Raw genomic sequence first — 72,089 nt, 5'->3', positions numbered from 1 at the left:
TCCAGTCCTGTGGCCACTGCTGAGTTTTCCAAATTTGCTGGCATATTGAGTGCAGCACTTTCACAGCATCATCTTTCAGGATTTGAAATAGCTCAACTGGAATTCCATCACCTCCACTAGCTTTGTTCGTAGTGATGCTTTCTAAGGCCCACTTGACTTCACATTCCAGGATGTCTGGCTCTAGGTGAGTGATCACCCCATTGTGATTATCGTGGTCATGAAGATCTTTTTTGTACAGTTCTTCTGTGTATTCTTGCCACCTCTTCTTAATATCTTCTGCTTCTGTTAGGTCCATACCATTTCTGTCCTTTATCGAGCCCATCTTTGCATAAAATATCCCCTTGGTGTCTCTAATTTTCTTGAAGAGATCTCTAGTCTTTCCCATTCTGTTGTTTTCCTCTATTTTTTTGCACTGATCGCTGAAGAAGGCTTTCTTATCTCTTCTTGCTATTCTTTGGAACTCTGCATTCAGATGCTTATATCTTTCCTTTTCTCCTTTGCTTTTCGCTTCTCTTCTTTTCACAGCTATTTGTAAGGCCTCCCCAGACAGCCATTTTGCTTTTTTGCATTTCTTTTCCATGGGGATGGTCTTGATCCCTGTCTCCTGTACAATGTCACGAACCTCATTCCATAGTTCATCAGGCACTCTATCAGATCTAGGCCCTTAAATCTATTTCTCACTTCCATTGTATAATCATAAGGGATATGATTTAGGTCATACCTGAATGGTCTAGTAGTTTTCCCTACTTTCTTCAATTTAAGTCTGAATTTGGCAATAAGGAGTTCATGATCTGAGCCACAGTCAGCTCCTGGTCTTGTTTTTGCTGACTGTATAGAGCTTCTCCATCTTTGGCTGCAAAGAATAAAATCAATCTGATTTCGGTGTTGACCATCTGATGATGTCCATGTATAGAGTCTTCTCTTGTGTTGTTGGAAGAGGGTGTTTGTTATGACCAGTGCATTTTCTTGGCAAAACTCTATTAGTCTTTGCCCTGCCTCAGTCCATATTTCAAGGCCAAATTTGCCTGTTACTCCAGGTGTTTCTTGACTTCCTACTTTTGCATTCCAGTCCCCTATAATGAAAAGGACATCTTTTTTGGTGTTAGTTCTAAAAGGTCTTGTAGGTCTTCATAGAACTGTTCAACTTCAGCTTCTTCAGCATTACTGGTTGGGGCATAGACTTGGATTACTGTGATATTGAATGGTTTGCCTTGGAAATGCACAGAGATCATTCTGTGGTTTTTGAGATTGCATCCAAATACTGCATTTCGGACTCTTGTTGACCATGATGGCTACTCCATTTCTTCTGAGGGATTCCTGCCCGCAGTAGTAGATATAATGGTCATCTGAGTTAAATTCACCCATACCAGTCCATTTGAGTTCGCTGATTCCTAGAATGTCGACATTCCCTCTTGCCATTTCTTGTTTGACCACTTCCAATTTGCCTTGATTCATGGACCTGACATTCCAGGTTCCTATGCAATATTGCTCTTTGCAGCATCGGACCTTGCTTCTATCACCAGTCACATCCACAGCTGGGTATTGTTTTTGCTTTGGCTCCATCCCCTAGTTCTTTCTGGAGTTATTTCTCCACTGATCTCCAGTAGCATATTGGGCACATACTGACCTGGGGAGTTCCTCATTCGGTATCCTATTTTTTTGCCTCTTCATACTGTTCATGGAGTTCTCAAGGCAAGAATACTGAAGTGGTTTGCCATTCCCTTCTCCAGTGGACCACATTCTGTCAGATCTCTCCACCATGACCCGCCCATCTTGGGTTGCCCCACGGTCATGGCTTAGTTTCACTGAGTTAGACAATGCTGTGGTCCTAGTGTAATTAGATTGACTAGTTTTCTGTGAGTAAGGTGTGTCTGCCCTCTGACACCCTCTTGCAACACCTACCATCTTACTTGGGTTTCCCTTACCCTGGGTGTGGGGTATCTCTTCACGGCTGCTCCAGCAAAGCGCAGCCACTGCTCCTTACCTTGGACAAGGGGTATCTCCTCACCGCCACCCTTCCTGACCTTCAACATGGGATACTTCCTCTAGGCCCTCCTGCGCCTGCGCAGACACGGCTCCTTCCTTTTCCAAAGAGGTAATGCTGAGGTCAGTCAGAAAGGCTTTCTGAGAAGACTGGCTTGGATTTCTGCGTCTGTTCCAGTCGATTCAAGATGAATTGGCTTGTGTCATTGAAGCACTCAACGCAGTTCACAAAAGAGGCCTCAGCCTGACTGTCCAACTTTGGCCCAGGCTTGCCCATGCACTTTTCCTTCACGTGTCTCTGCGGCGGAACTGGAACCACAACCCGCTGCCTCTGGGACCACCCCTTTTCATTAGTTGTCACTATTTTTTTTTTAGCCTTGTTGATTTTTCTTTTTCATTTGTCAGTTATTTAAAAGTAGGTGTTCTCACAGGAGTACCTCTAGGCTTTCCAGAAGGACCTGTGTTCATTGGTCTGCACTATTCCAATTATCCATCTAGCAAGGTTCAATCTGCTTCTGCTTTCAATACAGGCAGCCCACTGCACAACCTCTTGCTACTGGAGTCCCCCTCAGTCTCTTGTTATCAGAGGAAGACAGGTAAGATAGCATGCCTCTACGGCCTTCTGTTTCTCTCACCTAACCCCTGGGACCTTTGTTTAGCTTTGCCACACAGAATGTTGACAATAAAGAGTAACTCCTAGCACACCCCCTCTCAGGTCCATCACTTCTTTTTGGACTTCTCCTGTAAGCTCTAGCAACATTAGACACTCTTCCAGAATAATGCTTTGTAAGCCTTAAGGCAAAAGATGACCATGAGTTCTCAATTTTTTGGAGGTAGAGGGAATGATTCAATAATCCCAGATGTGGTGGGAAAATGTTTGAGCACCTTGTTGAATGCCTTCCTTCCCCATTTTAAAGAACCTAGCTCTTCAAATCTCTAAGCTTCAAATCCTGGCTTTGTCATTCAATAGTTGTATGATCTTTCTACTTCATGGAAATCAGGATGCTAAGGGTATCTACTTCAAAGGGTTCCTGTGAGTATTAATTGGGTTAAATCACTCTGATATAGAATAAGTTCTCAGCAAATGTTAATAGTTATTAATATTGCTACATGCAAAGAGTTGACTCATTGGAAAAGACTCTGATGCTGGGAGGGATTGGAGGCAGGAGGAAAAGGGGACGACAGAGGATGAGATGGCTGGATGGCATCACCGACTCGATGGACGTGAGTTTGAGTGAACTCTGGGAGATGGTGATGGACAAGGAGGCCTGGCATGCTGCAATACATGGGGTCGCAAAGAGTTGTACACGACTGAGCGACTGAACTGAACTGAACTGAACATGTTTATTATTTTTATTGAAACACATTGTAATTTTTCCTTTTTTATTTCTGCCTGTGGAAATCAAGATTTTGACAAAGTCAAATGTGGTCATGTTACTGAACCCAGGTCTGGCTGCTTGCTGCTTGATAGACAGTTCTCGAGGGACAGGGGTTAGTAGGAAAGGAAAGGTAGCTTTATTTCAGATGCTGGCAACCGGGAGAGAAGGTGGACTCGTGTCTGAGGGTCAACTTCCAATTGCTGCTCAGGGGACAGAAGTTTTTAAAGGGGTGTTTCAGGGGTGTGTGGGAGGAGGGAGGGGGCAGGATGGCACAGTCAGTTCTGACAGTCATCTTGATATCAGTGATGTGGTAGTCTGGCCAGCATCCTCTTTAGTTGTTCTGAGTACCGTTAAACTCTAGTTTCAGCATTTGTTCCCACTTCTTGGGGACAGTTCTCAGAACTGTGTGAAGTGGAGTGGCTTATGTCACAGCTTTTGTCTGGTCATCATGTAGTCATCCTCTCATCATGCAGTCACCTTCTTCCACCTGGTGAGGGGCTTCGGTGTCTAAAAAGCAGCTCACAAGATACAGCTCAGAATATTATCTGTGACTCTTGAGGAGTAACTACAGGTCTTTGGCTCTGCTTGGTGACTAAACTATTGTTTTGTCTTGTGTAAAGGTTTAGAGTGTGTGGCATAACTGAGTTCTAGGGCGAAGGTTGTGCTTATAGTTAGAGGGACCTACATTTTTTGCATCTTTGATCCTGCACAGTATTCAGTAGATTGCTATACATGCAACAGCTGCTGAACAAGTCAAGAAATACAGTTTCTGTGATACAATAGATGTTTCTGAAATGCAAATATTCTACATACTCTTGGTAAACCAAGGGATAATGTCAGTATAATGTGGGAGTTAGTTTATACAAGATTTTTCTAAGCATGTTAATTTTTTATTATTATCAAGGAATAGTAGTTGAACATAGATCTTATTAGCACACTGAAACACAGAAGGAACAGAATACCCTACACAAAAGCCATTCACTTAAAGGTTTTCTTCTTGGCTTAGCTTTACCGCATGTCTGTCTTGAGACTGTTCTTACATAGTTTGCTCTAGCTTGCATGCACTTTCTCCCTGTGACATTCTTCCATCAACCTACCTTTATCTTTGAAGAAGATCAAACCCTATGTCTATTGTTGATTTTATTCATTATTTACAAATTTAACATATCCTTTTAACCATTTAATTTATTTAGTAGAAATGCTAATATTTTTGTTAGTGCTCTGGTTATAGGATTTGAATGATCTGCAACAATATTTTTCTCCCAAAAGACTTGTTATTTTTAGTGTGTGTTTTTGCAGAATGCAAGAACTTTTAAAAATAAATGCATATGACGTTATAGCAGAAACACCTGTGTTGTGTTCGAGACCTTTTAATTGAATTGAAAGAGTGACACCATTTCTCCCTTTTTGTCCATTCAAGGACTTAACTCTTTCTTCCCTCATTACCTGCCCTACTTCCTATCAGCTAACAAATATGATCTAGCCTCTCTTATAAAACCCAAAAAGCAAAGAAATCACTTTGCTAACAAAGGTCCATCTAGTCAAGGCTATGGTCTTTCCAGTAGTCATGTAGGGTTCTGGGAGCTGGACTACACAGAAGGCAGAGATCAAAGAGTTGATGCTTTTGAGCTGGAGAAGACTCTTGAAAGTCCCTTGGACAGCAAGGTGATCAAACCAGTCAATCTTAAAGAAATCAATGTTGAATACACATTGGAAGGACTGATGCTGAAACTGAAGCTCCAATACTTTGGCTGATTCATTGGAAAAGACCCTTCTGCTGGGAAAGATTGAAGGCAGGAGGAGAAGAGGGCAACGGAGGATGAGATGGTTGGATGGCATCACCAATTCAATGGACATGATGAACTTCAGCAAACTCTAGGAAATGGTGAGGGACAGGGAAGGCTGGCATGCTACAGTCCATGGGGTCGTGAAGAGTCAGACACGACTGAACAAAAACAACATAAAAACCAAACCCTCTCTTGACCCCACATCCTCCTACATCACCATTCCACAACAAAACACAGAAAGTGTTCTACACATGCTGTCTCTACATTCTCACTTATTCACTTTTCAACATCCTTCAACCTTGCTTCTGCACATACTAATCCACTGAAACTGCTGTTGTTAAGATCCCCAAATTTTCCATATTGCTAAATCCAAAGAATAATTTTATTCTCTTATTTTACCTCTCAACAAGATTCTATAATCAATAACTTCCACTAGAACTATATTCTTCAGTTCTAGTGACTGAGATTGAATTCCCTGAGATGTATCCCACTTTTCTGGCTGTTTCTTCTAGTCTCTTTTCTGGCTCTTCCCATTCTACCCCTCTTCTAAATATTGGAATTCTTTATGCTTTGTCCTGGGATTGTCTTTGTTTTCTAGCTACTCTTCCTCTCTCTTTAGCTGACCTCATCTTATTCCCAGTGGCTTTATAAATTTGCCAATGATTTTAAGTCTCTAGTCCTCACATTGCTTCTCAGTATAAACACTTCGATATCACAAAGACACTTCAAAGTACAATATTCCCAAACCAGAAGACTTGATTTTCCTAAATAAATCTGGTACTTTCTCAGATTTCACCATATAATAAATGATATCAACATTTACCCAATGATTAGAGCTGAAAACTCAGGAATCATATTTTATTCTTTCTGCACTTTCCAATCTATCAGCAGGTGCTGAAAGAGATCATATGCTTCTGTAACATTTGCAAAAGTAATATATTTTAGCTACATTTGGATAAGACCACTGTCTTTTCCCCATCAGATTTCTCTCTGTCATACTTTCTTTTTTATTGGCAGCATGAGAGTAGCTGCAGAAAGCTTTTGGAATACAGACAAGACGAACTTGAGTTGAGGATTTGTTTAGTTCTGGTTCAGTATAATAGATGCACATGATTCATCATCACTTCCAGGTATGGGAAAGTACCTCAAGCCAGCCTGGAGTAGAAATGGCCATCAAGAAAACTCCACCAAGAGCCAGCTCTCCTGACTTCAGGACACAAAGGTGGAGGGGCAAAGATCACGATGCAGCTTGAATGCATCCTCCAGTATTTGGCATTGGAAATTTGTGGGCAGTGAAGGAAGACAAGGTTGAAATATCTGGAGTCAGAAGATAATCTTGTCAAAATATTTTTTTAAGCATCAGATGTGTGTAAAATTGTAGGCAGAGGATTTTGTTCATTCCCCCATGTAGTGAAAATGGAAGTTATATCCTATCAGGAATCTACTCAATAATGTAGAATATAAAATTGTAAGCACACTGTGATGATTTTGTCTTTTTTTGATGGGGATAAAGCAGTACAGAATTAATCATAATTTCTGTGTTTGTAAAGCTCAAACCTGCAGCAGTACTACAAAGAGTGGAACTACTCATGTGAATGGTGTGAAAGAAAAAGGGAAATAGAGTCACTATTGCTAAAACAGTTTTCTCAGATGGAGTCAGGAAGCCACTGAGGAAGTGGGACTTATGCCTGTCTCAGTCTGAATGGAATCTATTATTTTGCACTATTGTCCTCTCAAGATACTTATGGAACCCCTGCTCTAAAACAACATGTGATTCCGTAAGCACAAATATTGCCTGACTTGCTTCAGAGTCAGTCACAATTCTTGCTAGACAATTTAACACCACTGTAGCTTTTATCTTTACAAGCCCCTGACTCTTTCTCTTCCCTGGAACACTCCTTAGGTTCTATCCAAATCTCTGTCTCCAGAATCATGATTCTTTTTTTTTTTTTAATTTTATTTTATTTTTAAACTTTACATAACTGTATTAGTTTTGCCAAATATCAAAATGAATCTGCCACAGGTATACATGGATGGGGAACACATGTATACCTGTGGCAGAATCATGATTCTTAACCCCAAATAAAGCTCTTTTCCTGCGTAAACTTAATATTAATTATTGCTTGGCAACCACATTTTCCATGCACCCCAACTATCAATAATAGAAAATAAATGCAGATCAGTGATGCTAAAGAATGAATCATATTTCTAGTTTATCTTGTAGAGAAGCAAAAATTGCCACCCCCAAATATGTCTCTTTGGCAGATTAAGTATTTTAAGTTTATTATTTTCTGATAGAAAACAGGGGGAAAACTCTGAAAACCAAATAGAAGTTAATCTTTTTTAGGAAACGTTTATAAGGGAAATCTCCATCTGTAAGTCTGTCTCCCTCTCTGAAACAGGAAGAAGAGGATGACCAAATCTCTAGAGATTCTTATTAATGGAGTAGGCACAGACTTAAATCTGCCTAACAACCTTACCCTTTTTTACTGTGCTTTTCCAGGTAATCTTCCACAATTGACTCCCTCCACCCTCCACAACCTTTTTTGTCTTTAGCTGAGGGTGGTATTTTAGGTGAGGGCTTCTGCCCTTTTCATGACTTACTCAGTTCTCCTGGGTTCCTCCCATGTCTGCTGCTGCTGCTGCTGCTAAGTCGCTTCAGTCGTGTCCGACTCTCAGCGACCCCATGGACTGCAGCCTACCGGGCCTCCCATATCTACACAACATTAAACTTTTGTTTGATTTTCTCCTATTAATCTCTCTCATGTCAATTTATTTCTTAGACCAGCCTGAAGAACCAAGAAGGGTAGAGGAAAATTTCTTCCTTCCCAACATTCTGTAAAATGTGATATTGTGATATCACTGTCCAATGAAGAAGAGAGCAGAGTATGTTGTAAAGATAGGTAGGAAAAGTATTTCTGGATTTTATAATACTGATGTCTTTTTCCAGCTTTTATACTTTGCAATTTGTTGAGTTTGTTTTCTTGTTTTAGATAGTCATTCTAATACCTAATATTATATTCATAATTTTCTAATCACCTTTTTAAAGAAGATGCTCCAAATTGAGGAAGTTTCAGGTACCTGAAACTGGATCCATCACTCCTACCTATGCACACCCATATATTTTAAAATCAATATAGTTCCCAGTCTTAATATAAAAAAGAAATAAAATGAAATAACTTACAGTAAGCAAGTATATCCATGATAAATGTGACAGCTATAAATGTAGCCCTATCCAGCAGTGAGGTATTGGTGATACTGTTACCAAAGCTGTTGCCCAAGAGTCATACCTCTGCCCTTCTTATCTAAGTTTCAGAAGGAAGCTGCAAAGAGAAAAGCAAGAACTGATTAGAACCAACTAGGCCCAAGACAGCAGATTTGACTTCTAGTGGTCCATAGAAGTGGTCCTAGAGTCTCATTATATGCTCATTGTAATATATTAGCATATGCTAAGTGACACACCCATAGGTGCCATGACAGTTAACAACTGGAAAAGCCCATACAAGGACTGAACAGGAGTGCTGCATCAGTTCCAGGTCCAAACCACACCCCTGTGCTTGGATTACTTATGAATATTCCTCTCACACTTTCCAATTCCTTCCCTTTTACCTTGACCCTCTTACATACATGGTTTCTCTGTCTAAATTAGGTTGAGAAGTTGATTTGTGAGCCAAGTTCCTGCTTCTTCATTCTTTGACCATTGAATAAAGCAGATGCTGTTCTAATCTCAACATCAGTTTCCTTATTGGCAGCACAGATCCAAGCAGAAAAAGAATCTCCCTGGCTAAGACAAGGGATGGCTAGGATCCTGGTGGGGTCTAGCTGACTAATCTGGTAACAATACAATGATCAGGAACTGTGTGGCTCTTGGTGATCTGATTTGGGGAAACAGTGAATGATCCAAGGATGCTTTTCTAGGAAAACCAAATGTAACCAGATAGTGTAGGGGATCCCTGGAGAAAGAGAACCAGGCTTGACTTTCTTAACATGAGAAGCCATTTTGTGATCTAAGCCTGGTCACAATATTTACCCTTCCACAGGTCTCACTAATCAATGATCTTAAGTAAGGGAATGTAAGAACAAAGGAAAAGCAGTCAAGAAACAAGAGTTCAGTTATTAGACAGGGTTCTAGTTCCTCCTTAAGGGATATACATAACAATCTGATATGGTCTTTGAGTTCTGCAGTAACCAAGGTGGAGGACAGAATGATGATGCTGACCCTCTTGACTTCAATCAGCTAAATCTTGTACTCAACCCTGACCCCAATTGTATGCTGATTCTCTTCTGCTCAATCCCTTTCATGAATATATATGTACCCTTAGCTTAAAACTTCCCTGATTTTGCTCTTCTGGGAGATACTGCTTTGGGAAAGATCTCCCTATTTACTGCTAGTAATAATAAATCGTCCCTCTTCCCAAACTTTGACTTGGTTATAACATTCACCAAGAGGCAAAGCCAGTTTACAAGTGGCACAAGAATAATCTTCCATCAGAGGACACGATAGTTTCTTTCCTATAGAATCCAGAATATAAGAAAAAATGTAAAAATGCTTTGCATTGTTTGTCAATAGATTCAAGGCTCGAATAATTATAAAATACCTGGCTGGACATTTGAAAACAGTGTAAAGGCAGAACAATTCTTTATATTATGCAAGGCTGCCCTGGGTATTACAGGACATTGGGTTGCCTACTAAAGGCTAAAAATGCATCCTGCACACTCATCACTGAGACAAGCAACAAGCTACTCCTCCCAGCTTCCAAAAGTTACTTGTTAAAATGCAAATATCCTTGGCTGGACTAAGACCTCTTGTCTTTATCTGCTAACAGCCTAAAAGGCATTCCTTTAGAAAAAGAGTTGTTACCATTTTTAACTGTGTAATTCTGTAAGGAAGGGTAAAATAAACCTAGCCTACACTACATATGGCTTGAGAGCTGACTCTGCAAAACTGGACTTTGTCTAGAACCACACCTGGGAATGCTCTCAGGACTCCCACAGAGCAACTTCTGTCCTCTATCCCCTAATCTGTGAGCGGAGGAAGGGTCTCCTTGAGGTACAATCACTCCTATGTGATCCAGGCTGCACTGCCTTCCAGATCAGTAGTCTTTCCTGCTTATTTTCCTGTGGATAGAAAGAGTTTCTCTCTGCTGCTCCAAAGTCCAAAGGATCCTAAGAAAATGATTGTAATAACAGTAATAAAATCATACACTGCATTTACAATCTGCCAGCCTCTCTTATAAAGCTTTTACTATATTAACTCATTTAATACCCTCAACAACAAGTGCTGCCGCTATCCACATTTAACCAGAGAAGATGCTGAGTCACAGAGAGATTTAGTAACTTGCGGAGAGCCAGGTAACCAATATGTGATCTGAGCTGAGAATCAAACTCCAGGGCCTGCTCAGAGCCTGGATACCTAATCAGTCTTACACTTAATCTCTTTACACCCATGGCAGATGCATGTTGATGTATGGCAAATCCAATACAATATTGTAAAGTAAAAATAATAATAATAATAATAATAATTTAAAAAGTAAAAAAAGCAAATAATAAAAAATAAAATATTCCTGGATAATAATTTTTTTCTTTTAATTTTTAAATTTAATATAATAGTCCAGCATTCATTTTTGTTTTTTTTTTACATTACCCTTCTTCCTAGGTATCTTCCTCAGCAGGCTTATAATTCTGTTCTGTCTATTCTGAAGGAAAGATCAGGTCACTTACTGATTGTATCTGTTAGAGGCAGAAAGGCAAGTCAGAGGCCCTCTAGGTCTCTTGGCTGGAACATAATTTTTATAAGGCAAAGGTCACATTTGCTTGAGTGCACCTTATGGTTCAGACTGTTCCCTGTCTACAAGGTGCCACAGAGATGCCTCATCTGGACGCCTTACAATGAGTAGATCCTAATAGTTCATACATAGCCAGTTGAGTTTCAATTCCCCACTGCTACAAAGTGAAGAACAGATAAAAGTTTGGGGGACTTCCCTGGTTGTCCAGTGGCTAAGACTCTGTGCTTCCATTGCAGTGAGCCTGGGTTCAATCTCTCACTGGAAAACTAAGATCTTGCATGCTGTGCAGTAAGGCAAACAACAACAACAACAACAACCCACCAAAAAACATCCAAACCACTAAGGTTTCTGAAAACCAATAATGGGTCAAAATTTGGGACAGAGATGTTGTTAATGAGTGTTGAACACATGAATTTCTGGATTCAAAGTTTATTATAAGCAGTGAGATTAGGACAAAAATCTATGGGTCCCAGTGAGCACAGGTTTCTGATATCTACAGGCAGAATGCAAGAAATCAATAGCACACTCCACCCAACCAGTTATGTTAGGGTAGAGCAGAACTATGATGTAATCTTGTGTTTATTTGTCCCTTCTGAATTCTCATTTTGTTCCTTTGGGTACCTGTGGTTTTATAGTATGGGAATCAGGATATGGTTTATTCTTCCTGATGTTGATATTTTTGGTTTTGTTGTTGTTGTGTGAGTTGAGGATGGGTGGCTTGGTTTGTTTTTAAGCTTTAATGAACTTCTTTAGTTGAATTGGTTAAATCATTGCTATTACTGCTACCAAAATACTACCTTCATTTCACTGCTGGACACTGAAGCTTTGCTTTAGGATGGTGGAGGAAATGAAAATAGTGTATCAATGACAAACCTTATTCTCTCCATATTAAGAACTAGTACATCTTGAATTCCAGTCCACTTCCCATTCAAGCAGGGAATAACTGAAGACTTGGGGGGAGGCTTTAAAATAGACTTTTTGAGTCACAGTTAAGTGACTATCTCTGAAGGATAATTTTAATGTAGAATCACTGTCCTAGGGTAAAAGAATATCTGGTAACTCTCCTGGACAAACTCGCAACAAAGTGCTGAAACAGATTCCTTCTTTGTCTCTTTAGGATCTTGGTATTTTCAAATATGTACTGCCTTCTGACAGCACCTCAAAAAATTGCATCTTCCCCATTTCTTTCTCCTCCTCTTCCCCAAACAATTTTTTCCATTCTATTCTTTCCTATAATACTCTCTTCTTCATCACTATGGGGAGGAGTGAGATGACTTACATAAATTTTATCGGCATAACATACTGGTTCAGAGAAGGCAATGGCACCCCACTCCAGTACTCTTGCCTGGAAAATCCCATGGACGGAAGAGCCTGGTAGGCTGCAGTCCATGGAGTCGCAAAGAGTCAGACACGGCTGAGCGACTTCACTTTCACTTTTCACTTTCATGCATTGGAGAAGGAAATGGCAACCCACTCCAGTGTTCTTGCCTGGAGAATCCCAGGGACGGGGAAGCCTGGTGGGCTGCTGTCTATGGGATCACACAGAGTCGGACAAGGCTGATGCGACTTAGCAGCAGCAGCAGCAGCAGAAGCGACTTAGCAGCAGCAGCAGAGCAACATACTGGTTATCATAGAAAACATCCTATGTATTTGCTGATTGCCTTCAGTTCAGTTCAGTTCAGTTCAGTCGTGTCTGACTCTTTGTGACCCCATGAATCGCAGCACACCAGGCCTCCTTCCCCATCACCAACTCCCGGAGTTCACTCAAACTCATGTCCATCGAGTCGGTGATGCCATCCAGCCATCTCATTCTCTGTCGGCCCCTTCTCCTCCTGCCCCCAATCCCTCCCAGCATCAGAGTCTTTTCCAATGAGTCAGCTTTTCACATGAGGTGGCCAAAGTATCGGAGTTTCAGCTTTAGCATCAGTCCTTCCAATGAAAACCCAAGACTGATCTCCTTTAGAATGGACTGGTTGGATCTCCTTGCAGTCCAAGGGACTCTCAAGAGTCTTCTCCAACACCACAGTTCAAAAGCATCAATTCTTCAGCACTCAGCTTTCTTCACAGTCCAACTCTCACATCCATACATGACCACTGGAAAAACCATAGCCTTAGTCCTGTTGAAATGCATGTTTCTCCTGAGTCTTTATTGAGTAATGGTAATAAATAGGATCCAGTCCCATCATTTTCTGGCAAATAGATGGGGAAACAATGGAAACAGTGACAGGTGTTATTTTCTTTGGTCTCCAAAATCACCATGGATGGTGACTATAGCTATGAAATTAAAAGACTCTTGCTCCTTGGAAGAAAAGTTATGGCAAACCTAAACAGTGTATTAAAAAGCAGAGATATCACTTTGCTGACAAAGGTCTGTATAGTCAAAGCTATGATTTTTCCAGTAGCCATGTATGGATGTGAGAGCTGGACCATAAAGAAGGTTGAACACGGATGAAATGATGATTTCAAGTTGTGGTGCTGGAGAAGACTCTTGAGAGTCCCTTGGACTGCAATAAGATCAAACCAATCAACCTGAAAGGAAATCAACCCTGAATATTCATTGGAAGGACTGATGCTGAAGCTGAAGCTCCAATACTTTGGCCAACTAGTGGGAAGAGCCGACTCATTGGAAAAGACCCTCATGCTAGGCAAAATTGGGAGCAGGAGGAGAAGTGGGCAATATAGGATGAGACAGTTGGATGACCTCACCAACTCACTGGACATGAGTTTGAGTGAACTCCTGGAGATAGTGAAGGACAGAGAAGCCTGGCGCGCTGCAGTCCAAGGCGTTCCAAAGAGTCAGACTTGACTTAGTGACTGAACAACAACAACAACAATAAAGGATGGGAAAGATAGATTTACGGAGCATCTTTTACATACCAGATGCTGTTCAATGCATTTTACACATTTATTATCTTCTTAAACCTCATAATAAAAACATGATCTAGATATAATCATTGTCTCTGTTTTATAGGTAAACCCTAATCACATAAATACTTACACTTTGCAGAATAACTCTTTGCTTTCTTTAAAGATCTGTCACTAAGATATTGCACAACCTGGGACCAGTCACCATTCTTTCTTATCTGAAACTTTCTGTTTAGGAATCTGTAGACCCATATTCTCTAGTTTCAGAGAAGCTGAAAGCTTTGGTTAGATCTTTATGTGCAGCGACTTTATATTTAATTGATTAGTCTTAATTCAACAGTTGGTGGGGTTTCCCTGGTGGTTCAGTGGTAAAGAGTACTCCTGCCAATGCAGAAGAGATAGGTTTGATATCTGGTCTGGGAGGACCCCACGTGCTGAGGAGCAACTAAGTCTGTGGGCCACAACTGTTGAGCTTGTGCTCTAGAGCCCAGGAACTGCAACTACTGAGCCCATAGGCAGCAGCTACTGAAGCCTTCATGCCCTATAGGCCGTGCTCCACAATGAGAGCAGCTACCGCAATGAGAAGCCCATGCACTGCAACTACAGAGTAGCAGCTGCTTGCCACAACTAGAGAAAACACATGCAGCAATGAAAGCCCAGCACAGCCAAGAATACATACAAAAATAAATATAAGTATATATATTAAAAAAATAAAACAGTCAGCATGGAAAAGCTGGCATGACAGAATGGGGCCTTGCTGACTTCATATTTCCTCTGCTATTTCAGAGTTTTGGCAAGGGCCAAATAATAATACCACACATGGAAAAAACTTTGTGGAGGGAAAGCCAATGTAGATATTTATGGAGACATTATCTCCAGTATCATTATCAATATCAAATCCTGGAAGAAGGTGACTAATTCTGACCTAGAGTTAAAAAGAGAAGAATTACTCATTGAGGTCCAGGAGGGAAGAAAACAGATGTGGATTTAAAGGAGAAAGGGTGATTAGGCTAGAGGATTTGAAACATAAAAATGGACAAAAGCTGGAGCAATAAAATAAAATAAATTATATTACTTAGATCCCTGCAAGTTATGGTTTAACATCTGCCTTCCTGTGTTGTAGACCTCATCGGGACCCATGGAGAGGAGCCTCCAAAAATATCTCCAATTTGGCTGGTCGGACAGTGGGTCATGGGAAGCAGATGAAAATTTGTGGATTTGTGCACTAATGGATCAGCAGGAAATTAGGTAACAAGAGGGTTGGTAACTCTGGAGAACCACAACAGAATTTCAGCTAGAATTCTGGCCATACTTATAGACATGCATAAACAGTAGATCATCATGATTGTGAATTTTACTCTAGGATTCGATTTTTCAAATGTTTCAGTCCCAAATTAGTCATTTACTAGGGGGTACTCTAGGATAAATGACTTTACCTCTCTAAGCTCCAATTTTCCTTTCTATAAAATGTAGATAACGATGGTACATCTTCATAGAATTATTTTGAGAAATGAATGAAATATAAGGTGTATTTAGCATAGTGCCTGACCTATATTTGGAGAAGGAAATGGCAACCCACTCCAGTATTCTTGCCTGGAGAATCCCAGGGAAGGGGGATCCTGGTGGGCTGCCGTCTATGGGGTCGCACAGAGTCGGACACGACTTAAGCGACTTAGCAGCAGCAGCTGACCTATATTAGGTGAATAATTAACTGTTATTTTTATTCTTCTCTCCTCTGCACCCCACTTTTCTAAGTTGCAAACAAAATAACTATACTTTGATAGTTTAAGAAAGTTTTGTTCCTGCGTGCCCCCTCCGCCTCTCTCCCACTAGATTCCAGGTGTGTACACGAAGGTGTAATGGAGAGTCTGGGAGTAAATATAAAATTGCCCTGGAGACCTCCCTGGTGGTCCAGTGGTTAAGACTGTGCATCCACTTCCACTGCAAGTGGCATGGTTTCAATCCCTGATTGGGGAACTAAGATCCTGAATGCTGTGCAGTGCAAAGAAAAAAAAGAAAAAGAAAATCAGTAAATGATTTTAAAACTATATATATACAATTGCCCTTTTAGGCACCACTCTGAATATTATCTCCAGAGAAGGAAGCAAACTTAGGTACAGCTGATGCGTTAACCAGATATGACACAGAGAACATTTCCTTCTGCTTTTCACTTTCAAGTTTATTCTAAGGCCTTGGATCTCTGCAGCTCAGTTGGAGGCCATGGAGAAGATGCCTACTATTCCCATGGGAGCCCCTGCCCTGCTGTGGATAGCTCTGCTGCTTTTCTGTAAGTAGAGTTACCAGCCCCCCTGAAGGGGCCAGAACAGATTGGGGGAGTGGCTGGTGAGGGAGAGTTGACAGTTTTATTGCTGACTTTTTCTAGATTATGAGCAAACTGTGGGTCATTTCCCAGGGATTCTGTAGGGAGGACGAGCTGGATAGCAGAAGAAGGGGGGTTGGGCATCATCTAAGGAGGAAGCCAGACTGAAAGTCTGGTCCTTGCTATCAAGCTGGATTTTCCTAGAGGGTAAAGGAGGGACAGCAGAGGAAGGAGAAGAGCTCCTTCTCTCCCTTAAATAGAGTCCTGAAAAGATGGTTGGCCCTTTAAACTCCACGGATGTGGACCTCAGCATCATAACCAGATCCCAGTCTTCAGGTATCCAGAAGGCTGGGGTCAGATACTAACTTATTGTCTCTGGATTTTGCAGCTCCAGATGGCATGTCAGCAGGTGAGTCCTCTGTCCTTGTTCCCTCAGCATTTCAATGTGTCTGGAAATTGCCCGCCCTTCATCCTGTCCCTTCATCCCATCATCTATTTTTTAATGATTATTAATCTGCTCTTCCCTGTCTATCGCACTTCCACCTGCCTCGTCTTCCTTCTTTCCCCCATTCAAAAGCTTCCCACACAGCACTTCATTCTCTCAAGTCACCCTTTCCTCTTTTATGCAAACAATCATGTCTGCTGAGCATCTGTCTCAGCCTGTGCTCCAGATACTATGATATAAACTCATTTAATTCTTACATCATCATCCCTGTTATTATTATTGCTGTTTTATAATTGAGGATACTGAAACTCAGATTAAGTAATTTGTTGGAGGTTACATGGCTAACAAGGCACTGGATTCTAATGTAAGTCCCTTAAATCCAAGTCTAGTTCTCTTTTGACCATATCACCTCTTCCTCATCACCACCTGGCCACTTCCAAAGTCTTCATTCAAATTTGTACCATATCTCTTTGTTCTTGAAAGCCTTTTAAGACTGATCATCTTGGTGATTCTCAGTACCTTCCAGAATTGACATATAATTTTCATTCCCTATTCACTCACAATTAAATAGTCATAAAAATTTAGAGCTGGGAGAGGCCATGTATTTCATTTATTCCACTACCTTAATTCATCCATTATTCACTCATTCATCAACTCAATAAATGCTTAATGAATACTCGCTATGTAGCAGTCATTGTGCTGAACTATGTATGAACATCACAGACATAATCTCTGCCTGAAAAGAGACTTTAATCCTCATTTACAGATACTGAAATTGGAATCAAGAAAATTAGAGGGATTATCCTCTTTGTTTTTTAATATCTTACATTCATGTCCTGTTTTTTCCTAGGTTGGGAGCTAGAGTCCCTAGGTGGGACCACAAGATTCTTTCCTCCTTCCTTTAATCCTAGGACTCAGGATAGTTTCTTATCACCAACAGTTTAAGGGTAGATTGACCATTGATTGACTATTATTATGTCTGTATTCTGGAGACTGAACAGATTTCAATGATATTTTCCCTCCTTCCATATCTTTTTCCACAATCTGTTCTTCTCAAAGCCATCGGGAAATCTAAGTTGTCCTTGAATCCACCATGGAGAAAAATACTTAAAGGAGACGCTGTGACTCTTACATGTGGTACAAACAGTTCCTCTGAAGATGAGTCCTCTCTGTGGACCCACAATGGAACCAGTTTCACAACGAATAATTCAAGATGGCACATTGTGAAAGCACGCATGCAGGACAGTGGGAAATACCAATGCCAGATCAAAGGATTTGCCATCAGCGAACCCGTGTACCTAAATGTCATCAGTGGTAAGTTCCAGGGCTACAGAAGTATCAACTCTCTCGTGTGCAGAATGGCCCATCTGACAATGGGGAGAAAGCAAGTTATTCCAAGGCTTAGAGAAGCAAGGTTGAACTCAAGGTCTCTCTCCACATACAGGTCCATCTTTCTTCTTCTGCCTCTACTCCATCTGACCTTCTGGCTTCTTTCAATATTCTAGCAGTCTCCCAATGTTCCTCCTCTAGTCTGTTTCATTTCTATCTTCTCTACCTAGGTACAGATGCATATTACATATGGTCAAATGGCATATTGGATATGTGAACATTACAAAGAGCTCTTTGATTTAAAGATTTACTTCGCCATTTCCATGTGTTATGACCTGACTATTAAGTTGTATTCTTTTTTTTCTTTGTTTAATTAATTTATTTTTTAATTGAAGGATAATTGCTTTACAGAATTCTGTTGTTTTCTGTCAAACCTCAACATGAATCAGCCATAGGTATATATATATATATCTCCCCTCCCTTTTGAACCTCCCTCCCATCTCCCTCCCCACCCCACCCCTCTAGGTTGATGCATAGCCCCTGATTGAATTTCCTGAGACACAGAGCAAAATTCCCCTTGGCTATCTCTTTTACATATGGTAAAGTAGTAAGCTGTACTCTTCATTTTGAAAGCTGTCTCTTTACATTCCTCATGTACTCTACTTTTACTTGAGAACAAGTCTTATGTTTTGCTTCATCACTCTCCTACTGTCAACAATTAGTGCAGTGTGCTCAGGCATATGTGGGTTACTTTGTAAATGTTCAGTGAACAAAGTAATGATTTCATTTGAACAGCTAGGTCATTTATATTTTGTTTTATATTTTTAAATATAAATATTTTTAAAGTATAAGCATATTTTGTATTTTTTCTCTTGAGTGAAAAGAGATGTTTCAACATCTGTGTACAAATTCTAAGTAGAAACTGCTGCTACTGCTGCTAAGTCACTTCAGTCGTGTCCTACTCTGTGAGACCCCATAGACGATAGCCCACCAGGCTCCCCCATCCCTGGGATTCTCTAGGCAAGAACACTGGAGTGGGTTGCCATTTCCTTCTCCAATGCATGAAAGTGAAAAGTGAAAGTGAAGTCACTCAGTCGTGTCCGACTCTTTGCGACCCCATGGACTGCAGCCTACCAGGCTCCTCCGTCCATAGGATTTTCCAGGCAAGAGTACTGGAGTGGGGTGCCATTGCCTAAAGCAGTGTAAAATTGCTTCTTTATTTTTTTGGAGTAGATTCTAGAAAAGTCCTCAAGGATTGCTCCTAAATAAAATATGCTTATGCAACCTAGACATGTTTCTATTCTAAATTTTGAGTTCTTAAAATGACATTAGCCATAAAACCTAACTCATATTTTACTGACTCATTATTGACAAACATTCATTGAGAATCTACTGATTCCTAGGTATTATTAGACACTGGAGATATGATGAAAGGAACAGACATGCTCCTGACCTCTGAAGTAGAGAGCCCAATGAGGAAATGGACATCCAATCAATAATTACACAAATAATTAATTCAAATTGTAATGCATGTTCTGAGGAAGCTGGAGGCTTACTATGAGTAATAGAACTGGGAAGCACCTATAAGTTTAGAGAGGACAACTCTACTAAGCTAGGACTCTCCAGAGTAGGATAATTTCCCCTTTAGTGACCAAATGCAACAATAGAGCTGAAAGGGATAATGGGCTTCAGACCTCCTATGGGCGGGCTCATCAGAAGTGTCAGCAATGTTGTGGGCCCAGAATTACCTTTCAGGAGGAAAGAGTATTTATCAACAGAGGAGACTGAGCCAAGAAATGGGTTAATGATAAAGGTTTCTGATACTCTCTGCATGACCTTTTTTATTATCTTATTTTTCTTTTATTTTATCTGTCATTGTTAAATAAATATCTTAATGAATATTTTTCAGACTGGTTGATCATTCAGGCCTCTGCTGAGGTGATGATGGAGGGTGAGTCCCTCTTCCTCAGGTGCCACGGTTGGAAGAATCTGAATGTCTTCAAGGTGATCTACTACAAGGATGACAAAGCTCTCAAGTACTGGTATGAGAACCACAACATCTCCATCACCAATGTCACAGAAGGGAACAGTGGCATCTATTACTGTGTGGGCAGAATTCAGAAGCTGCCCTACACCTCTAATAAACTCAAGATTATAGTAAAAAAACGTAAGTTGGTGAAGGAAAGGGAATGAGTCCATATCAGGGGAAAGGAGAAAGAACATTTGAGCCTAATGCAATTGACGCTATAGAATGGAGGCAACTGTGATTCCTTGAAAAGTCTACTAGATTTGCAATGAGGAGACCAGGGGTAGAGTATATCCCTTAGTCTCTGTCTCAGATTTCTTACTTGTTCATTGGCAACAGTAATACCTGCTCACATTCTGGAATTTTTACAGATGTTAAATGCAATAGTTGTGAAATGGATTTTTAGACTGTTGAATATTAGTCAAGCAAAGTCATCTATTGCTCCTGGGGAGAAACTTACATTTATCAAATAGAAAAAGAGTTTCAAAGTTGAAGGAACAAACTCTTTATAGCTTGAAGAGTCTATTCTAGCCTATGAGGGATGGGAAAGGAAACCAACTCAACAGGCTATGTGCCTGTGAATTAGGAGATGAGAAAGAGGGCTTGATATGGAAAGAGTAGTCAGGCAGGCTGTGAATTAGGAGATGAGAAAGAGGGCTTGATATGGAAAGAGTAGTCAGGCAGGCTGCCTCTGTAGCCAATGAAAGGCTGCCATTTCCAAATTTCATATAAAAGAAAGAGCCTTTAAAATATTTTCTTTGCAATGAGAAAATCAGACATTTGCTTGGTATACTTTGCTCATGCCAAAATCTTAAAAAACATGAGACCAGAAGGCACAATTAATTTCTAATGGTAGTTCTCTGTTAACTAATTTGAGACCTATTGTTTGATTTTCACTGTGCTTCCAGTATCCTTATCTGTAAAATAAAGGGTTTGGACTAAACTTCATTAAAGTTGCTTGGAGAATTAAAAAAAAAAGAATACTGATGTCTGTATATCATCCCTTGAGCTTCTAACTTAATTAGCTTGGAATAGGCCTGGACATCAATATTTAAAAGCTCTTCCAGGTAATGGTAATAGGCAGCCAGTGTTGCGAGTCACCAGTCTAGGTGATCTGTGAGTAATTTCTGGCTATAATATTCTAGGGTTCTAAAATTCTAGAAAAATTGCAAAAAATGATTACTTTGTAAATAGAATAGCAGAATCACAAAACAGTAGACTTGAAAGGCAATTTACTTATTGCCTTGTTCAGTCGCTCCATTGTGTCTGACTCTTAGCAACCCCATGAACTTAGCCTATCAGGGGATTTTCCAGGCAAGAATACTGGAGTGGGTTTCCATTTCCTCCTCCAGGGGATTGTCCCAACCCAAGGATCAAACTGGTGTCTCCTCCATCTCCTGCATTGGCAGATGGGTTCTTTACCACTAAGACACCAGGGAAGCCAACTTATTAATATTTATGATCTAGCCCAATATCTTAATTTCACCCAACAGACATGCAATGAATGATGACTGTTTGAGAAATAAGGCAGTGGTGACCCCCTGCCCTTACTCTATCTGCTTCCCACCTCCATGTCCTATGTGGACATTGGTCTTGTGAGGCTCCAAGGGAGGGATCATCTTTCCTATGGCCTTTCCCATTAGGCATATTGGCCAGACAAGCTGTTAGAAAGGGACTGTGAGGGGAATACTCAGGACTCCCTAGGGCTTCAGGGAGCACAAACTGAGGAACCCAAACCTATGAGTGTTTTGTCTCTGCTACTGGATGTCATTTCATGCTAGAAGGTGAAGGACCATGTTGGATCCTTCTTTTAGGGAAGATGAAGACTTTAACCTCACTTTTCAATTCCTAATATGAGTTATGTTTCTTATTGCATCTAGCATACATTCAAAGCAACTATTTCTGGCTACAATTTCTTATCCCGTTGTTGGTGGTGATTCTGTTTGCTGTGGACACAGGGTTGCTTATCTCGACCCAGCAGCAGTTCACATTACTCTTGAAGATGAAAAGAACCAGGAAACGCAACAGATTTACGGACCCACAGCCTAAACCAGATCCCCCACGGAACTGAAGTCACTCCTCAAGAAACCTCTGCAATAGCAATTTCTTTTTGGCTTTAGTAAACACTTCTCAGTTTTCAAAGACAACTCACAAGGTACATAGAAAATGCTCACAGCTTTATAGAACTTCATTAAACTTCATTAAACTGATCGAGTGGCATGTAATAGTAAGTGCTCAATAAACATCATTTACATAAGTAAAGAAATGAATAGATTCATTTATTAGCATCTGTAAAAGAGATATACAACTTGAATAAAAGTATGAAACCATGTAATGCGACAGTTTTTTTTTGTTTTTGTTTTAATTTTCTTTTTTGTGTTTTAATTTTCTTTTTTAACTTTACAATATTGTATTGGTTTGCCATATATCAAAATGAATCCGCCACAGGTATACATGTGTTCCCCATCCTGAACCCTCCTCCCTCCTCCCTCCCCATACCATCCCTCTGGGTCGTCCCAGTGCACCAGCCCCAAGCATCCAGTATTGTGCATCAAACCTGGGCTGGAGACTCGTTTCATATATGATATTATACATGTTTCAATGCCATTCTCCCAAATCTTCCCACCCTCTCCCTCTCCCACAGAGTCCAAAAGACTGTTCTATACATCAGTGTCTCTTTTGCTGTCTCGTATACCCGGTTATTGTTACCATCTTTCTAAATTCCATATATATGTGTTAGTATACTGTATTGGTGTTTTTCTTTCTGGCTTACTTCACTCTGTATAATAGGCTCCAGTTTCATCCACCTCATTAGAACTGATTCATATGTATTCTTTTTAATGGCTGAGTAATTCTCCATTGTGTATATGTACCACAGCTTTCTTATCCATTCATCTGCTGATGGACCTCTAGATTGCTTCCATGTCCTGGCTATTATAAACAGTGCTGCGATGAACATTGGGGTACATGTGTCTCTTTCAAGTCTGGTTTCCTCAGTGTGTATGCTCAGCAGTGGATAATGTGACACTTTTAAGTATTCGAGGCTTGCTAGTTTTGAGGCATAACCATGAAGTCTTAGATTAGAAATGTTCTCTTTTGTAATGTTCTCTCCATTGTAAGTCTGACCTACGAATGAGAAGACAAGGAAGGATGTGCTGATGAAGCTGATCATTTTTATGTTCTCTCTTCACTTACTATCACATGAACTTCTAGCTCTTGGCAGAATCTGGGGCAGGTTTGAGCCCCTGAATTCTGGGGGTGAGGCTCAGTCTAAGAGTTCCCTGTGATTGTTTCACTCCTCTCTTATCTCCCGAAATTAAATCTTGTATATCCTCTTACAGTACCTGAACTAAGCATCTTAGAAAGACTCATACATAATAACTCTCACAATGAAAAAGTACAGGACTGAATAAGATCTCACACAAAGTCCCAGTCTTTTGTCTCCCACCCCTGCCCCACCTCTGCTCATGGAGACAGTTATACTGTCTCCACTCTCATGGAGACAGTTATACTGTCCCACATGGGGCCCTGGGGAAAGCATTAGAGAAGAGAGGAAGGTACTGTTGGTGCTGACCAGGAGTTCACAACAGGAAATGGGAGATCAGAGCACCTTTAGTTTATCTGTTTTTTTTTTTTGAACAATTAATAACATAAGGAAGTGAACTAGGGGGAATGTTTGTAAATATTCATAAGACTGACAAGTCCCATTTTCTCCAAAGGGGTCATAAAGAATAGAGAAATTATTAAAGGTTTTTTTTTTTTTTTTAATATAGGTATCTGCTGTTGGCATAAAGGAAACCCTTTCATCCCCTTGAGTTCTGTGGCTGAACTAATAATAAAGTTGACACGAGGCAAATTAAAAGGAGAAAAAGAAAGAAATTTTAATTCAGGTGCTCAGAGGTCTCATAGACATGGGACCTAACAAGTGGCCAAAGCAGGCAACCTTTATACTTTTTAGACAAAGAAATGATACATCTGAAAGGAATTGACAGGACAGAGAAGCTTAGGTTTGGAATGCTCAATTCATGAAGAATCTAAACAGAGATTGGGCTTGAGGTATTAAATAAAAGAAGAAATAAGGTTTTCTTCTTATTATTATTTTTAATTAGAGGATAGTTGTATATATCCCTTCACTCCATCCCACCTGTCTAGGTCCTCACAGAGTACTGGGCTGAGTTCCCTGTGTTTTATATATACACACAGTCATTTTCATTTCTTTTCCATTATGGTTTATTACAGAATATTGAATATAGTTCCCTCTGTCATATAGTAGGACCCTGTTGTTTATCCATCCTATATATAATGGTTTGAATCCACTAATCCCAAACTCCCAAATCCATCCACCCTGCTTCTTAAGTAACTTTAATTCAAAATATTCAATATGTCATTGTGGCATATTTAGAGACAGCCCACATTGAGCTCTAACACTGGTATGAACCTCCTTAACACTGTCCATGCTTTTTTTTTTTTTTTTTAAATATTTTCAGAGAGATAGTGACTAGATTCCCAGGAAAGGGCCATTGGCACTTGGCTTTGTGTAAAGAGGCCTTATGGGTGGAGAAGGGATTTTTTCTGCAACAATAGGCCAGGAAAAGTCCCTATAGGAAGCTCCTTGCTGTTATTCCTAGATACTCCCCTACCTTTAAGAAAAGATAGAAGGTCTATTATAGTTACAGCCTTGGGACCAGAGTCATGCAGAATATTCATTAACAACATCTAGTCTCATAGTGTTTTACATACAGCTATGCATCAGGCTGAAGAGCAAGCTACTTCTTTATTTGGTCTGAGGCTAAGTGACCCAAAAGAATTGAGAGAGATTGAACATGGATAGTCCAGGCTTTGTAAGCTTCAGATACATCTTTCTGAGTCTTGATGTTACACATCATTTTTCTTCCATTTACATCCTCACCCACAGCTTGCAAGCACTATGGACTAAGCACAAACCTGGAAGTTCGAGCTGTTGATAACTAGCTGTGTGACTGGGGCAAGTTCTTTCCAGTCTCAGATTCCATTTCTTCTTTGTAACAAGGGAGGTTTGGACTAGGTGGTCTCTAAGCTCTCTTTTAGCCCAGACATTTTGTCTTTCATTGCTTGGGAACCTGGCTCTGTGTGGTGACTCTCCAGCACAAAGGTTCAGAGCACATTCCCCAAGAAGCTCCAGTGTGAATTTCTTTTTCATTCTCCACATACAGTTCTCTCCTTTCACTGTGTTCTTCCATATATTTAAATTTCAGGCTTGTATCAGACTTATGTCTACCATTTATTTCCACATTTTTTCTTTCCTATAGTCATATATCTATTCTGTAGGGAATGTGGAACACATAGTTGAATCTTGAGTACTCTGTGGACCCTCCAAATATGGCACTTATAAAAATGTATATATATATATATATACTTATATATATATATATATATATATATATATACTGCTGCTGCTAAGTCGCTTCAGTCGTGTCCGACTCTGTGCGACCCCATAGATGGAAGCCCACCAGGCTCCCCTGTTCCTGGGATTCTCCAGGCAAGAATACTGGAGTGGGTTGCCATTTCCTTCTCCAATGCATGAAAGTGAAAAGTCAAAGTGAAGTCGCTCAGTCAAGTCCGACTTTTAGCGACCTCGTGGACTGCAGCCTACCAGGCTCCTCCGTCCATGGTATTTTCCAGGCAAGAGTACTGGAGTGGGGTACCATTGCCTTCTCTCTCTCTCTCTCTCTCTCTCTCTGTCTGTATATATATATATATATAATCTGTCTGTGACAGAGAGATAGTATGAATGTCACCAAATGATTAGATAGAAATAATTCACCCCAGCTTCACCCTCTGTTACCTCCAATCTCTTACTATAATGGTCTAGAATAGCCCATAAAGCAAATTTCTTTCCCATGGTTGCTGTTCCAAATTATCTCCCATAAACTGTCACAAACTCCCAATAATAAGGGATTTGTTTTTGAATATCAAGTCAGTAGCTCCCTGCTACTGGCCAGGGGAAGACAAATTTCCATGGCCCTCAGGAGTAGAACAGACAAAAGATACACCTTGTCAGTATTTCAGGAAATTGAATACTTGAAGAAAGGCTCTGCTCTTTCTCTCTTTTCATTAAACGGAACATGGAACAACAGAACATCTCCTTGAAGTCAGAAATGGGAGCTTTATGTTGAGAATGACAGAGGCACTTACCAGCCTGGGTCCCCAGAAAACCTCAGAGAGTAGTATTATCTCCTTGCCTTAAATTGTCTACCTAGCCCTGGGCCTTAAATTGTCTACCCAGCCCAAGTTCCCAACTGATGCCTTATCAGCTTCCATGACATTCCCACCACAAGTCTTTTACTCTGTAACTGTGCCAGGATCACTCTTAAAGCCACTTGCATATATCACTTAAAGCATCCACAATCTTTCCCTTCTTGAAGACTTTCCTGTTTTTCCTGTTATTTGCAACTTTTGAACTATCTCTGAGAGAAGTCAGTAATCTCACTGCAAGGTAAGGAATGCAATGAAATTTGCTGGGAGCCAGCGTGAGGAACTCCGCCGGTGGCAAAGGTCATAAGGAAGGAGGTTCAGCATACGCAAAGGCAGGATCAAGCCTCAGGAGTCCCCCTGGAAATTCTCGACCATCTACCCCCAAAACCAGAGTCTGCCTACTTTACTGCTTTGTGCTCTCACCTACACCTCTGACTTTACGGGGGGCTGTCCTCCACCACCATCTCTCTCCTGAATAGGTTCTTCCAGCCACATGTGATTGTTCAGAGCCTCCCAACTGTGAGAGGCATAAGATGTTCTAAACTGTGTAAATACAGATTCCTTTGAGCAGTTAAAAGATTGATTAGAAATTGTATTGGTGAAGGGTTTTTCACTTGTTGGGCCAATGTTTGCTGCTAAATTTCCATATCCCTTACCTGCTGTGTCCCTGGCAGTGTATTGATTAATATAATTGGTGTAAGTAGTAGCTTTAATGTTTGTAACCTTGGACCCTTGAGTTAATTCTTTTTATTGTTATAGCCCACCACACCTTTGCCCTATAGAAATGCAACTTTATCTAATGCTTTTGGAGGGTGGTGCTTGACTAATCACCTTTAGAGAAAAATAAGTTTTCTGAAGAAAGGGTCTTAAAATGTTAAGAGGCCTCCGGGCCAGAAGATGATGCAAATCACCTAAACTTTTGCATATGATAAGTTTGCAGGAAGAAAGCCTGGCTTGCTGCATGACTCTACCCCTTCCCCCATTATCCTCTATGCATAACTTAAGGTATAAAAACTACTTTGGAAAATAAAGTGCGGGCCTTGTTCACTGAAACTTGGTCTCCCCATGTCGTTCTTTCTCTCACCTTCTGGCTGAATTATTCAGCCTCTTTTCTCCACTAAATTTTCTCACTGACCTATCCTTATTCTATTACTCTTTATATCCTTAATTAACGTTTAATTAAGCAATTGTTTCCTGATCCTCGCTGATGCCATCCCCGCTTCGAATTCCCTGGATCCACCAGGGCTGGACCCCGGCAGAAATTGAACTTGCTTGCAGAGAAATTTTTGAAGACAAAGAAATGATTTCCTGTGGATTCTGAGAAAAATGCTAATTTTAATTAATTAATTTATTTATTTACCAGTTTGCAACAAGGTAATACTGCACTGCCACAGACTAAGCTGAACCAGAGTAAATATCAATTAACAGGATTAAATTTTTGAAAATTAACATCTTTTTAAAATTAAAATACAGGAACCACTGATCTTCTACCTTCACTAGCTCATATCAAGGCTGCAAATTTGAAGTCTCCATTGACCAACCACTGTTCTAGAAATGGGATCTTAAAAGTTGCAGACTAGGATCTCTAAGAAACAGAGTCTGAAACAGAGATTTGAAAGCAGCAAGTTTATTAGGGAGTGCTCTCAGCATCAACACCCCTGTGGGATGAAGGTAGAGGGGGAAGTGGAAATGTGATGGAGTCACGCAGAAACCGCAAATCATCTCACAGATAGGAATTCCTGAATCTGGGAGTACCCTTCATAGCTATCTTAAATTGAGGAAAGGGTGCCAGTCTATACCCTGAAAAAGATAAGTCATTGGGAAGCCCACCCATGGGAAGGGGCTATGACTCTGGAGATGGCAGTTCTTTAGCATGGTAGTTCCAGAAGCGGGGTTCAGCTGCAAGCTGTCAGCCCAAGACATTTCCAGCAGCTAGGGAAATAGATGTGTGGGTCCTGAAGGGGCCGCACCAGAGCAGCTACCAAATACAATTTCAAACTGGAGTGAGTATGACACTGGCCATCAGATCTTTACCTAACAGTTTTATCTATATTAAACAGAGCTACTAAGGAAAAAAGTATAACTGTTTTCTGGCTATCCTAACAGAAATAAACTGACTCTGTCATTTCTAAAAATATGGTCACCAAGGCAAAGATATTTTTTATCTTTTATCTCTTGTCAGATTTTATACACCAGTGTTTTTCAGCAAAGCTAGATATATTCAGTTGACTTAGAAGATTTGTTAATTTCCATTGGTTTGTCCCATTTTCAGCACCTAGATAACTTCATGACACTCTTACAAGTGACATTTTGCCTCTGCAGGATCAGCCCATGGGATCAGCTAGATTCTGGAGACTGCAGAAGCTGTGTTTGAAATGCAGGCTATACCTGTTCTTTAGTATAGAAGGCCAGAGTGGAGTGAAAGGATGAGGGAGAGAGAACCAGAGCATATGCTTTCACCTTCTGTGATGCTCAGACATAAAGTGCTGTTTTTTAAACTCAGGTTTTAAGTTGGGAATATCTAAGAACAAATTTCTGAAGATTAACCTCTGAAAGTTTAGGTGGTTTTTGTTGTTAAGCTGCTGAGTTGTGTTCAATTCTTTTGTGACCCCATGGACTGTAGCCCACCAGGTTCTTCTGTCTGTGGGATTTCCCAGGTAAGAATAGTGGAGTGGGTTGCCATTTCCTTCTCCAGGGGATCTTCCTGACCCAGGGGTCAAACCTGCCTCTTCTGCACTGGCAGGCAGATTCTTTACCACTTAGCTGCTGGGAAACCATGATAGCTTAGGAGCTGACTGGAAAATTTTTTCATTAAATCAAGCTTCAGACTTCTTCTTATTAATAAATGACTTCAGAAGCTGCAGTTAAAGTGCTTACATTTATAACACTACTTCAAAGATTTAGGTCTACTCTGCAAAAGGAACTCTGATTCTTTTTGGCTCCTCCCAGCCTCTATCCTCTTTCACTCCTGTGTTGGAGGTGTGAAAGCATTAAACTGTTCATCATGATCTCCTTTCCCAAGGAGTTTTCTCACTAGTTTTTACCTAGGTATCTTGGGACTGGACAACCCACCTCTGTGCTCTCAGTAGCTGAAGATCTTTTGCATTACCACATTTGTACTCCTCATTTCCAGAAATAGTCAGTTAGGGCAGTTCTATCTACTTGGAGAGTGGGTTTTTTTGTTCGTTCGTTTGCCTTTTGAAGATCCCTCAGGCTGTGGTGGGATATTAGCAAGCAGCAAAATCAGATTACAAAAAGCCTTCAACATCCACAGAAAAGGACATGCTTGTGTCTCCACACTTACTTGTTAAACAAAATTTTGCACAAATTACTTCTACGCCCTTAACCAACACAACAGAGGTTTTTCTGAGGTGGTTTCCAAGCTCTTTATTCATTAGCCTTTTAGAACTCTGCTGAATTTTTTGTCTTACTGTAGTTGTATAACCCAACATATTCTCAGGACATATTTAGATATGTATGTACATGAGTGTGTGACAGAATATGGGTATGCATGACCCAAACAGATAAATCTTTTCCCTGTATTCTTAAGGGTATGATAAGTCATTTTCTATCCTCTCTTAAGGAGAACACAGAGAAGCATGACTAACTCAAATGGAAGCCTCCAGTTTTAGCACCCAATTCAGTCTATTCTTGATCCCATACTGAGCAGCATTACTAAAACAGCATTAAAATTAATATATGTTTATGAAATGAGAGAAAAGGCCTTCCACAGCTCTCCTCACTAAGAGGAGAGGGGTTTTCGCCCCACGGCTCTGCACAAAGCATCTTTGACATCCTGGTTCCTCAGACTGTACACGACAGGGTTTAGCAGAGGGGTGATCACTGTGTAGGTCACTGAGATGAGTCTGTCCTGCCCCAAGGAACTCTGGGACTTAGGCTTCAAGTAAATGATAGAGGCACAGCCATAGTGGATGATGACCACGATGAGGTGGGAGGCGCAGGTGGCAGAGGCCTTCTTCCGACCCTCAGCTGAAGCAATCTTGAGGATGGTGGAGATGATGAGGACATAAGAGATGAATACCAGTCCCATGGGTACAACAAGGACACAAATACTGACAAAAATGTTGATGATCTCATTGACAGCGGTGTCTGTGCAGGCCAGCTTCAGCAGGGGTCTCACGTCACAAAAGAAGTGAGAGATGACAAAGGCATCACAGAAGGGCAGGCCAAACACAGACGTTACCTGGACAATGGCCATACTCAGGCCAATTCCCAGGGACCCAGTTGCCAGCTGGATACAGGCCTCTTTACTCATGATGACCGTATACCGTAGAGGGTTGCAGATGGCCATGTAGCGATCATATCCCATGGCTGTGAGCAAGAAGCAGTTATTGATACCAAAGGTTAGATAGAAAAAGAGCTGAGTGGCACAGCCTTGGAGAGAAATGGTCTGATGAGAACTCAAGAGGCCAGAAAGCATACAGGGAATGATGGCCACAGTATAGCAGGTCTCAGAGATGGACAGCATGCTTAGGAAAAAGTACATGGGAGTATGAAGATGACGGTCCAGGCGAATAATATTCAAAATAACGGCATTGCCAGAGAGAGTCAGCAGGTACAAAGTTAGAAAGACAACAAAGAAACCAAGCCTGTGCTGCCACCCAAAGCTGGAGAAACCTTCAAAAAGGAACTCAGCCACAGAAGTGGAGTTTGGTTTTGGCATTGAGGGAGGTTGAGGTCTAGAAGAGCTCAGCAAAGGAAAGAAAGGTATGATGAGGTAGTCATGAAAGATAGTAGGCTGGACCAAGGCCTTCAGTGAAGGGTGTGTCCATTCTCTAAGCAATGCCTGAGCCCTCAAGAGTCATCAGTGTTCAGGTTAGACCACATGCTCAGAGCCATCACTTTCCCCCTCTTTTCTTTAGTACTATAAAGGTTTTATCCCAGGAACCTGGGGTTTATGGCAGAAATAGATCTGAGAAAGAAAAGAGAGGCACATCAAAAGGCAGATTTGTAGAAATAATTACCCAGCCATTGAAGAGGTGAGTCCAGGTTCAGGAAGACGCCCAGCTCTAAAGTTCTTCCTCCAACATTCTTTTTTTTTTTTTTTTTTTTCAGGAGAGAAGATACTTACAGCCAATAAACATATAATGACATATTCAAATCTCAGTATTAATTAGGGAAATGCAAGGCAAGATGGTGACATATCATTTTAGACTCATTCAACTGTCAAAAATAAACTGGCCAAAGCAAGTGTCCTCCTCCAGCACTTTTGAATTAGCCCCCTCAGCATCCAATGGGGAACAGTGATCTAAGTGAAAGACACAAGATACCCACAGCTGATATTCTTTCAACACTGTCAGAATGCACTACCAAGACCAAATGTCCTGCAAGGGTCCTAGAATGACTTCTCCTCAGAACCCTTTGTCCTAGGCTTTACTTCCCTAAGTCCTGCACTAAAATCAACTGTGATCATGAAAGACTCAAAAAGACCATGCAGGTATTTAGCTTATTTCCCTGAATTCTAGCCAAAGGCAAGGAGAGAATGAAATAAATGAAATAAATATGAACTTACCCCTTCAAGTAACTTCAAGAATGAAAAGGTTTCCCTAGTGTGAGAAAAGACAAAACTTTTAATCAGAGAAGATGTTCTGTAACAGATGTTCTATTTTTCATTTCAATATTGTATATTCCAAGTTATGATGGGGATAGAAATGTGCTTACTCGATGTGAACTCCGGATTGGAGACCATACTCGAACAGAGTTAACATTGCCCATAAACCTATATCTACTCCTGATTACCCACCGTTTAACCATTACTGTTATTCAGGAAGCTAAGATAGATCCAAATTATATTCCTTTCCTGTTCGTTCCTGAAGACAGTGCTTCCTGAAATTCTCTCCACTCTGTCTTCTCCTCTCCATGCTTCTTACCAACACTCAATTTTCAACCTCAAAAAAGTTTTCCTAATTAATCCCCTTTATTTAAGCTGACCTTAGTCCAAGTCTTCCTCCTGAATGTTGTCATAAAATTCTTTTTAAAAATCCACTGATGAAGATTTCTTGCACAAATTCCTACATGTGTGCGTGCTAAGTCACTTCAGTCATGTCTGACTCTTTGTGATCCCATGGACTGTAGCCTGCCAGTTTCCTCTGTCCATGGGATTCTCCAGGCAAGAATACTGATATGGGTTGCCATGCCCTCTTCCAGAGGACCTTCCTGATCCAGAGATCAAACATTTGTCTCCTACATCAGAGATGTATTCTTTACTCACTGAGCCACCTGGGAAGCCCTTAAATTCCTTCATTAGCCTCTCTAAATTTTAGGCATAATATTTAAACTTATTTGTATATTGAATACAGTAATGCTCCACAAAGTTGACATAAGTATTACATGAGTTAATATATTAGAAGAGTTTGATAACAGGACTCAACACATAGGGAGCCTTTAATGAATAATAGTTTTATTAGTACTTTCTTCTGCAGGATCTTAGTTCTGCAACCAGCAATGGAACCTGCATCCTCAGCAGTGAAAGTACTGAATCCTAACCACTGGATGGCCAGGGAATTCCCTAGTACTTCTTTTTACTTTCCACATATTTTTAAACCGGTTTAAATACTTCAGAGAAGCAGGATAGGGTAAACCTAGCATTCTAGGGTATATAAATAAGCCTGTGATTCTAGTCTTGATTTTATAAATTTTATTATTTACCTTCCCATTGTTCATATGGACTTTTTCTTGCTCTTTAAAAATTTTTGTTGATGTACATTGATCAGAACATACACTGTTACATGTACTATATCAACAAAGGTATGAATTAGGTACAATAAGACTTTCATCTTTGATTCTAATCTCCTTGAAGATGCCCAATATTTTACTTCTCCCTTAGATCATGTTAGTCCCCTCAGCTAATATATATCTAGGACTAATCTGTGACTTCTGGATTGTGTTTCTGGGTTATAAGCAATAGTTTGGAATTCAGCACTATAAAATCACAGTTTTCACTATACTCACACATTTGATTTGAAATTCATCCAGGTTATTCAGGATGAATAGGTTAATTTCACTTTGTTGGCCAGAAGACCTTACTCATGCTGGCAGCCTAAAATATTTGTTTCCCTCTCCTCCAGACCATTAGACAGCTCTTAATTGCTAACACTCTAAAAAACTAAACCCCAGCACCATCATATGGGAGATTCTAACAGATAGAACAGTCAGCAAAGGGGTGCAGAGTGGAATGGGGAAATGAAAAACACTGGCAAGGGTAGGATTACTCATCTAGGGTGTAGGAGGAAGCATGGGAGACCAAAAAAATAGGGAAGGTACAGATGGACAGAAACCTCAAAATCCAGATAATTTCTTTGACTGTGGAGTCTTTGCTACCTTTTATTTATTTCAAATAAATGACTCCCCCCCACCACCAAAGTGAAACAAAGCCTGCTCCTGCCTCAGTCGTGGATGAATGCACTATTTGCATTTTGTCTCAGTGAAGAGAGCTTTTTTTATCTCATCATTCCCGTTTTTTTGCTTTGTTTTGTTTTGTTTGTTTCCCGTGAATAGTAAAACCTTGCTTCAAACCCAAACAAAACCATTTCTTCAGTAGCCCTGTTTGTTAAGTAGTCACAAGGTATAAGTACTGTGCTAATACTCAGAAAGCAAAAATGACCAAGGAATGGTCCTTGTCCTCATGGAGGTTAAATTTTTGAAAATCTTAAAAAAAAAAAAAATTTTTTTTTGAAAATCTTTTTGTACAGGACCCAACTGAAGGCCTTTAAAGACTTATGTCCCTCTTCTCTATGTTAGTTTATACATCTACATTTTCTAAATCAGAAATCACAATAGTTTCTAGGAAAGATCATGTTCCCTTTTGTATAGACTTATCACTGGCTGTGTGAAACTGAATATATACTATAATAAATATTCTATATATCAGGAAATGAAACTCACCAAGGGGCTTGTTTTTCGGGTCTTCTAGAGAGCTGTATTCATGTACAAGAGTTGCATCACCCACTCTGGAACTTTGAATGCCTGCAATAATAGATATGGATTTTTACTACATAGTTATAAGTTTCCCAGATCATCATTGAATTTCCTAATAATTATTTAAACCTATTGGTTATTTAAGTTTAGACCACTGTGTAAAAATTTGTCCTTTTATCAAGTAGTCTACAAGTTTTTTCTTTTTATCTGAAGGTCACTAACATCTTACTGAGCAGAGCTACAGTTTAATTGGAATTCCCCCTTACATGGCAGATCTTTAGATACCTCCCAAGATGCAATATGTAAAACTACTAGACAGGAAGGAAACAATGCTTATCCCTCTCTTCCAGTGCCTGAGATTAGAAGTGAAGGACAGACAATTAATTTCCTAAACATTAATTTCCTCTAGGTTCTCACAGCCCATACTCCTGGAAGAAGCTTCTCATTGAGTCACAAAGCAGTAACTCTGGCTTGAGGTTTCCTAGTAATGTGCAAATGTCTGCTCAAACTCTGGGGTCTCCTTCCCCAAAATAGCACTGACTACTCCCAAATGATCAATAGCAGAAGACATAATCCAAACAGCAGAGTACCTGGAGACCTTATTAGTCAGGCAGCTCACTTCCTAATCCCAAGATTAATGTTTGGGAGCAGAGAGTTCCCTTGGTTATTAGGAGGAATCTCTGGGGTAAAAAGTCTGACTTCAAGTTCTATTAGGGCTGGCCATGGTCCTGCTAAGATACACAACATGCTCTCTGTCCATTTCTCTGGTGCCAAAGGAGAGTGGCTCAAGATCTTGTGGAATGACTCTTCGTAAGCGGCAGAAGAGAAACAATAATTGCCGAGTAGGGTTTAAGCATGAATCCCTCCTGCCTCTTACACACATGGTTGATGTTCCGATACTCTGACACTTGAATCAGATTAAAATCTTAGAGTAAAATCATCAATCCAGTCCATGAATTATGTTGTAAGGAGTTTTACACACTGACCTTTCTCAGCTTTGCTCTGATCACCATAACTTACTTACTTAAAAGTCACTCAGTCATGTCTGACTCTTTGCGACCCCATGGACTGTAGCCCACCAGGCTTCTCGGTCCATGGGATTTTCCAGGCAAGAATACTGGAGTGGGTTGTCATTTTCTCCTCCAGGAGATCTTCCCGACCCAGGGATTGAACCTGGTCTCCTGCATTGTAGGCCGACGCTTTACCATCTGAGCCACCAGGGAAGTCCCAATATATAGGATATATGCTCACCATAAATCCTATGTTATTTAGGAGCCCCTAACTCAGTTCCACCAGGGCCTCATCCTTGCCAGGTCATCTTTCATATACTTACAAAAAAATTCATTATGTCACATCATTATATCATCACTCAATGATGAATAAACAGAGGCCCAGATAAAAAAGTGTCTACTCAAACAGTAATCAAGTCAGTAGCTGATATGGAAACTGAAACCTGGGTAAACAGAATTGCTAGTCTGACACTTTTTTCACCGTAACCAAGGTGTCTTTTTAGATTGCTATCGCTAGTAGTGCCAGCATACAATTTCAAATTAAATTCTATCTAGCCACTGTTTGTTGAGAATTATTTTGTGTTTAAAAATAAAATCTAAAAAAAAATTTAAAAAAATTCATAGTCTACCTAGATGTTCATGGGTGTTGATAACCTTCAAATATGTAAAAGCTAACGTTGAATTGTCACATATTTTTAACCCTTTAATCATTTTCTTTGCATTGGTCTCACATCTCTAACTTGACTGAGAGTACCTTTAGACCGAGACTCTCATTCTTTTGTTCTCTGACAGTACCTACAGCTACTACCACTAATAAAAACAATTACTAACACTTTTTATATTTGCTTACTATATGCTAAGTAGTAGACTCTGTAATGTGCATGTATTAATATAATCCTAACAATAAATGCATAAGGTAACATAATTATATTTGTTTTCAGAATAGAAAACCAGCACAAAGATATCATGTAACTTTTCTATGATACTGGGGTGATAAATGGGAAACCAGAACTTAAATTCCTAAAATCCAGCTTCAGAAGTCACAGCAGCACAATTCTGGACACAAAATAATTCTCAGTAAACAGTGGCTAGATAGAATTTAATTTGAAATTGTATGGTGGCACTACTAGCGATAGCAATCTAAAAAGACACCTTGGTTACGGTGAAAAAAGCGTCAGACTAGCAATTCTGTTTGCCTAGGTTTCAGTTTCCATATCGGCCACTGACTTGATCACTGTTTGGATAGACACTTTTCTTATCTGGGCCTCTGTTTATTTATGATTGAGTAATGATATAATCATGTGATGATGATGACAATAATATCTAACCAGATGAGAGCTCTCATTCTGCATCCTTCATATTGTTTTATATAACCTCACAGTAAATATATGCATATATATATGTGTGTGTACACAGCATATATAACCTCACATAATAAAGTAGTTACATATTTGAATACTATTATCCCCATTGTGGACAAGGCAATGGCACCCCACTCCAGTGCTCTTGCCTGGAAAATCCCATGGACAGAGGAGCCTAGTGGGCTGCAGTCCATGGGGTCACACAGAGTCGGACACGACTGAGCGACTTCACTTTCACTTTTCCCTTTCATGCATTGGAGAAGGAAATGGCATCCCACTCCAGTGTTCTTGCCTGGAGGATCCCAGGGACGGGGGAGCCTGGTGGGCTGCCATCTATGGGGTCGCACAGAGTCAGACACGAATGAAGCGACTTAGCAGCAGCAGCAGCATCCCCATTGTACAAATGGAGCAGCTAAGACTAACTAAGAGAACCGATTAATAAGCGACCATTACCTGGGTCCTTTCCACCCTGCTACTCTTCATATTCCTATAGAATTTAAGGAAAGAACTAGTTTTCCTCTTTCCCTAGAATGATATTATAATGACTATATGATGTAGATATAGCTTCTAAGTCAGTGAAAAGTAGAGGAGTCAAGATTCCAGAAAGAAAAGACATATAGAAATGTTAGCCTGATACCCACTTCTCTGTAGTTTCTTTGTGAGACCGTAACCTAATGTCTGTCATCTTTGGTCAAAAGCCTAAAAACTGAGCAGAGCATCTAGAAGTATCCATATGTGTGGTCTATACCTTAGGCAAAAGGGTAAAATGGAAATAAATTCACCCTCACAAAGAATGAAACCAGTTCAATTTTACTTAATCCCTACATGTGTTATTTGCTCTTACCTTTAGACTAACTATCCAACAGGAGGTAAAATAAAATCTTGTCTAGAGGAAGACAATATAATGTAAAGTCTCAATTTATTTCTACAGTTTACATTTGTTAAAATTTAGAACAGGGGTAGGCAAACTACAGCCTACTTACCCATGAGCCAACTAGTGGTTTTTACATAGCCTGCAGGCTGTATAATGATTTTTACATCTGCAAATGATATAGAGTGTCCAGGATGTGATCAAAATACACCAAACATACTAAGAGAAAAGACTGAAAAGCTAAAGAGCAAGAAAATTTCAAAAAAAAGAGAAAACAAGCACTTGACTGAAACAGACCCATAAAAATCACTGTATTAAAATTATCAGACACAACTTTAAGATAAATATATAATAGCAGATGCATCTAAGGTGACCCTCAGTGAGCCACTCCCATGTATAATCCTCTCTCCTTGAATGTGGGCAGAACTGTGACTTGCCTCTATGAAACAGAATAAAACAAAGGTGATGGATGTCACACTCATGTCACACTCATCTTTAAACATTCATCTCAGCAAAAAGGATCAAGAGATCTTTCCTTGCTGGCTCTGAAGAAGTAAGCTGCCAAATTTTGAAAGAGCTTATAAGAAGACCATTCGGCAAAGAATGTGGCCAACCTTTAGGAACAGAGCAATCTCAGTTGGCAGCTGCTCAGAAAACACAACCTCAGTCCTATAACCAGAGGGAATAAATTCTGCCAAGAGCTATATGAGCTTGGAAGAGCATATGAGGCATATGGAACCCAGTCAAAAGGTTAAGCATATGTGTAATTGAAGTTCCACATAGACAGAAGAGATAGAATGTATCAATAGCAATATATGAAGAAATAATAGCCATATGTTTTCCAAACCTGAGGAAAACATCAGATGCAGATTTGAGAATCACTTTGAACCAGACACAGGATATACACACATACACCTACGCACAAAATGCATGTAGGAATATTATGTAAAACAACTGAAAATAAAGATAAAAAGTTTTCAAAGTAGCCAGAGGGAAAAAAGATACATTATTTTCAAAGAATAACAATAAGACTATTAAATGACTTCTTAGTAGCAATAATGGAAAACACAAATCAATGGAATAGCACCTTAAAGGTGCTGAAATAAAATAGCTGCCAAACCAGAACTCTATACTCAGAGAAAATCTCTATCATTAAAAAAAATTTTTTTTTAAATACATTTTTCAATGGAAACAAATGAGAGAATTCACCATCAGACTTGCATTAAGGAAATATAAAAAGAGTTCTTCAGGTAGAAGGAAAATCCATCCTAGATGCAAACAAAAATGAAAATTAACAAAAATGAATTTAAAAATTATAGAAAAGATAAATACATGGCAAAGTATAAGTTGATATTGTACTTAATATTGTGCAATCATGAATTAATGTATTATGAATTTTTAAATATTTATAGAATTAAACCATACAACAGTAACATGAAAATGATATTAAACTCAGACTTCATATAGTCTTTTCATTGTCCTTGAGATGTAATTCTAAAATAACCACTTTACTGTTGTTGTTTAGTTACTAAGACATGTCTGACTCTCTTGAAACTCCAAGAACTGTAGCCCACCAGGCTCCTCTGTCCATGAGATTTCCCAGGCGAGAATACTGGAATGGGTTGCCATTTCGTTCTCGAGGTAATCTTCCTGACTCAGGGAAGATTGAACCTGGGTATCCTGCATTTCTGAAAGAGATGGGAATACCAGACCACCTGACCTGCCTCTTGAAAAACCTGTATTCAGGTCAAGAAACAACAGTTAGAACTGGACGTGGAACAACAGAGTGGTTCCAAATAGGAAAAGGAGTACGTCAAGGCTGTATATTGTCACCCTGCTTATTTAACTTCTATGCAGAGTATATCATGAGAAATGCTGGGCTAGAAGAAGCACAAGCTGGAATCAAGATTGCCAGGAGAAATATCAATCACCTCAGATATGCAGATGACACCACCCTTATGGCAGAAAGTGAAGAAGAACTAAACAGCCTCTTGATGAAAGTAAAAGAGGAGCATGAAAAAGTTGGCTTAAAGTTCAACATTCAGAAAACGAAGATCATGGCATCTGGTCCCATCACTTCATGGCAAATAGATGGGGAAACAGGCTCCAAAATCACTGCAGTTGGTGGTTGCAGCCATGAAATTAAAACACGCTTACTCCTTGGAAGGAAAGTTATGACCTACCTAGACAGCATATTAAAAAGCAGAGACATTACTTTGTCCACAAAGGTCCGTCTAGTCAAGGCTATGGTTTTTCCAGTAGTCATGTATGAATGTGAGAGTTGGACAATAAAGAAAGCTGAGCACCAAAGAATTGATGCTTTTGAACTGTGGTGTTGGAGAAGACTCTTGAGAGTCCATTGGACTGCAAGGAGATCCAACCAGTCCATCCTAAAGGAGATCAGTCCTGGGTGTTCATTGGAAGGACTGATATTGAAGCTGAAACTCCAATACTTTGGCCACCTGATGTGAAGAGCTGACTCATTTGAAAAGACTCTGATGCTGGGAAAGATTGAGGGTATGAGGAGAAGTTGGTGACAGAAGATGAGATGGTTGGATGGCATCACCAACTCAATGGACATGGGTTTGGGTAGACTCTGGCAGTTGGTGATGGACAGGAAGGCCTGCCATGCTGCAGTTCATGGGGTTGCAAAGAGTCGGACACAACTGAGCAACTGAACTGAATCCTGCATTGCAGGCAGATTCTTTACCACTGAGCTACCAGTAAAGTCCAAAATAACCATTAAAATTATGTAAAAGTAATACATGAAAAAGGGAAGAAATAATTTAAAAATTCTTGATTACTCCCTACCTCCAAAAAAAATAAGATGAGAGAAAGGATACACACAAAAAAAGTGGGAAGAATACAAATCCTAAACTTGTTATTTAAACCCAAATATATCAGTAATTTTATTAAATTTAAAGTTTAAATTTCATTAAATATAAAATAATAATCCCATTAGTAGACATAAATTGATAGATTAAGTAGGAAAATAAAGTTTTGTAATAATCCCATTAGTAGACATAAATTGATAGATTGAGTAGGAAAATAAGGTTTTGTTAATAAGGATCATATCTTAATTATCAGAATATAGAACAACTGAAAAAACAAGAGAAGGAAAAATATATATGATACAAACACCTATTAGGAAATTATTGTTTTGTGTTAATATTAGCCAAAGAGGATGTCAATTTTTTAAAATTTTGGAGGCTTTTGTTGTTGTTGTTTTGGAACTTTTTTTGCCACACCACATGGCTTGAGAGTAGTTTCATAACCACAGATCAAACCCACACTCCCTGCAGTGGAACACAGAGTCTTAACCACTGGATTGCCAGGGAAGTCCCTTGAGACTTCTTTTGTGGCCTGACATAGAGTCTAGAATTTACATAAATGTTAGTTAGGACAAGGTGGTTGATGATAGTGTTGTTCAAGTATTCTATATCCTTACATTTTCTCTGACCAGTTGTATTATAAATTATTGAAATTGAATTATTAAATTCTCCAACTATAATTGTTGAATTGTCTATTTCTCCTTTTCATTCTGTCATTTTTGCTTCATGGGCTTTGGGACTCCATGGTCAAGTACATACACATGTATAATTTCATATCTTCCTAACATATTGCTAACATATCTTCCTAACATAATTAAACATATTTCTCTGTTTCTTGCAACATTCTTTATTGAAAAGTTTTATGCTGTTTGAAATCAGCATAGCCACTACAGCTCTCCTATGCCTTCTGTTTCCATGGTAGGACCATTTACAACCTCAGAGTATTTGTATCTTTGGTTCTACAGTGTATCTCCTATGGACAGCACATGGCTGGATCTTGCTTTCTTAAATCCAGTATGACAGTTTTCCCTTTGATCAGAGGACTTAATGCATTCACTTTTAATGTAATTAATGATATAATTTTACTGTTTGTTTTCTATGTTGCATGTCTTTTTCATTCCTCTGTTTCCTTTTTACTGCCTTCTCTGTTCAATTTTTTTTATTGTTTCATATTAATCCCTCTGTTGATTTTATAGATAGATTTTTAAAAATGAATGTATTTAAAGCAGTTTTTCTATGCATATTTAAATATCAAAGTCTAGTTCAGGTTAATCCTGATTTGATTTCAATGACATATAACAATTTAACCTCAGTATAACTATTTCCTCCTCTCTGTCCTTTGTGCTATTATTATCATATATATTACAACTTTATTTTCTATAAATCTAAAAATATAATATTATAATTAAATAACTGTTTTAAACAGTTTTCTGTTTTTTTAAAAGAAACTAAAAGAAGAACACAGAAATGCAGATATATAAACAGCACATGCAGACACGCAGTCCTTTATAATTACCTACCTGTGTTACACAGGTAGTGTTTCTGGTTTTCTTCATTCTTCCCTGTGGATACGAGTTGGATATATCCATATAACATATAACATGGATATAGGTTAAATTGTCATTTCCTTTCAGCTTGAAGAATTTCCTCTTGTATTTCTTGTATAGTAAGTCTGTTAGCAACAAAAAATGGCAATCTTTGTTTACTGAGTTCACCTTTATTTTTGTAGGATATTGTTTTTGAAGGATATTGTTGCTAGGCAGAGTTTTTTATTTTAAATGTACGTGATGATTCACTTTTCTCTGGCTGTTTTCAAGATTTTGTCTTTGTATTTGGCTTTCAGAAGTTTGACTCTGGAGTGCCTACATATAAGTCTCTTTGCATTTACCTTCAATTCAATTCAGTCGCTCAGTTGTGTCCAACTCCCTGCAACCTCATGGACTGCAGCACGCCAGGCTTCCCTGTCCATCACCAACTCCCGGAGCCTACTCAAATCTATGTCCACCACGTTGCTTGCATTTACCTTACTCAAGAATTATTGAGCTTACTGAATCTCTTAAGTTAATGTTTTCCATCAAATTTGAGCAGGTTTTAGTCATTATATATTCAGATTTTTTTCTGCCCTTTTATTCCTGTTTTTCAAAGAATCCCACTACATCTATGTTGGAAAGTTTGCTTTTTTTTCCCCTACAGGTTTCTGAGATTATTCATCTTTCATTATTTTTCTGTTTTTCTGTTCTTTAGATTGAATAATTTTTATTGATTGATTTTCAAGTTCACTGATCCTGCTCCTGCCATCTCAAATCTCTGGATCATCCTTTCAGTTATTATAGTCATCTCTAGAATTTGCATTTGCTTCATTTTTATTGCCTTTATTTCTCTTTTGAGATTTACTAATTGTGGACTCATGCCCTGTTTTTCTTTTAATTCTTTAAACATTTGTTGTTTAGTTGCTGAGACATGTCCAACTCTTTTGTGATCCCATGGACCACAGCCTGCCAGGCTCCTCTGTCCATGGAATTTTCCAGGCAAGTATACTGGAGTGGGTTGCCATTTCCTTCTCCAGGGGATCTTCCTGACCCAGGGATCAAACCTGTGTCTCCTGCATTGTCAGGCAGATTCTTTACTGCTAAGCCACCAGGGAAGCCCACGTCCTTTAATTCTTTGAATATATTTATAAAGTATGTTCTCACCACTCTGCAGCCTTGCCTTTCTTCTTTTAACAACCTGTATCTCTTTGCCAGGGTGACTGAATATAAGGGATATATTTTAGGGAGAATACTGGACGCTCTCTCTGAACTGACATTATCCCTTTGATAGCTAACACAACGTAATGTGAAAATCATGTTGTTGTTGTTCAGATGCTAAGTCCTATCCAACTCTTTGCAACCCCATAGACTGCAGCATATCAGGCTTCCCTATCATTCACCATTTCCTGGAGCTTGTTCAAACTCATGTCCATTGAGTCAGTGATGCCATCCAACCATCTCATCCTCTGTTGCCCTCTTCCCCTCCTGCACTCAACCTTTTTCCTTTTCAGGGTCTTTTCCAGCAAGTTGGTTCTTTGTGTCAGGTGGCCAAAATATTGGAACTTCAGCTTCAGCATCAGTCCATCCAATGAATATTCAGGGTTGATTTCCTTTAGGATTGACTGGTTTGATCTCCTTGCTGTCCAAGGGACTCTCAAGAGTCTTATCCAACGCCACACTTCACTGCAACTGGAGAAAGTAATGAGCAGCAACAAAGACCCAGCACAGCCAAAAATAAATAAGTAAATAAATAAATAATACATTCTTAAAGAAAAATTCTGCATTTTTCCTTATAGCATCTATTTTTGCTTGTACTACAGTACTTATTTGTAAGACTATTTGTTTGAAACCTGCCTAGTGTACAAGCTGTGCACTACACAGGGATACCTAATCAAGGAGGAGAATGAAGGATAAAATCCAGCCCACAGTTCACTTGACAAGTCATACATCCTGGTTGTTGTTCAGTCGCTAAGTCATGTCCAACTCTTTTCGACCCCATGGACTGAAGTACACCAGGTTTCCCTGTCTTTCACTGCCTCCCAGTGATATATACATCCTGGTATATATACATCCTGGTATATATACATCCTGGTATATATACATCCTGGTATAGAGCCCCAAACATCCATTGAAGTTATGCTCTTTTACTAATTACACAAATATACTGTCTACTCACTGTGTGTGCACATGGGTTGCATCTATCCAAACAAGCTTTTTTTTTTTTTCCTAATTCACACAAAAGATACCCAATGGATTAGCTACAGCTCAATATGCCTCCCTCCTTGATAAGCTATACGAGAGCAAACACAATGGTGGTTTTTGTCATGCTTGCACCTCCAATACTCAGCATACTACATGCAGCATAAATAGATGTTCATTAATAGTTATTGCTTCATTAAATGAAGGAATAATCCTCAGGCATAGAATAACTGACATGTATTTTATTTTGCATGTTCCTTCCGGTTCACTATTTTGGTTTGTCATGTTTTTTTTTTTTTTTTTTAACAAAACTCATTTCAGTTTCTACAATGCAAACTGCTCTTGTGAGTCAGTAGCCAAAGGCAGTATTTTGTCCTACTAATTGCTCAGGTTCCTAATCAGGCCCCTGGGACAGAGCCTCAAGCTCTTTCTTTGCTACCCCTTGTGCCCTGGAATGATTCTCAAGGGGAAGTCCCTAGAGTCTTAGATGGATCTGGTTCTCTTTTGGGAATAAGCAGAGCTCCCAGATTTGGGGTTTCAAGAGGCTTCCTCTCTGCAAGAAGATCCTCCCAGGCCAGAGGATGCAATGCTCTGGCCTTAAGTTGGTCCCCATACCTCTGACATTCAGGAAATGCTAAACTTTTATGCCTGGGGTTTTCAATTTTTTTCCCCTTATAGGCCTTTTGGAGAGAGTGTTATCTTTGTTCTTTTTTTTTTTTTTTTTTTTAAAGTTCAGGTGCACAGCCACTAAAAGAACTTCTCTCATATCATTTACCAACTTTGCAAGAAGTAAGTGGTGTCTGCTGCTACTGCTACTAAGTCACTTCAGTCGTGTCTGACTCTGTGCGACCCCATAGACGGCAGCCCACCAGGCTCCCCTGTCCCTGGGATTCTCCAGGCAAGAACACTGGAGTGGTTGCCATTGAAAATCATCAAAAAACCAGAATGAGAAAAGAAAGAAACTTAGAAAATTTAAAACCTCTTTTTTTCTTTTTTTTCCTACTAGTGGTGGCTAGTAGGAAAAAAAAAAAAAGAGGTTTTAAATCTTCTAAGTTTCTTTCTTTTCTCATTCTGATTTTCTGATGATTTTCTTAAACTTAGAGTTTCATACTTTGCCTGTGTTTTGCATGATGATTTTTTTGAGACCAAGTGCCTATAAAGTGGAATATAATATCGTCATAAGTTTTATTTTTAAATAATGGAAGAATCTGTTTAAAACCATGGAGGGAGAGATAGTAAATTGGAAAACCTTCATAATGCCAGAGTTTTCATCTATCACTGAAGTCCCTGTTATCTTTCGAGTAAATAAGACTGAGGGTCAGACATCTTTCACACAGCTGTTGTCTTCTTCCCCTCTAACCTGCACCTCATTCCTGAATATTCAATCAGCAAAGTTTTGATTCAGTGAAGGCATGTAGAATCTGGAGTCACACATGCTGTTTTTCACACCTGGTCTTACCAGTTACTAGATATATGAGTCTGACAAGCAGTTAATATTTCCAGGCTTCAAGTAGTCCATCTTTAAAATGGGAATACGTATTTTATTTCCTTGTAGGGTAATTTCTAAGCTTTAAGTTGTGCAGACTGTCTTAAGAGGACAATATATACTATATTTTAATCAAGTGTTGTTTTTACATTTGCATTTACGAATTAACTTCAGACATTCAAAGTCTAAGGGTCAACTTTATTGTTCCATCAGCATTTGAGGTCTATATGTTGTTTTGACTCTGCTTATTTGCTCAATCTTGGGTTAGGCTCAGTTAGGTTCAATTCCTGCTCTGCTTCCATCCAGCAATGTAACACAGGGGCATCCAGATGACTACTTCCAGAGAAATATGCTTTACATAATCTGTGTGTGTGTGTGTGGTGGGGTGGGTGTGTGTGTGTGATGTGGACATGGATGTGAATGGGGCCGGAGCTGGAGTTTCTAGACAGATAGATGCTAGTCTTGCAGCAGAAGAAATACAGTTTTCTTCTGAGACTTGCCCTTCTACTAGACACTAGTAGCTGTGTTAGGAACTAACAGGAAATTGGGAAATACGTATCAACCCATATCCTTATCTCTGCACAGAGATATCAAAGCAACCCAGAAGAAGATAAAGTGGTTTCCTCTGTTTTTTAATATCTTCCTAGAGAAGGCTCATCAACTTCTGTCTATCAGTGTTACACGTATCAGTATCTCAGTTGAGACAGAAAGGACATCATCTTCCCTCCAGTATTGGGAACTTTCAAGAACAGAGGACTCCAAGTACAAGGTAAAAAGAGCTGGGCTCCCAAGTCCTCTCTGCCATGAACTAAATATGTGATATTAGACAACACTTTTATCCTTTTTGGAACTAAGCATCATCACATTTCTACAACGTATTTATTTTTGAGCAGTAGATGTTTCATTACTTTGAAGAATAAAGGAAACTGTAAAATGGCCAAAATTCTTATATAACTTTCTACCATATTTTTTGGAGAAAGAGATGTTCACCAAAAGTTAATTAAGGATTGGAAAACTAACCCCAGATGAATTATCTGTGTTTCTTCTTAATAATGGAAAGTCCCTCGTAGCTCAGTTGGTAAAGAATCTGCCTACAATGCAAGAGACCAGGGTTTGATTCCTGGGTTGGGAAGATCCCCTGGAGAAGGAAATAGTAACCGCTCCAGTATTCTTGCCTGGAGAGTCCCATGGACAGAGGAGCCTGGCAGGCTACAGTCTATGGGGTCGCAAGAGTCAGACATGACTTAGCAACTAAACCAGCACCTTTTTAATAATAATGGTTTTTCATTTTTTCCTGTATTGCTCATTCATGTCTTTTTTTTCTCTGGCAGTTTCTCAATTTTTACTACTTAATGGGACTAAGTCTAGATTTTGACTTCAACACTTTGTCCTAGTTTCCATGCACCCATGGCAGCGCTGCTGTATATATCTGGCAAAGGTATGGGTCTCCTCCCCCAGACTGGATGTACCTCAAGGGTATTACTTCAATTATTGGTTCACATAGTTATCAAAAGCTTAAGAGAGGGCAAATATTAGGCTAGGTCCTGGGTATATGAAAATGACTAAGTATGATCTCTGCTATAAGATGTTCCCAGGTGACACGTGGTAAAGAACCTGCCTGCCAATGCAAGAGACACATGTTCAATTCCTGGGTCTGGAAGATTGCCTGGAGGAGGAAATGGCAACCCATTCCAGTATTCTTGCCTGGAAAATTCCATGGGCAAAGGAGCCTGGGAGGGCTATAGGCTATGGGGCTGCAACCAGTCAGACATGACTGAATCAGCAACACTTTCAACACGTTCATTATCTCTGCCATCAAAGAGCCTACAATATAGTTCAAAAGTTAGATAAATAATTTCAACTAAATGTGATAAGTGCCATCACATGAGAATGAAAAACGCCAACAGAACTAAGACTGGAGGGATACTTAGATGAAAAGATGGTGATAAGAATAACCTCAAGTTTAAAAAAATTGAACTTACCCTCCACCCACCGCCTACATAGTACATATTCATCATGGACACTACAAAATTCAAGAGAACAGTAGAAATTTATACCATGAGTTATACCATGCAGAATTGTGTACTGCTAACATTTAGATGGTTTCCATTTAGCTTTCTCTGTATTCTATACTTTTGATTAGTTGAGATAATTCTGCATATACCATATCATATCAGGCTTTTTAACCATCATTTTCCATTGAATTAAAAAATTTTCTTATGCATAATTTAAAAGCTGTGAAATAGCATTTTTGACAGTTTAAAAATATTATACTAGTATTAGTTTCTGTTTATAAATATCACATATAATCATTTCTGTATTCTAAATCTTTTGTATGTACATATGTATCCACATTTATGTGGGAATATATCTTTGCTTTTCATTACAGTATAGGGATTACATGACCTTTACTATTTTGATATTTCTTCCATTTAACAATATCATGAACATTTGATGCATAACACTAAAATTTTTATTGTAAAGTATGGTATGCATTAAAAAGAATATATAAAGCAAATGCACGTTTTAAGAAAAATAATAAAACAAATACCTAGGTACCCTCTGCCTAAGCTAGGAAACAGAAAGTCACCATAAAACTAGAAGTCTCACATATGCTCCTTTCAAATACTTCAATATATGCCAAATAGTCACTATCATGAATTTTAGGTTAAAGAATTTCCATATTTAAAATTTCTCATGTTTTTAAAGAACAAACTGCTTTGAAGAACTTATTATTATTTCTAAATGATATATTATTTAATCTTGCCTTCTTGGAAAATTAAATAAATAGAATGTATGCATGTATGCTAATTCGCTTCAGTTGTGTCTGTGTCTTTACGACCCTATGCACTGTAGCCTGCCAGGATTCTCTGGAGGTCCATGGGATTCTCCAGGCAAGAATATTGGAGTGGGTTGCCATGCCCTCCTCCAGGGGATCTTCCAATCCCAGGGAATCGAACCTGTGTCTTTTATGTCTCCTGCATTGGCAGGCAGTTTTTTACTGCTGAGCTACTGGGGAAGCCCAATAAATGGAATGCACACACACAAACATATGTATACAAACTCTGGTTAGCTTCTATTATTCAACATTATGATTTGAGATTCATCTATGTTGTTTTGTGAAAATGTAATTTGTCCCTTTAAGGAGTCAGCAAACTTTTTCTGTAAAGGATCAGCTAGTAAATATTTTAGACTGTGTAAGCCATACAGTCTTTGTTGCCTCTTTTTAGTCTGTGTAGGCCAGACAATCTTTATTGCCTCTATTTAACTCTACTATGTTCGTGCAAAAGCAGTCATACATAATACATAAAAATGGGTGTGACTGTGTTCCATTAAAGCCTTACTTACAAAAACAGCTGACCTGTGGGCTGTAGTTTGCCCACCCCTGTTTCACAATTAGTTCATTCACTGTTCTATAATACTTCATTGTAAGAATTTACTTCAATTTAAATATCCTTTCTGCTTTTCAAAATACTTGGTTTGTTTCAGCTTTACTTTTCAACAATAAACAAACTTGCTGTAATCTTCTTGCTTGTGACTCTTTAGCTTTTCTGGGCTTAATATCTAATGATAGAATTGCATAGGATATGTTCATTTTCAGCTCTGACAGGTAATATCTGTTTTTCAAAATAATTTTATCAATTTTTATCAATTTACATTCCTTTTATTAGGGAAGCAGAGCTTCCATTGCACTGTTATCTGTGATAGTTTTGATGTTTTGTAATCTGATGAGTATGAAATGGGCTGTGGTCTTAACTTGTTGTCTGTGGTCTTATGTTCTCTGGCTATTAACAATATTAAAAATCTGTTCACATGCCATGTGTTTCCTCATATAAAATCCCTGTTGTTTTCTTTTTAATCTATTATTATATTAAGCTAATCTTCTCCTTCTGATTTTTAGAAGTTCCAGGTGCTAGTATTTTATCTGTTATTGTTATTGTGAATGTTTTTCCTATTTCTACATTTTCCTTTTCTTGTGATTTATTTTGAAAAATAGGAGTTAATTTTTCATGGAATAAAATTATCATTATTTTCTTTTCTGTTTTATATTTTTCACTATCCCAATTTTTAAAAATATTCTCATATATTATCTTCTAGACATTTCATAGGATGTTTTGTTTGTTTGTTTTTACATTTTAATACATCTGAAACCAATTTTTTTTTAAAGGTGTGCATGCTTGTGCTCAGTTGCTCAATCATGTCTGACTCTTTGTGATCCTATGGACTATAGCCTGCCAGGCTCCTCTGTCTATGGGATTCTGTAGGCAAGATTACTAGAGTGAGTTGCCATTTCTTTCTCCAGGGGATCTTCCCAACCCAGGGACTGAACCTGCATATCCTGTGTCTCCTGCATTGGCAGGCAGAGTCTTTACCACTGAGCCACCTGGGAAGCCCTTTAATGTGTGTGTGCTAAGTTACTTCAGCCATGTCCCACTCTTTGTGACCCTATGGACTGTAGCCTGCCAGGCTCCTCTGTCTGTGGGATTCTCCAGGCAAGAATACTGGAGTGGGTTACCATGCCCTCCTCTTTAATGGTGTAAACTCATCTAATTTCAGTTTTTCCCATATGGGTAAACCAACTATTCCAGGACTATTAATTGATGACTCTGTGCTTTCAACCAATCTGCAAAGCCAGCTCTGGTGCAAATAGTTTCTGTATTTCAGAATTCAATTTTTTTCCCCCATTGGTGTGATTGCTTATCCCTGTGATAATACCACATCTTCTTAATTCCTATAGCCTTAGAATAAGCAACAATATTTGAAAGGCAAACCCTTTACTCTTGCTTTTCTTCTTTAAGAGTGTTTTGGCTTCTCTTTGTACTTCCATATAAATTTTAGTATCAGTTGTCAATCTGGCAACCAATGAACAAAAAGCAATCCATTTGGGATCCTCATTGAGTTGCACAGGAATTTTGATTAATTGAAATCTTTGTAATATTAGATCTTCCAATTCATAAGCATGGTGTACTGCTCCATTCATTTGAGTCATCTTTAGTGTTTATTATTAAAGTTTTATAATTTTCTTAATAAAGGTCTTTATTCTTAGGTATTTCCTATTTTAAGCTACCACAAATGATAGCTCTTTTAAATTTAATTTTCTATCAATTTAAGTACAGAAATGTGATGAATTTTTATATATAAATTTTGTACCAGAAAGTTTGTTAGACTCTGTTATTAATTCTAATAGTTTATCAGTAGCTTCTCTTGGATTTTCTATGTTCACAATCACATCATCTACAAAGAATTTCTTTATTCTCAATCCTTGTGTCTTTAATTCCTTTTTTCTTGCCTTACTGGACTAGCTAGAATATTCAATTTTCAATGTTGAATAGAAGTAGATAAAGCAGTCACCCTTATCTTGTTGTTAATCTTAAAAAGAATCTTTCAGTATTTCACCTTTAAGTATATGCTGGCTGAAGAATTGCTATACATAAGCTTTACCAGTTAAAAGAAAATCTTTTATTCTTTGTTTACTAAGGGTTCTTATAAGTAGACACTGAATTTTAAGAATGCTTTTTTGGCAGCTACTGAAATAATCATGTCTCTTTTCCTTTAAACAATTCATTTGAGGAAAAATATAATTGGACTGTTTAATGTTAAACAAGCTTAGCATCCTAAAATAAAACCAGCTTGGTCATATATCCATTTTATACATGGTTGAATTTGGCCTGGTGACATTTTGCTTGAGAGTTTTGCGTCTATTTCTATGAGTGAGATTGCCCTGATAAATTTGGTATCAAGATAATTTCAGCTTCATAAAATGGGGTTAGGAGTATTCCCTCATCAGGGAGAAAGAAATTTTATTCTACCTTTCTAGTTTCTTCTGACTGGTCTAAGAATTAAATTGACTTGAGACATATTAGTGAGAGAAAAATCAAACAAAAGTTAAATAACAAGTACATATGTGAGAGATTCAAGAAGACTGAATAACTCACCAAATGACTGAAACCCTCACCTTGATTATCATGTTCAGCTAAAGAAAAAAGAGGATGTAGGGGGTAGTGATTTGGGACTTCTGAGAGGAAAAAGACAATCCACAATTCACTAGAAAAGAAAATGCTGAGTAAACAAATGTTTGCTGGGCCAGGCAGAAACAATGGGACAGAGAAATTTTAACGAGAAGACTTTGCTAGGTTTCTCTGGTTCCTACCATAGTTACCTATTGTGATGGCTGTCTTCCTGGAACAAGCCCTCCATCTACAAACTTTTAGGCCTTTAGGGGAAAGGTCAAAGATTCCTCCTGAGTCATTGGACCTTAAAAATAACCAGCCCAAATTAATCTTCATGCTAAAGAGACACATCTTGGGGGTGGCAAATTTTGCTCCCCTACCCCTTCTTTTTTATATAACTCATAATAGTTTAAACTATTTCAGTCTTAAGATTGAAATTAACTTATCCTTGAATGTTGTAAATTGTTATTGGTAAATTGTTCTTGGCCTGGAGGTTTATTTGTAGACTTTTCACTACTGTCTTTATTTCTTAAAATAGTTTTCAGGCTTAATTCAATAGTGATATGTAATTTTTTTTCTAGACATGTAGCCATTTCATTGAAGTTTAAAATGTATTGAGACAAAGTTTTTCATAAAATTGCTTTTCATCTTTTTGTGTCTGAAAGTTGTCTTTATGTCTCTTTATTAATTCTTACTAGAGTTTGTGCCCTCGTTTTTTTTTTCTCCTTTGACGGTTTCACTAGCAGTTTACCTAAAGTTTATAAATTTTTACCCTTTTGGATCTTATCTGTTTTATCTTTCTTTTATATATTGATAACATTGTATCATTTTTTTTTTAACTTCTACTTTCTTTTTTTTAATCTTGTTTTCATAACTTCTTAGGGTGGATGCTCTACTCGCTAATTTTCAGCCTTTTATAAAAGTAACAAAAAAGCATTTTCAATTACAAAGTTCCCTCTAATAATGTTCTAAATGCTGATATGTGATTCGCTTATTATTCTTTAGTTCTAAATATTTTTTAACTTCCATTGTTAATTCTTCTTTGAACCAGTGGTTAGATTATCAAATATTTGTAAGTTTTAAAGTTCCTTTTGTGACAATTTCTAGCTTACTTTGTGGGCTGAGACTGTGGTCTACAGAAAATACAGTTTTAAGAAACTTTTGAGACCAATTTCATGGGCCATACGTAGGTTGTCATTTTTTAAATGACCCAGGAGTACCTGAAAAGAAAGCTTTACCTCAAGCTTTTAAATAGTGTTGCACAAATTTTCTGTATCTCTTATTCCAGTCCCAGGACCTAGTCTGCCACATCTCTGAGAAAGGCAGTTGATTAATGAAATTTTGAACTGAATCTTTGTGGTATTGAATCTTTAGACAGTGCTCTCACCAGAGGGTAGGGCAGCACCAAGAGATGGTGCTGACTTTTTCTTTGTTTGTCAGCCCTGAGATCTCCAATGAGGACAGCCACACACAGGTAAGAGAGTTTATTTTCCAAGGTTTCTCCAGCTTCCAAGAACATCAGCTGAGCTCTTCATGGTGTTTCTCATCCTGTACATTCTAACTCTGGCTGGTAATGCCATCATTGTGACTGCTATCCATATAGACCATCATCTCCACACACCCATGTCCTTCTTTCTAAGTGTCCTATCTACATCAAAGACTTTCTGCTCCCTTGTGATCATCCCATGCATGCCTTTCAGCCTTGTAGGTCTGAGCCAATCCATTTCCCTGGAGGGCTGTGGAACTCAGCTTTTCTTCTTTCTTGGTTTTGCCATCACCAACTGCCTCTTGTTGGCAGTAATGGGGTATGATTGCTATGTGGCTATCTGTAACCCACTTCGTTATTCAGTCATCATGAACTGGAGGGTCTGTGCCATGCTGGCATTCTCAGTTGGTGCCACGGGGTTCTCACTCTCACTGGTTCAGGTTGTGGCTATTTTCAGATTGCCCTTTTGCAAGGCACTGATTGAGCATTTCTTCCATGATGTTCGACCTGTGTTGAACCTGTCCTGTGCTACCCCAATCATCAATGATATCCTGACCTTAATTATCAGTCTCTTGGCCATCACAGGCCCTGCCACCTTCTTCTTCATTTCCTACATCCTCATTATCGCCACCATTCTCAAGATTTCCTCAGCTGAAGGCTGGAAGAAGGCCTTTGCCACCTGTGCCTCCCACCTCACTGTGGTCATTGTCCACTATGGCTGTGCCTCCATTGCCTACTTCAAGCCCAAGTCAGAGAACACCAAGGATCAGGATCAACTGATCTCAGTGACCTACACTGTCATAACACCTTTACTAAACCCTGCTGTGTATAGTCTAGGAAACAAAGAAGTCCAGGATACTCTGCAGAGAGTGGTGGGTAGAAATCCCTTTCCTAAGATGAGATCCCTACCCAAATAGGTGTGCATGCCTTCCAGGAGGAAGTCTATACCAGTAAAGTTACAGAGCCAGTATTTCAAATGATTGGCGAAGTTTCATACATCATATACAGGGCCAGAGCAAAAATGGACGAGGGGTAAGCCTCTAACAAATGATTTTTCACTTCCTCAGCCTCTTTGTTAGCATAATTAAAACACAAGTCACTCCACAGACCTGTAAATAAACACACACTGGCCCTATTCCAGGAGATGATTTTAAGATCAGAGTGAGATCTCATGTTCATCTTGAGGTAGGAGGTAGATGAGCCTCTTCCCTCTCCCCATGGTAAAGCTATTTGAGATTCATTCCCTGTGGATTGAAACTCCAAGTCAAGAATAGCAGGACAATTAAAGGAGGAGGCTGGGCCCCACCCAGACCACATATTTTTCATCCTTGAAGTCAGGAGACCTTCTTGACTACACATGTGCAGAAAGACTCCTTGGAGGCCAAAGAGCAGTTATGCCAAGGGATGTTCTACCCAGATGCCTTTTTGGTAAAATCTGTCTTGGCTAAGAGATGTGTGCATTCACATGGGAGGATACTAAGACATACGAAATATGGACTGTGAACCAGGCAAATCAAAAAGATTGGCCAAAGGAAACTTGGAAGAAATACCCAATACAAGTAATTCAAACTACTGCAAGGGTGTGACTTGGGAACTCTGAGTCTGCCTGTGTGTCCATCCACAGGTCCTGTCCTCTTTTCCTCTTAATAAATACTTTACTTGGTTTACTACTTTCCTTCTTTGTGCGGATTCTTTTCTCCAAAGCCGAAGAGACAGGGCCCTTATCACCGACCACTTGTCTAGTGGCTAAGATCTGATGTTCTCTTCGCCTCAACCCAGCCTCAATCTCTTTCTGGGAATTCAAGCCCCACCCCAAGCTGTTGTAGGTCGAGGCCACCGAAGGTCAATCTCAAACTTAAATTTAAAGTGACCGGTTCACTTTTTAATGTGGTATAAACCATATTAAAATCACCACTTCACTGAATCTTCTAACATAAATTGGATGCTTGAACAAGTGGTCACTAGGAAGGATACTGTGCAGAAATCTAAGTGCCTTGTGTTTTAATATGATAAACAAAGTGAAAATATAAATACCTTTTAGGAAATGGGTTTACAGTGAGCTAAAATCTTTCTAGAGAGAATATTTCCAAGCATGCAGGACTTCAAAGGAAAGGAAACCAGGGTTGTGGGAAGTGAAGAAGTTGAGTGGAGAGAAGTACTAACCACATATGACGTGCATGGAGCTTACGTGACTTTGTCTGACTCTTTACTTCTGGCTAGAGATAAGCCACATGAAAAAGTCCTTGTGAAGCTTAAAGAAGGGCTCTCTCATGGGCAGGATATATAGCAGGCTCAAAAGAAGAGAAGACTAACAGCTCAGGGATCAAAGCATTGAAAGAATGCTATGAAATTAGCTAAGAAGAAAGAAAAATTAGAAGCAGATCCAAATTGGAACTTCTTGTGATAGGAGAGAAGCCAGGAGGGCAAGGGGATGGTCAGGAGGAGCCAAAGAGAGTTTTAAAAAGGCTGTTCAGGTTGGGTCCTCTCCTGCCTTTTATATGTAAATTCACAAAGGCAAAGAAACAGAATTAAATGGAAATATGAAAAGAATCAGCATAGCACCTTTCTGATAAAATAGGTAGTTCTATTAGTCTTAAAAATCTGAAAAAAAAGTCAATGCTAAAGGACTTTTGACTTGAAAACTTCCATAAAATTAAAGCAACTGAGTTAGAAATGAAATAATAGAAGACAATGTACTATTCCTCATCTTAATAATAATAATAAAAAAAAAGAATCAGGGTGAACTTTAGACTCAATTTGTGATTAAAAAAATAGGTGTTGAATCAAACTATAATGGTTAATATTGATAATTACTGAGCAAGTCAAAATTATAATACTGGTCTATTTATTAAAAGATACATAAGTTATATATGAATACACAGTATTCTCATTGCAAAATATTTTTAAAATACAGAAATATCAAATAAAATCTATAAAGTGATTATGCATTTTATAAGCTATATAGGCTATTGAATGTACAAATCTAACTCTAAAAGTGTTCTGCAATTCAGTCTGCTTTGTAATTCTGAGCTCCTGATCTGCCTTAAAAAGTCAGGTAGAAAAAGAGCCTGACTTGGGCCACTCCTCTGCCATTACCCAAGAGGTCTGCCCCTAGCGTCATCCCATTTAAAGGACTACCCCTCACCCCCACTCAGGAGTCTGCCAAAAAAAGTCAACTAGTCTTTTTCCTATAAACTTAGGCAAGTTAGTACTTAAGTCATTTTATGACTAAACAGTGAAACTCAAGGTCCTGGTCCTCCCCTTTCTTCCTCATTATCCTCTGAGTGGATCATGTTCTGGTGGATGTGAGACAGTCTAGACCTGGGGCCTGGGACCCTATGTTGCAGTGCTGGTTGTTGTTGTTCTTCATTTGCTCAGTTGTGTCCAACTCTTTGTGACCCCATGGTCTGCAGCATGCCAGACTTCCCTGTCCTTCACCATATCCCAGAGCATGCTCAAACTCATGTCTACTGGGTCAGTGATGCCATCCAACCATCTCGTCCTCTGTCAATCATCTCCTTCTCCTCCTGCCTTCAATCTTTCCCAGCATCAGGGTCTTTTCTAACAAGTTGGTTCTTCACATCAGGTGGCCAAAGGATTGTAGCATTGGTTTCAACATCAGTCCTTCTAATGAATATTTAAGATTGATATCCTTTAAGATTGACTGGTTTGATCTCCTTGCAAACCAGGGACTCTCAAGACTGTTCTCCTGTTAGGGGACATTCAACTTTAAGGGATCCAATATGTTGTTTTCTTCCTTTGTGTGCCATTTCTCAAGGACTCTCTGTTCCTTATCAGTTCCTGGGAAACAGGAATGAGCAGAGCTGCACGCAGTTCTCAGGACTAAGATTATGGGAAAGAGAACCTGGTTGGATTTACTTCAGTGACTCCCTTCAGTGACTCTCTTCAGTGACCTTTTACTTAAAGGACTATCCATTTTGTTGCAGCTGGTGGAATTTCATTCTTTTTAATGGCTGAGTAATCATTTTACTGAAGATATATAAGCATGTGTTTCTGCAAATAAAGTACCCTTGTTTCACTCAAGACTTGGGTCCCTGCGTCCTTCTTCTTGTCAACTTGTCCCCAGGTCCTGGTCTATGAAGACCGTGACAATTGGCGCCTAAACAGGGACCTGGTGAACACCCTTGGCAAGCGGACGGAATGACCGTTAGGACCTATGGAGGTCGGTAAGTGCGGGGTTATGGGACAAACGGCTGGAAAGCCCCACCACTTTTCTACTTTACTTCATTATTTATTTAAGGTTCAAGGACTTTCAGTTTCACGTCAGCGGATAGAGGCTTGTCTCCAAACAGTGGTTGAATATAATCCCTGGTTCCCTGATGAAGGCAGTTTCAATTTAGAAATTTGGAACCAGGTTAAAGAAAATGTTGAACAAGACGCAAGATGGGGAGAAAATATTCCAATAGATTTCTGGCCTTTGTTCAGTTCAGTTGCTCAGTCGTGTTCGACTCTGCCACCCCATGAATCACAGCATTCCAGGCCTCCCTGTCTATCACCAATTCCTGGAATTTACCCAAGCTCATCAAGGAATTTACCCATCAAGTCGATGATGCCATCCACTCATCTCATCCTCTGTCATCCCCTTCTCCTCCTGCCCCCAATCCCAGCATCAGGGTCTTTTCCAATGAGTCAACTCTTCTCATGAGGTGGCCAATGTATTGGAGTTTCAACTTCAGCATCCATCCTTCCAATGAACACCCAGGACTGATCTCCTTTAGGATGGACAGGTTGGATCTTCTTGCAGTCCAAGGGACTCTCAAGAATCTTCTCCAACACCACAGTTCAAAAGCATTAATTCTCTGGCACTCAGCTTTCTTCACAGCCCAACTCTCACATCCATACATGACCACTGGAAAAACCTTAGGCTTGACTAGACAGACATTTGTTGGCAAAGTAATGTCTCTGCCCTTGTGGGCCTTCATTAAAGCCATGATCTTGCCATTTCAAGGCAATTCTTCCCCTCCCTGATATTCTTCAACAAGCGGAATGCTCATTATACGAATATGAATTAGATGATGAGAATGTACAAAAGGCCCAATTAGAAAAACATAAAATGTTTCAGAACTTTCCCACCATCCCTGCTCCAGCTATCCCAAATGCTCTTCCTCCTCTTGTAACAGGCATGAAACCAAAGGTCCCCTAAATTTGAGGACAAAATGAATCTGATGATGATTTTTCTGATGCTGTCTTTGACACTAAAGCCAACAATACTTTTTTTTGATGACAATGATAAGCCCCTAACACACACTCATATTTATGAAAATAGATGATCCACTCATTCTCCTTTACGATGAAGGCTTTCTGATTTACTGGCTTTGCAGTCTCAAATCTCTGAGTCCGATGATCTTTTTGCCTTTCCTGTGTTAAGAAATTTTAATGCTCAAGGGCAACTAATACCTCAATATGAAGGCATTGATTTTTCTCACATACAACAAATGAAAAAGGCTGTAACTATGTACGGCCCTCATTTGCCTTTTACTAAAGAACTTCTAACAGAGAAGGCAATGGCACCCCACTCCAGTACTCTTGCCCGGAGAGTCCCATGGATGGAGGAGCCTGGTGGGCTGCAGTCCATGGGGTCGCTAAGAGTCGGACACGACTGAGTGACTTTACTTTCACTTTTCACTTTCATGCATTGGAGAAGGAAATGGAAACCCACTCCAGTGTTCTTGCCTGGAGAATCCCAGGGACAGGGGAGCCTGGTGGGCTGCCGTCTATGGGGTTGCACAGAGTTGGACATGACTGAAGCGACTTAGCAGCAGCAGCAGCATAGAACTTCTAAACGCTATGGCATCTTCTATTGGAAATTTTATTCCTTATGATTGGCGAATTTTGGTAAAAGCTCTTCTTAAATCAGGAGAATGTCTTCAATGGATAATGTGGTTTCATGATGTTGCCTGAGACCGTGCCAATTCTAGTGCTCAAGCTGGCACTCCCCAAAATCAAATTACTTTTGAAATGTTAACCGGTATGGGGCAATTTGATTTGGCGGAAGCTCAGATACAATGCCCTCCTTTGTGGCATGAGCAATTGAAAGAAGTTGCCCTTGAAGCTTTGGATCAAATTACTCCTCAAGGGGAACCTACAGGTAGCTACACAAAGATATTACAAGGGCCTAATGAAGCCTATGCTGATTTTTTAGCTAGACTGGGAGTTGCTATCTCCCATATTGTTGTCGGAGAGGAGGCCAGAGTGCAATTAGAAAAACTGCTTGCATATGAGAATGCAAATCAGGAATGTCAGAGAGCCATCGCTCCGATCCATGAAACTGGGAATGTTATTGATTATTTGAAGGCTTGTCGCAATTTAGGATTAGAAATTCAGGAAATGCAAATGTTAGCTGAAGCAATGGCTACTGCCTTTAAAAAGGGGAATGAAGGATGCTTTGTTTGTGGGGATAAAAGCCATTTAAAAAAGGATTGCCCTAAAAAAACGCACAGAAAAAATTAAAATTACTAAAAAACCTCCAGGGGTCTGCCCTCGATGTCATAAAGGGGTACATTGGGCTAAAGAATGTCGATCTAAGTATGATGTTAAAGGGAACCCTATTTTGGGAAACTCAAAGATGCGGACTCCCCAGGTCACCAGCAACAAAAACTAGGGGCAAACTCCATCTTTTCTCTCAAATCTTCAACATCTGGCAGTGCTTCCATCAATATACCAGCCCTGAATGATTTTCTTCTTTTTCCTCAAGCAGTTCCATCTAGAATACCTACTGGACTTTGTGGACCCTTACCCCCATAAACCTTTGGCCTTATACTTGGCCAATCTAGTCTGACTTCTAAGTGAATTACTATTCATCCTGGAATAATTGATTCAGATTATAAGGGAAAAATTCAAATTATGATGTCATCTTAGATACTGTGGCAATTCAAAAATGGGGACAAAATTTCCCAATTACTTCTTTTACCTTACATTTCTATTAATTCCTCTAATATTATACGGACAGGTGTATTTGGTAGTACAGATTGAAAGCAATCCTTATGGACATCATTAGTATCTGAATATGCATCAGTTCAGTTCAGTTCAGTTCAGTCACTCAGTCGTGTCTGACTCTTTGTGACCCCACAAATTGCAGCACACCACGCCTCCCTGTCCCTCACCAACTTCTGGAGTTCACTCAAACTCACGTCCATCGAGTCGGTGATGCCATCCAGCCATCTCATCCTCTGTCGTCCCCTTCTCCTCCAGCCCCCAATCCCTCCCAGCATCAGAGTCTTTTCCAATGAGTTAACTCTTTGCATGAGGTGGCCAAAGTACTGGAGTTTCAGCTTTAGCATCATTCCTTCCAATGAACACCCAGGACTTATCTCCTTTAGAATGGACTGGTTGGATCTCCTTGCAGTCCAAGGGACTCTCAAGAATCTTCTCTAACACCACAGTTCAAAAGCATCAATTCTTCAGCGCTCAGCTTTCTTCACAGTCCAACTTTCACATCCATACATGGCCACTGGAAAAACCATAGCCTTGACTAGATGGACCTTTGTTGGCAATGTAATGTCTCTGCTTTTGAATATGCTATCTAGGTTGGTCATAACTTTCCTTCCAAGGAGTAAGTGTCTTTTAATTTCCTGGCTGCAGTCACCATCTGCAGTGATTTTGGAGCCCCCAAAAATAAAGTCTGACACTGTTTCCACTGTTTCCCCATCTATTTGCCATGAAGTGATGGGACCAAATGCCATGATCTTCGTTTTCTGAATGTTAACCTTTAAGCCAAGTTTTTCACTCTCCTCTTTCACTTTCATCAAGAGGCTTTTGAGTTCCTCTTCACTTTCTGCCATAAGGGTGGTGTCATCTGAATGACCAAATATAAATATCAAAATTAATGGCAAAAGATTTTCTAGTTTTCTTAATACTGGATCCAATATTACCATTATTTCCAAACATTTATGGCCCAAATCTTGGACTTTACAAATAATTTCTTGCCACATTGCAAGAATATCTCAAACCAAAGTACAAGAGGTTTATCAAAGTGTCCAAATATATCCATGTGAGGGACCAGAAGGCCAGCCTGCAACATTACAACCTTATGTGATAGATGCACTCCTTAATTGGAAGAGATTTACTTATGCAATGGCAAACTCAAATATATATTCCACATTTTTCCTATGGGCCACCACTCATTTAATAAGCAATACAGTTATTAAAATAACTTGGAAAAATGATGAGCCTATTTGGACAGAGCAGTGGCCCCTTACAAAAGAGAAATTAGAAGCTACTAAGGAACTTATAGATACACAATTGAAATTAAAATATATTGAGGAATCTTGTTCCCTTGGAATTCTCCCATTTTTGTGATAAATAAGAAATCTAACAAATGGCATCTTTTAACAGAACTTTGAAAGGTTAATGCATCCATGAAACCTATGGGTGCATTGCAACCAGGAATTCCATCACCTACCACTATTCCTCAAAACTGGCATATTATTATAATGCATTTGCAAGGTTGCTTTTTTACTACACCTTTACACCCTCTAGACCAAGAGAGATTTCCTTTCTCTCTCCCTTATCCTAATCATATCGGGCCTCACAAACAGTATCAATGAACTGTATTGCCTCAAGAAATGATGAATTCTCCCACCATGTGTCAATATTATGTAGCCAAAGCTCTTGAACCTATGAGAAAACAATTTCCTAACTTTCTTCTTATTCACTATATGGGTGATATATTGTTTTCAGCTCCTTCTATTTTAGAAACTCAGCAGATGTTAGACATAGCTCAACAATACTTAAAAGATTCTGGATTAATTATTGCCCCTGAAAAGATTCAAACCTCTACACCTTACTATTACTTGGGATTTATTGTTAATAGACAAAGTATCACTCCCCAACTGACACAGATTTGTGTTGATAAATTATCAACCTTGAATGATTTTCAAAAAACTTTAGGTGATATAAACTGGATTAGACCTTTTTGGGCATAGCAAATTATCAACTGACTAATTTATTTAACACTTTAAAAGGAGATCCTGATTTAAATAGCCCTTGTTCACTCTCCCAAGAGGCATGAGAGGAACTCTGCTTAGTGCAAAATAAATTGCAAAAGCAATTTCTTACTCATATTAGAATTGAGTTACCGCTAGACTTATTTATACTTCCCTCTCTCCATTCCCCTACAGGACTTCTTGCCCAACAAGAACACCTGATAGAATGGGTATATACCCATTTTAGAGGGACAAGGTCACTTACACCCTATCTTGATTTGATTGCTCTAATAATTATCAATGGGAGAAACAGAACTAAAGCTCTAATTTGCTTTGATCTTCATAAAATTGTAGTACCTATTAGTAAATCTCAATTTAAGAATGCTTTACAAACTTCTGGTGCTGCTGCTGCTGCTAAGTCGCTTCAGTCGTGTCCGACTCGATGAGACCCCATAGATGGCAGCCCACCAGGCTCCCCCATCCCTGGGATTCTCCAGGCAAGAACGCTGGAGTGGGTTGCTATTTCCTTCTCCAATGCATGAAAGTGAAAAGTGAAAGTGAAGTCGCTCAGTCGTGTCCAACTTGTCACGACCCCATGGATTGCAGCCCACCAGGCTCCTCCATCCATGGGACTTTCCAGACAAGAGTACCGGAGTGGGTTGCCATTATAAACTTCTACTGACTTCCAAATAGCCTTTTTGGAATATTTTGGATAAATTTCATTTCATTATCCTTCTAACAAACTTTGGAATTTCTTCAAAAATACTGAATTTATTATCTCTTGCATTGTCACATCACAACCTATACCTCAAGCCGATGTTTTTATATAGATGGGGCTAAAAATGCTAAAGCCTCATTCTGGTCTCTCAAAGAATATAAAGTTTTTTATACTAAATTTCACTCTGCTCAACAAAATGAATTATATGCTCTCATTCAGGTTATTCACCTGCATCCTTACTCTATTAATATAGTTTCTGATTCTTTATATTCAGTTTTTGTACTACGATATATAGAAACTTCTACCATAAATTCTAATCAGTCTATTATTCAACAACTTTTTCTCAAACTACAATCTCTTATTAGGAACCGCACTTGCCGCATTTATATTACCCATATTCGAGCACATTCTTGCTTTCCTGGCCCTATGGCTCATGGCAGTGAACAAGCTGATAAACTTGTCTCTTGCTACTCCTGAAGTGCAACATGCTTACACAGTAATGCTGGTTCATTACACCAAATTTGGAAAATTCCATATAGCCATGCTAAGGAAATCATTAATAATTGCCCTACTTGTAGGCCCTTACATCTTTGACCTTTTGCACAAGGTATTAATCCTCGAGGATTACAACCTAATGAACTATGGCAAATGAATGTAGCTCATTGTCCTGAACTTTCTCCCTCTTCCTTCTTACATGTCTCAATCGATACAAATTCCTCTTTTATATGGGTCACACCTCATCAAGGTGAGGCTACACGACATGTTATAACCCACCTGTTAGCTTGTTTTGCTATTATGGGAACACCTAGTTCTATAAAAACAGACAATGGCCCTGCCTATATTTCTAGGCAATTCAAACAATTCCTACAATCATTTTCTATTAAACATATTACAAGCATTCCTTATAATCCACAAGTGCAAGGCATTGTTGAACAAGCACACCATACACTGAAACTACAAATAAAAAAATTTAAAAAGGGGAAATACACAGGAACATTTTTATCTTCCTTATCCAGAGCAGACTATACTAGATTCCAATGCAATATATTCTCTAATCCTATAACTATTGTTAAATTTTTTTAACTTACTGTAAGGAGATATTTTGACAAAAGCAGAAAAACATTTCGAGGAACTGAAGGACACTTCTCTTCCTCTGCCCATTTGGTATCAAGATGGGCTGACTAAACAATGGAAATCCGGAAAATTAATATAACATGGAAAGGGGTATGCTTGTATTTCTCCAGGTGGATCCAACGAAGTCAGTTGGCTCCCTCTTCGGAAGATCTGCCCCTGGGGAGCCACTGGCATTCAAGATAGAGAGAAAAAGGCAAAATCCCTGGGAGGAGGAGGTTCCAGTACAAGCCATGGTGGCTTTAAAAATTTCCAAGAAACGCCTTACTCGACGTCATTGACCTCATGATCTCCCTACTTGGGGACAGATAAAAACTCTTACTAATCAAGCTGAAAATCTGGTTTCTCAGCAGGGAATGCCTTGGAATCCTGAGAATATTTTTGTCTCTATGGTTGCTTTGCTTGCTTTTGCTTCCCCCGCTCAGGCTGACTTGATTAATCACACTTATTGGGCTTATATACCTAACCCCCCTTTATTTCAGGTTGTAGAATGGACAGAATCCCAGGGACAGGAGAGCCTGGTGGGCTGCCATCTATGGGGTCGCACAGAGTTGGACACGACTGAAGCGACTTAGCAGTAGCAGCAGAATGGACAGATATAGGACCTATCATATCCACTAATGACTCAGTACATATGCCTCCTCCTTGGAGCTTGGAGGGGCCCTCTCATCCTGAGGAAGAAGGAAGAGTAATTAACATTTCCCTAGGCTATGAAATCCTTCATTTATGCATTGGCCCAGCAGAATTATGTATTAATGTTAATCAACAAACATGGGCTTTCACCCTGCCTCCAAAAAAGAACTTCCACACGTTGCTTGGACTGTTTACTGCCCTGTCCTTTTATGAGAACCATGTCAATACTACCAAAATTCTAGGAAAAGGACAAAAGTCAGAATGTAAGGGGTTTACTTATAAGGATTTTATTTTTTTTTTTTTAAGGACAAAGGTGGGGTTTGTTTTTATTATAAAAGAAAACAAAAAAAGTAACTCCTCAGGAATCTTAACAAAGGAAGGGAATATTTCACACTCAGAGAACAGACACCAAGATACAAAATTACAACTGTTTGGACTCCAGACTTGTCCCATCTCCTCCAGAGCAGAGATGGGGAGGAGACAGATGAAGCAAACAAGCAATTCTGTAAAACAAAGACTTAGAAACCCTAACAAATATGATTAAAATCTAAAATTGTTTTGCTTTAAAAAAAAAAATTTTGTTTAATATTATCAAAAGGCCTGCTTTAGTGACATGCTAGTCCTACCAGAAAATAACCCCAATACCCCCTTGTCAGTAACATGCTCAAGTTGACCAGCCAACTCATATTTCCAAACCGCTGTGTGTACAAGTACATGTGTGTCTTTTAAACCTGGGGCTCAGGTGATGGCTACTGCTATCATGGGCTTCCACCTGTTAACCAACCAATGTCAGCCTCCCAGAAGGGCAAGCAGGGCAAAGAGAAGCCCTGAAGTGGTAGTGAGGGAATATCAGCCCCAAACAGCCAACTCTTCCAGCACAGCCTCTCCCATCCCCACGCCCACTCAAAAGGAGATCCTTATTTCTAACCAGACTACTTAGTCTCAAATTTGGGTTCCCCGTAACCAGAATGGCTTTTTCTCCCTAAAGAGAAAACACACATTTATCTGCACACCCATATATATAATTTTTTTGTTTTTACATTTAAATATAAAAATACTACTCTGCTTTGTGTTATAAATGGAGGACCACACAATGAGAACTTTTTCTTTTAAGGTAGGGCCATCCATCCATCCATTTATGCGGAGCCTGTTAGGGCATTGAGCCCCAGGCAAGGGAAGCACCACACCAGGAGATCTAGGGCATTTTCCTACCTGACTTCCCACCCTTCCTTCCCCCCTAATTTTCACTCTTGATAGAAAGTTGGTTACAACCTTGTAAGTAATGGAACTTCCCACCAAGAAGGGAAATCCTAACCTAACATAGAATCCAGCACCCCTGTCCCCGACTCAGTATACTCCTGTTTATTGGGATAGATGTCAAGCTAAATCAGGGAAATTAATGTTTGTGGCCAATTACACCATTGTTGATTGGGGACCCCTGGTATGTGATATGTGGCTATCTAACTGCTCAGATGATATCAATAGTACTATGTGTGATTATGTTACTCAAGTAGCACGGAAGATTACCAACAGTTCAATGGAACACTTCCATGACAAAGGACTTCTTGGCTGGGTTGACGGCGGAATGACACATCCTCGCTCTTTAATCATCCTCAATAAATTAATTGGGCCTGAACAATGGGACATCTGGAAACTTGCTGCAAGTACTGAAAAACTTGGAACTTGGACTGGATATTTCACAGGGACCAGTCGTAGTCATAGTAACTATTCCTTCCATTATAATCATTCATATTTTATACAAGCTTGTGTTCCCCTTCCTTTTGTTATAGCCATAGAGAACTTGCAATTTAATAAGACTTTACGTTCTGTGACTTGTATAGATTGCAAATTGTATACTTGTCTTAATTTCTCTATTTCTCTAAAAAACGAATCCCTTTTGATTCTTCGATCTCAACATAGCATATGGTTGCCAGTAGATCTCCAATGACCCTGTGAAGAGGGTCCCATGGCAGGACTTGCCTCCTGGTTACTCACTAAATTACTCCAATGAGCTAAACGATTCATTGGATGGCTAATTCTTGGCATTTTGGGACTAATAGCCATTTGCACCACTGCTGCTGTCTCAGGCATAGCTTTACAAACTTCAATTCAAACACAAAACTTTATTCAAAATTGGACTAAAGATGCTCATACTACGTGGGCCACTCAGAAGTTAAAAACAGCCATCCAATGGGTTTGAGATCAATTAATAGATTTACAAAAACAGGTATTATTAAAATGTGATTGAAATTCTATGCAATTTTGCGTTACTCCTGTTCGGTTCAACCATAGAACTTACAATTGGGAACAAATCAAATTTCATTTGCAAGATATACATAATAATGTTTCCTTAAATGTACAATTATTGTCAAAGGAAATTTTTGAAACCTTCTTTAAGAGGTCTCTTCCAACAATTTGCAAACCTTAGCTGAACAGCTAGCTGATCAATTATCTGGGCTAGACCCTCGAAGATGGTTTCAAAGCATCACACATAGTATTGGATCTGGAGCTATAAGGCTGATAATTATCCTGGTGATTATATTTGTAGTATACTGATGCCTTTCAACTTAAAATTGTTCAAACTACACAAACTCAATTGGTCAGGGCCTTTTTCACTAAAGTATCTACAGTCACCCCCAATTATGAAAAAATAAAAAAGGGGGAATTGTCAGGGGATGGTCAACTTTAACGGATCCAATATGTTGTTTTCTTCCTTTGTGTGCCATTTTTTAAAGACTCTCTGTTCCTTATTAGTTCCTGGGAAACAGGAACAAGCAGAGCTGCACACAGTTCTCAGGACTGAGATCATGGGAAAGAGCACCTGCTTGGATTCCCTTCAGTGACTCCCTTCAGTGACTCTCTTCAGTGACCTTTTACTTAAAGGACTATCCATTTCATTGCAACTGGTGGAATTTCATTCTTTTTAATGGCTGAGTAATCATTTTATTGAAGATATATAAGCATGTGTTTCTGCAAATAAAGTACCCTTGTTTCACTCGAGACTTGGGTCCCTGCATCCTTCTTGTTGACTCCAGTCCCCAGGCCCCAGTCTATGAAGAACATGACGTTCTCCAACACCACAGTTCACAAGCATCAATTCTTTGGTGCTCAGCCTTCCTTATGGTCCAACTCTCACATCCATACATGACTACTGGAAAAACCATAGCTTTGACTATATGGACCTTTGTTGGCAAAGTAATGTCTCTGCTTTTTAATATGCTGTCTAAGTTTGTCATAGCTTTTCTTCCAAGAAGCAAACATCTTTTAATATTGTAGCTGAAGTCACCATCTGCAGTGATTTTGGAACCCAAGAAAATAAAATCTGTCACTGTTGCAGTTCTTGCACCTGGACAAACCTATCCTCCAACAACAAAATACAAAGAAACTATAAGTAGCTAAAAATAACTGCACACATGGCTTGTGTGTGTGCTAAGTCACTTCAGTCATGTCTGACTCATTGCGACCCTATGGACTGTAGCCTGCCAGGCTTCTCTGTCCATGGGATTCTCCAGGCAGGAATACTGGAGTGAGTTGCCATTTCCTTTTCCAGGGGATCTTCCCAACTCAGGGATCGAACCCACATCTCTTATGTCTCCTACACTGGAAGGCAGGTTCTTTACCACTAGTGCCACCTGGGAAGCAGTCAGGTAATTATGAACAATAAAAAACAAAACTATCAAAAACCCAACTGCCACTTCTAAAGTGTTGAGCAAAAGCAGGGTCCTATGCATGATCCCTGCACATAGCACCAGCAAGGAGGTGAGCAGACCACTTAAGCCACTCCTCTGCCCTGACCCAAGAGGTCTTCCCCTAGCCTCATCATATTTAAAGGACAAGCTCACGCCCTCACCCCCACTCAGGAGCCAGCAAAGGAACCTGTTAACTTGCTTTCACTCCTTTGTGCTGCAACCCAAGCCCCAATAAAGCCTTGCCTGAATTTCCTGTCTGATCTATCAATTTCTATTGATTAAGGAGTCCAAGTACCTTGGGTTGGTAACGAGGCTTCTAGTTTTCTTAGCAGGGAGGAAGAGGAACTTGATCCATAGTCACTTCCATCTGTCCATGTTGGATTCAATATAGATACATGACCCTTGTAGTCATCCTTGTTGGTATCTTTTGAGATGACTCTGGTCTTGTCATGTTCTTCAAACAATGTAGTTCCTGCTTCATCTTCCTTGTGTTTACTCTCAGCCCACTGGGCCTCTCTCTCCAAGCACTTGAGGGCACTTGGACATTTAGTTGCATCCTTAACCCTATAATGGAGTAAATAGGACACAATGAGGAGTCACCAGGACATCCTCTTGGATGTATCACTCACCTATTTCTGCTCCACTAGCAGTCACATGCTTTCTGGGGCTGGGAAGTGATAAAGTACTTCTGCTTTATCAGATGCCTCCCCTCCTTCTCTACAGCAGGGTAAACCTGGCATCTCCAGTAGGTGCAAGAGTGGGCCTTCCCCAATAACCAGCTAATTCTAGTGCTATCATCTCCACAAAGCCAGACACCTTTATTTCAACAGAAAAGCCTAAATCCTTCCTAACTCTGTAGTAGTGTACATTATATGTTTCACATACAAAGTACTTTTAGTGCTTAGGCTTTTGATATTCAAAATTATTCTTTGTAAACTCAAATAAGCTTTCCTCTCTAGAAAAGTTTGCTAAAGTTAAAAACTATTTTAGTTTTTCAGGCAAATATTTTAGTTATGCATTAAAAAAACTTTTTGAAATTCAATTGACATTTTTTTTTTTTTCTGAATTCTTTTGGGCTTACCCTTCCCTGGAGCAAATGAAAAGTCCTCTGACACAATGTGAAATATGGAAATAATGCAGAATTTTAATTCTATTCCACTTACATATTTGTTTAAAAATTTTTTTTTACCTAATAGAGATATTTACCTGCCACTATTCTTCCTCAGAATATTTTTAGATGTTTTTGCTTGCTTAAAATTTTCATATAAATTTTAGAAGCAGCTTATTTAAATTACACCCTTCCCCAACACACACACATACTCAAAACAGTTACATTCAAGCAAGTCAAAATCTGGTGCATTTGTTAATTTATGAAAAACTAATATTTTAATGATCTTGTCTCCATATTAAAAACATAGTATTATTTTCCATTGGTTTAATTCTTCTTTTGTTTTTACCTTTTACATTTCAAAGTGATCAACAAGGATAACACTAATTATGATGTCACCATTCAAAGATACACATAGTTATTTTCATACCCATGATTGTGTACTTTGCAAATGGAAGTCTGTACCTCAATATCCCTCACCTATTTCTTTTTTCCTTCCATCCCTTTCCCCTTTGGCAACCACCTGTTTGTTCTCTATATTTATGATTCTGTTTCTGCTTTGTTATGTTTGTTCATTTGTTTTGCTTTCTAGATTCTACATATAAGTGAAATCATACAGTGTATATTTAGCTTCTTTCACTTAGTATAATACTCAAAATCCAACAAATTTGTCACAAAGGGAAAGAGTTCATTTTTTCTTATGGCTGGTTAATATTCCATTGGTAATATTTACCACATTTTCCTTGCCCACTCATCTACTGATGAATACATTGCTTCCATATCTTGTCTCATTGTTGTTCAGTTGCTAAGTCGTGTCTGACTCTTTGCAACTCCATGAACTGCAGCATGCCAGGCTTCCCTGCCCTTCAATATCACCCAGAGTTTGCTCAAACTCATATCCAATGAGTAAGTGATGCCATCCAACCATCTCATTCTCTGTTGCCCACTTCTTCTCCTGCCCTCAGTCTTTCTGAGCATCAGGGTCTTTTCCAGTGAGTTGGCTCTTCCCATCAGGTGGCCAAAATACTGGAGCTTCAGCTTCAGCATCAGTCTTTCCAATGAATATTCAGGGTTAACTTCATTTAAGATTGACTAGTTTGATCTCTGTGCTGTCAAGGGACTCTCAAAAGTCTTCTCCAGCATCACAATTCCAAAACATTAATTGTTCAGCACTCAGACTTCTTTATGGTCCAATTTGCACATCCATACATGACTACTGAAAAAGCCATAGGTTTGACTATAAGGACCTTTGTTGGCAAAGTGATGTTTTTGTTTTTAATATGCAGTCTAGGTTTGTCATAACTTTTCTTCCAAGGAGCAATTGTCTTTTAATTTCGTGGCTGCAGTCACCATCTGCAGTGATTTTGGAGTCCATGAAAATAAAATCTGTCACCATTTCCACTTTTTTCCCATCTATTTGCCAGGAAGTGATGGAACTGGATGCCATGATCTTAGTTTTTTGAATGTTGAGTTTTAAGCCAGCTTTTTCACTCTCCTCTTTCACCCTCATCAAGAGGAGATTTCTGCCATTAGAGTGGTAATATCTGCATATCTGAGGTTCTTGATATTTCTCCTGGAAATCTTGATTCTAGCTTGTGAGTCATCCAGCCTGGCATTCTGCATAGAAGTTAAATAAGCAGGGTAACAATATACAGGCTTGACATACTCCTTTCCCAATTCTGAATCAGTCAGTTGTTCCATGTCCAGTTTTAACTGTTGCTTCTTTACCTGCATAAGATTTCTCAGTAGATAGATAAGGTAATTTGGTGCACCCACCTCTTTAAGAGTTTTCATCCACAGTCAAAGGCTTTGGCATAGTCAATGAAGCAAAAGTAGACAGGGTTTTTGTTTTTTTTTTTTTTTTTGGAATTCTGTTGCTTTTTATATGATTCAATGGATGCTGGCAATTTGATCTGGCTCCTCTTCCTTTTCTAAAGCCAGCCTATATATCTGGAAGTTCTCAGTTCAAGTACTGTTGAAACCTAGCTCAAAGGATTTTGAACATTACCTTGCTAGCATGTGAAATGAATGAAATTGTATTGTAGCTTGAAAATGTTTTGGCATTGTCCTTATTTGTGTTTGGAATGAAAACTGACCTTTCTCAGTCCTGTGGCCACTGCTGAGTTTTCCAAATTTGCTGGCATATTGAGTGGAACACTTTAATGGCATTGTCTTTTAGGATTTGAAATAGCTCAGCTGGAATTCCATCACCTCCACTAGCTTTGTTCATAGTAATACCTCCTAAGGCCCATTTAACTTCACATTCCAGGATGCCTGGCTCTAGGTGATTGACCACACTATCATGGTTATATGGGTCATTAAGACCTTTTTTCCATATTATCTCTTCTATGTATTCTTGCCACCTCTTCTTAATATATTTTGCTTCTGTTAGGTCCATATCATTTCTGTCTTTATTGTGCCCATCTTTGCATGAAAGATGGCATCTCCAATATTATTGGTATCTCCAATATTATTGAAGAGATCTCTGATCTTTCCTGTTCTATTTTTTTCCCTCTATTTCTTTGCATTATTCATTTTAAAAGGCTTTCTTATCTCTCCTTGCTATTCTCTGGCACTCTGCATTCAGTAGGGTATATCTTTCCCTTTCTCCTTTTTCTTTCACATCTCTTCTTTTCTCAGCTATTTGTAAGACCTCCTAAGACAACCACTTTGCTTTCTTGCATTTCTTTTTCTATGGGATGATTTTGGTCACCACCTCCTGTGCAATGAGTTCATGATCTGACCCACAGTCAGCTCCTGGTCTTGTTTTTGCTAACTGTATAAAAGTTCTCCAGCTTTGGCTACAAAGAATCTAATCAATCTAATTTTGGTATTGACCATCTGGTTATGTACATGTGTAGAGTCTTCTCTTGTGTTGTTGGAAGAAGGCGTTTGCTATGACCAGTGCATTCTCTTGGCAAACCTCAGCCTTTGCAGTACTTCAGTTTGTACCTAAAGCCAAAATTTCCTGTTACTCCAGGTATCTCTTGACTTCCTGCTTTTGCATTCCAATTCTCTATGATGAAAAGAACTCTTTTTTTTTTTTTTT

General features: G+C 39.2%; 2 protein-coding genes, 1 long non-coding RNA gene and 1 pseudogene across 4 annotated transcripts; 2 read left to right on the top strand and 2 right to left on the bottom strand.

The window, feature by feature from the left end:
* Positions 1-7,177: 7,177 nt before the first annotated feature.
* On the bottom strand, positions 7,178-8,909 carry LOC129655949 (uncharacterized). The gene is made up of 3 exons (XR_008716145.1): positions 8,777-8,909; positions 8,334-8,472; positions 7,178-7,865 (listed from the first exon to the last, which is right to left on the bottom strand). It is a non-coding gene; the product is annotated as an uncharacterized LOC129655949 (long non-coding RNA).
* A 7,074-nt stretch (positions 8,910-15,983) lies between these two features.
* Positions 15,984-22,247, top strand: FCER1A (Fc epsilon receptor Ia). Of its 2 annotated transcripts, none has more exons than XM_055586746.1 (5): positions 15,984-16,087; positions 16,509-16,529; positions 17,625-17,879; positions 19,804-19,936; positions 21,801-22,247. In XM_055586746.1, exons 1-5 carry the CDS (start codon positions 16,021-16,023, stop codon positions 21,967-21,969), a joined length of 645 nt encoding a protein of 214 aa, XP_055442721.1. In that variant the 5' UTR covers positions 15,984-16,020; the 3' UTR covers positions 21,970-22,247. The 2 variants fall into 2 exon arrangements, with proteins under 2 accessions (XP_055442721.1, XP_055442720.1); XM_055586745.1 differs by having other exon boundaries at positions 19,804-20,061.
* Positions 22,248-29,896: 7,649 nt separating this feature from the next.
* LOC129655947 (olfactory receptor 10J3-like) lies at positions 29,897-30,838 on the bottom strand. The gene has a single exon (XM_055586744.1). It carries the CDS (start codon positions 30,836-30,838, stop codon positions 29,897-29,899), a length of 942 nt encoding a protein of 313 aa, XP_055442719.1.
* Positions 30,839-52,741: 21,903 nt separating this feature from the next.
* LOC129655873 (olfactory receptor 10J1-like) lies at positions 52,742-53,733 on the top strand (annotated as a pseudogene).
* The last annotated feature ends 18,356 nt before the right edge of the window (positions 53,734-72,089 follow it).

The sequence above is a fragment of the Bubalus kerabau genome, chromosome 6 (genome assembly GCF_029407905.1).
Source record: "Bubalus kerabau isolate K-KA32 ecotype Philippines breed swamp buffalo chromosome 6, PCC_UOA_SB_1v2, whole genome shotgun sequence".
Classification (NCBI taxonomy): Eukaryota; Metazoa; Chordata; class Mammalia; order Artiodactyla; family Bovidae; genus Bubalus; species Bubalus kerabau.
This window is presented reverse-complemented; position numbering and strand designations above follow the sequence as displayed.

Excerpts from the sequence above, each read along its gene's own strand:
- FCER1A (XM_055586745.1), top strand. The coding sequence starts at position 16,021 with ATGGAGAAGATGCCTACTATTCCCATGGGAGCCCCTGCCCTGCTGTGG. Across the intron at positions 16,088-16,508 it reads GATAGCTCTGCTGCTTTTCT|CTCCAGATGGCATGTCAGCA; the intron begins GTAAGTAGAGTT and ends TGGATTTTGCAG. Across the intron at positions 16,530-17,624 it reads TCCAGATGGCATGTCAGCAG|CCATCGGGAAATCTAAGTTG; the intron begins GTGAGTCCTCTG and ends TTCTTCTCAAAG.
- LOC129655947 (XM_055586744.1), bottom strand. The coding sequence starts at position 30,838 with ATGCCAAAACCAAACTCCACTTCTGTGGCTGAGTTCCTTTTTGAAGGT.